Source organism: Phocoena sinus, chromosome 1 (assembly GCF_008692025.1).
Source record: "Phocoena sinus isolate mPhoSin1 chromosome 1, mPhoSin1.pri, whole genome shotgun sequence".
Classification (NCBI taxonomy): Eukaryota; Metazoa; Chordata; class Mammalia; order Artiodactyla; family Phocoenidae; genus Phocoena; species Phocoena sinus.
In genome coordinates, this window is record NC_045763.1 from 19,179,873 (window position 1) to 19,251,961 (window position 72,089).

At 42.0% G+C, this 72,089-nt stretch overlaps 1 protein-coding gene and 1 non-coding gene across 4 annotated transcripts; one reads left to right on the plus strand and one right to left on the minus strand.

The window, feature by feature from the left end:
* Positions 1-7,969: 7,969 nt before the first annotated feature.
* On the plus strand, positions 7,970-49,904 carry RCAN3 (RCAN family member 3). Of its 3 annotated transcripts, XM_032633787.1 has the most exons (7): positions 7,992-8,240; positions 15,518-15,769; positions 32,105-32,278; positions 33,415-33,586; positions 34,578-34,758; positions 36,952-37,064; positions 48,552-49,904. In XM_032633787.1, exons 2-6 carry the CDS (start codon positions 15,575-15,577, stop codon positions 36,992-36,994), a joined length of 765 nt encoding a protein of 254 aa, XP_032489678.1. In that variant the 5' UTR covers positions 7,992-8,240; positions 15,518-15,574; the 3' UTR covers positions 36,995-37,064; positions 48,552-49,904. The 3 variants fall into 3 exon arrangements, with proteins under 3 accessions (XP_032489686.1, XP_032489678.1, XP_032489694.1); XM_032633795.1 differs by lacking the exons at positions 36,952-37,064; positions 48,552-49,904 and having other exon boundaries at positions 7,970-8,240; positions 34,578-36,622; XM_032633803.1 differs by lacking the exons at positions 7,992-8,240; positions 36,952-37,064; positions 48,552-49,904 and adding an exon at positions 8,498-8,643 and having other exon boundaries at positions 34,578-36,622.
* Positions 24,550-24,622, minus strand: TRNAS-GCU. Its single transcript has one exon. It is a non-coding gene; the product is annotated as a tRNA-Ser (tRNA).
* Positions 49,905-72,089: the final 22,185 nt, after the last annotated feature.

The following is a 72,089-nucleotide window of genomic DNA, read 5'->3' on the forward strand; positions in this document are numbered from 1 at the left end:
ATGGGTGAAAGTGGGGTGTTAAAGTCCCCTACTATGAATGCGTTACTGTTGATCTCCCCTTTTATGGTTGTTAGTATTTGCCTTATGTATTGAGGTGCTCCTATGTTGGGTGCATAAATATTTACAATTGTTATATCTTCTTCTTGGATCGATCCCTTGATCATTATGTAGTGTCCTTCTTTGTCCCTTTTAATAGTCCTTATTTTAAAGTCTATTTTGTCTGATATGAGAATTGCTACTCCAGCTTTCTTTTGGTTTCCATTTGCATGGAATATCTTTTTCCATCCCCTTACTTTCAGTCTGTATGTGTCTCTAGTTCTGAAGTGGGTCTCTTGTAGACAGCGTATATAAGGGTCTTGTTTTTGTATCCATTCAGCCAATCTGTGTCTTTTGGTGGGAGCATTTAGTCCATTTACATTTAAGGTAATTATCGATATGTATGTTCCTATTTCCATTTTATATATTGTTTTGGGTTCGCTACTATAGGTCATTTCCTTCTCTTGTGTTTCGTGTCTAGAGAAGTTCCTTTAGCATTTGTTGTAAAGCTGGTTTGGTGGTGCTGAACTCTCTCAGCTTTTGCTTGTCTGTAAAGGTTTTAATTTCTCCATCAAATGTGAATGAGATCCTTGCTGGGTAGAGTAGTCTTGGTTGCAGGCTATTCTCCTTCATCACTTTCAGTATGTCCTGCCACTCCCTTCTGGCTTGTAGGGTTTCTGCTGAGAGATCAGCTGTTAACCTTATGGGGATTCCCTTGTGTGTTATTTGTTGTTTTTCCCTTGCTGCTTTTAATATGCTTTCTTTGTATTTAATTTTTGACAGTTTGATTAATATGTGTCTTGGCGTGTTTCTCCTTGTATTTATCCTGTATGGGACCCTCTGTGCTTCCTGGACTTGATTAACTATTTCCTTTCCCATATTAGGGAAGTTTTCAACTATAATCTCTTCAAATATTTTCTCAGTCCCTTTCTTTTTCTCTTCTTCTTCTGGAACCCCTATAATTCGAATGTTGGTGCGTTTCATGTTGTCCCAGAGGTCTCTGAGACTGTCCTCAGTTCTTTTCATTCTTTTTTCTTTATTCTGCTCTGCAGTAGTTATTTCCACTACTTTATCTTCCGGGTCACTTATCCGTTCTTCTGCCTCAGTTATTCTGCTATTGATCCTATCTAGAGTGATTTTAATTTCATTTATTGCATTGTTCATCGTTGCTTGTTTCATCTTTAGTTCTTGTAGGTCCTTGTTAACTGTTTCTTGCATTTTGTCCATTCTACTTCCAAGATTTCGGATCATCCTTACTATCATTATTCTGAATTCTTTTTCAGGTAGATTGCCTATTTCCTCTTCATTTGTTAGGTCTGGTGGGTTTTTATCTTGCTCCTTCATCTGCTGTGTGTTTTTCTGTCTTCTCATTTTGCTTATCTTACTGTGTTTGGGGTCTCCTTTTTGCCGGCTGCACTTTCGTAGTTCCCGTTGTTTTTGATGTCTGTCTCCAGTGGCTAAGGTTGTTTCAGTGGGTTGTGTAGGCTTCCTGGTGGAGGGGACTAGTGCCTGTGTTGTGCTGGATGAGGCTGGATCTTGTCTCTCTAGTGGGCAGGTTCACGTCTGGTGGTGTGTTTTGGGGTGTCTGTGGCCTTATTATGATTTTAGGCAGCCTCTCTGCTAATGGGTGGGGTTGTGTTCCTGTTTTGCTAGTTGTTTGGCATAGGTTGTCCAGCACTGTGGCTTGCTGGTCGTTGAGTGAAGCTGGGTGCTGGTGTTAAGATGGAGGTCTCTGGGATATTTCCACCGTTTAATATTATGTGGAGCTGGGAGGTCTCTTGTTGACCAGTGTCCTGAAGTTGGCTCTCCTACCTCAGAGGCAGAGCCCTGACTCCTGGCTGGAGCACCAAGAGCCTTTCATCCACACAGCTCAGAATAAAAGGGAGAAAAAGTAGGGAGAATTAGTAGAAGTATGAGTAAAGAAAGAAGGAAAGGAGGAAAGGAAGGAAGGAAGAAAGAAGCAAAGAAGGAAAGAAAGGAGGGAGGGAGGGAGGGAGGGAGGAAGGAAGGAAGGAGGGAAAGAAGGAAAAAAGACAGAAAGAAAGATGATACAGTAAAAATAAAATAAAGTATAATATAGTTATTGAATTAAAAAATATTTAAAAAAAAAAAAAAAAAAAAAGGGACGGATAGAACCTTAGGACAAATGTTGGAAGCAAAGCTATACAGAGAAAATCTTACACAGAAGCATACACATACACCTTCACAAAAAGAGGTAAAGGGGGAAAAATCATAAATCCTGCTCCCTGAGACCACCTCCTCAATTTGGGGTGATTCGTTGTCTAAAGGAGGGAAGGAAGGAAGGAAAGAAAGAAAGAACGAAGGTAAAGTATAATAAAGTTATTACAATTAAACTTAATTAAGAAAAAGAATTTTTAAAAAAAAGTCATGGACGGATAGAGCCCTAGGACAAATGGTGGAAGCAAGAGTATACAGACAGGATCTCACACAGAAGCATACACGTACACATTCACAAAAAGAGGAAAAGGGAAAAAAATCATAGATCTTGCTCCTAAATTCCACCTCTTCAATTTGGGATCATTCCTTGTCTATTCAGGTATTCCACAGATGCAGGGTATATCAAGTTGATTGTGGAGCTTTAATCCGCTGCTTCTGTGGCTGCTGGGAGAGATTTCCCTTTCTCTTCTTTGTTCTCACAGCTCACAGGAGCTCAGCTTTGGATTTGGCCCTGCCTCTGCGTGTAGGTCGCTGGAGGGCGTCTGTTTTTTCGCTCAGACAGGACGGGGTTAAAGGAGCCGCTGATTCGGGGCCTCCGGCTCACTCAGGCCAGGGGTTGGGGGATGGGGGAAGGAGGGGCACTACGTGCGGGGCCGGCCTGCGGCGGCAGAGGCAGCGTGACGTTGCGGCAGAGGCCGGCGTGACGTTGCACCAGCCTGAGGCCCGCCGTGCGTTGTCCCGGGGAAGTTGTCCCTGGATCCCGGGAACCTGGCAGTGGCGGGCTGCACAGGCTCCGCGGAAGAGGGGTGTGGAGAGTGACCTGCGCTCGCACACAGGCCCCTTGGTGGCGGCAGCAGCAGCCTTAGCGTCTCCCGCCCGGCTCTTGGGTCCGCGGTTTTAGCCGCGGCTCGCGCCCGTCTCTGGGGTTTGCGCTTTCAGCCGCGGCTCGCGCCCGTCTCGGGGGCTCGCGCCCTCAGCCGCGGCTCGCGCCCGTCTCTGGGGTTCGCGCTTTTAGCCGCGGCTCGCGCCCGTCTCTGGAGTTCCTTTAAGCAGCGCTCTTAAACCCCTCTCCTCGCGCACCAGGAAACAAAGAGGGAAGAAAAAGTCTCTTGCCTCTTCGGCCGGTGCAGGCTTTTCCCCGAACTCCCTCCCGGCTAGTCGTGGTGCACTAACCCCTTCAGGCTATGTTCAAGCCGCCAACCCCAGTCCTCTCCCTGAGCTCCGTCCAAAACCAAAACCGGAGCCTCAGCTCGCAGCCCCGCCCGCCCCGGCGGGTGAGCAGACAAGCCTCTCGGGTTGGTGAGTGCTGGTTGGCACCGATCGTCTGTGCAGGAATCTCCCCGCTTTGCCCTCCGCACCCGTCGCTGTGCACTATTCCGCGGTCCCGAAACTCCCCCCTCTGCCTCCCGCAGTCTCCGCCCGCGGAGGGGCTTCCTAGTGTGTGGAAACTTTTCCTCCTTCACAGCTCCCTCCCACTGGTGCAGGTGCCGTCCTTATTCTTTTGTCTCTGTTTTTTCTTTTGCCCTACCCAGTTACGTGGGGAGTTTCTTGCCTTTTGGGAGGTCTGAGGTCTTCTGCCAGCCTTCAGTAGGAGTTCTGTAGGAGTTGTTCCACGTGTGGATGTATTTCTGGTGTATCCGTGGGGAGGAAGGCGATCTCCGCGTCTTACTCTTCCGCCATCTTCAAGGTCCCCCCGAGATCTTTTATCGTTTCTATTAATTCCATAGCACAAACCTAATAAGGACTTTTTATAAATTTATTTATTTATTTTTGGCCGCGTTGGGTCTTCATTGTTGCGCACGGGCTTTCTCTAGTTGCGGCGAGCAGGGGCTACTCTTTCTTGCCCTGCGCAGGCTTCTCATTGCAGTGGCTTCTCTTGTTGAGGAGTACCAGCTCTAGGGCACACGGGCTTCAGTAGTTGTGGCACGTGGGCTCAGTATTTGTGGCTCACGGGCTTAGCTGCTCCGCGGCATGTGGGATCTTCCCTGACCAGAGCTCGAACCCGTGTCCCCTGCATTGGCAGGCGGATTCTTAACCACTGTGCCACCAGGGAAGTCCCTAATAAGGACTTTTTAAAGTATTGACTTTTAAGTCTACTCAGATAAGAATAACAAAATCTGAAATGAAATCATCTGTCTGGAAATTCTCCTCCAAGGTAAGAGACGAGCTACTCAGGATCTGTAGCTTTATCTGATGAGTTCTACTTGAGTTTTTCAGGACAGCAAAAATGCTTATCAACCTTGGCATAGGTTTCAATGGATTGAGTCACAAGGGATCAATTTCTCTCTCTTTTTTTCTCTGCCTGTAACTCAAACCTCACAATGATGAAGAGGAGAGGGAGGGAGTGTTAGAAATGTAAAACTACGTGAAGTTTGTTCATAACAAGCACTTATACACCGTGGGCACAATGTAAGAGGGAAGATGTGGAAGATTCCATTCTTGTTCTTAAGTTGCTCACAACCTAGTTGATAGATATAAGATGGCACCTCTCCCTCTGCCCACCATGAAAAGATTGATGTTGTTCTGGATTCGGCCCTTTGCCCTTTTTGTGTTTCTTTTCCACCTGCTCCTCTGAGGTCATCTCACCTGAGCTAATGATTTCAACTACCCCGCACACCTCCTTCCAAAATCACTATGCTTGGTTTGAGCCCACTCCTAGGCTCCAGACCTGTGTCTTCCAGCTGCTTCTATCCCAACTCCTCTCTCATGCTCAAAACTTACATATAATTCATCAGTAAGTTTTGTTAACTTTGCCTTTAAATTTCACCAGGAACATACTATTTTTCACCACTTCCTTTCCTATAACCCTTGTCCAAGCCACTTATTGTAATAGCTCTACCAAATCAGTATTGCTATCTTATCGCCTGTTGCCTGCTCTTTACACATTTCCCTTTCTTTCGGTAATAAAAACTTGAATTACCTTTGGTGAAGGTAACCGTCAGGGTTCCTGCAGAAGGTTAATCTGAGCTGAGTTTGGTAAAGGTTATATACAAGAAGGAATGATAGGATGAAACTCTGAGGCTGCCAGCAGTAGGGAGCTACTACCACCTCTAGGCCAAGAGAAGGGAGACTCTACCAGAGCTAGGAGAGACCCGTATGAAGAGGGGCACTAGACAGAAGACTCAACAGAGGTATGTGGCCAACATACAGTGACCCAGAAGGGAAAGGGCCTGCGGAAGGGGCCTAACTTCATCCTCCTCCAATCGTCTGCACGCGTCCAATGTCTTCTATGGATAAATTCAACTGTAAGCCAGAGAACTAGGGACCCATTGAAGCAGTCCATGCTGGTATCTCCTAAGGCACAAATCAGGTAGAAAAAAATGTAGAGTAGATAAAGGGACCGAGAGAAAATTTTTGGTCACACAGGAAGCCACGTTTCCCCAATTCTCAGTCCATGAGATTTAAGAGCTACTCCGGAGGTTAGCACATGACCCAGGTCTGGGCTATCAGAATAGTCCACGCCCCTTCTGAAGAGAGTGGCTTAATGATGCACAAGTAACCCAAGTTAGACCAACGAGATGCAGTCCTGGGACTTTTGTTGACAGCACTGAAGAAAAGAAACTCTCTAATGGTAAGGATATGATGTGAAGTTGTTAACAGCCATTCTGCTATCTCATGGGGAAAGGCAGCCTGAGAAAGAAGTCAACACGAAGGAAAACAGAGTTAAGAGATGGAGATCAAATCCTGATGTCATACTTTTAAGCCCTTAGATCCAGCCATGCTTGAAGCCCACAACTTTTCTGCGTTACACGAGGTAATGAATTCCATTTGCTGTTTAATCCCGTTTGAGTGGTATATTGCATGCAAAAAAAACAAAAACAAAACCTCTTGAATAATATTTAATACTTATCCCAAAGACCAACATAAAGGCATACCTTTATATCTCTAAATATGCCATTATTCTATGGAATGTCCTTTTCCATATTCTCCACCTAGAAAAATCCTACTCAAATATCCTCTTAACGCAAAGCCTTCCCTCAGTTTTCCAGGTAGAATTGCTCGATCCTTCCTCTGCTTTGTCAGCACTTTGCAAATGCCTCTATCAGTGTACATATAAAGTTGTGTCATAGTTAGTTGTTTGCTTATCTGTCTCCCCTATCTGTGAGCTCCTGAAGGGATAGATTTGCATGGCCCTTACCCCTGTAAGCCTAGTACCCAGCACAAGGTCTAAACCCTGAGTTAAACAAGGCTAAACCAGTCTTCTTACTTTAGGACTTCTCAGAGCCATTTCTGTGTTAAGATGCATTAATGGATCCCCATGCAGGGGTACCGAATGCAGCAACTTCCAAATTCATTTGACCTAAAAGCTCAATTTTTGCTGAAATTGCTGTGTTTGAGAAATTTAGAGAAGAAAAATAACTGCGGTTCTTAGGGTGACCTTAACGCATGAAGTGGCTCTCAATAAATATTTGTTAAGTGAATGAAAGGGAGAACTTGGTGGGGCGCAAGGGGCAGTAGGGTTGGAAGCAACAGAAACAACACAAGCAATGAACAGGAAGTCAGAGGGGTGATCCGTTGGACATATCTCTGTGATGGTGCCAGGTCAATTGTTAAAGAATGATTGGGACCATAATGCAATCCTGTTTCCTTAGTTTAAATCTAACAGAGATTAGATGTATTCTACACACTTTAATCCTTCTTCCTGTCCCATGACCCAAGGGGCTAAGTGCCTGACGCACTGCTTCCTTGATTTTGACCTTCAATTTGCTTCACTTTGCCTCAGAGGGGACTATGTGGGAGATCAGAGCTGATTTTCCTCTAACTGCACACCTTAAGTCAAATTCCTTTCCTGTTCTGTGCCTCTGTTTCCCTCTCTGTGAACACAGGCTCCCTTCCAAGCTTGGCTCAGACGCCTTGGGAAAAAAAATTTTTTTTTTTTTTTTTAAATAACCTGACAAAGGAAGCCCCAGTCCTACCACTGTAACTTTGGACAACTCATTGAACAGCTCAGGCCCTTGGTCTTTCTATTTGTAAAAGAAATAGAGGCTTCTGAGAGAATCAAGGAAGACTGTGCGGTGAAAAGTGTTTTGCAAACGGGGAATAAAACATTAGAAATGTAAATATTATTAGGATTTTACATACGATGAACAGGAGGTGGAGGGGGAGTGGGGGGGGGGGGGTTGGAGGAGGCGGCGGCTGCAGCAGAAGCCCACCGTGGTTCAGAGCCCAGGACAAGGAGTCAGCACCCGGACGCAACCTATAGCTCAACCACCTAACTTGCTGTCTCGTCTTGGGGAATTAAGCACATGGAAGCCCTCTTCATCTATAAAAGGAGGATAATAATGTTCGGTTCGCTGGTTGTGAGGTTAAATGAGGTAAATCCTGCAAAGCACACGTTGCAGTGTACATAGTAACCAGCCCTCAGTAAATGTTCATTATATTCCTACTAACTATTCTTGCCACCGACTGGATGGGACCAAGCAAGAAAAGGAGATAAGCCATTTCTGGTCACGGTGCAAGACCAGAAGATCGCCAAAGGTCCCGCCGTCGGGGGCACCTAAAGCCCCCTCCCCAGCTAGACCGCCCAAGCCCCTCACCTGCGCGGAACAAGAAAACCCGGATGCAGGTCAAGTGCGAGCGCGCAGCCAGGCTCCCGCCCCGGCCCCAAGGCCGCACGCGAAGGGCGGGGCCGCTTCCTGCCGTCTATTGGGCCCCGCGCGCCCCCGCCGGGCGGTCGACACCGGGCGCCTGCGCCGCGAGAGCTCGCCGGAGGTTGGGGGGGGGGGGGGGGGAGCGGGCGGGGCGGAGCCGCGCGGGAACGGGCGCGCGCCCGCGCGCGACGCCGACGGCCTCGCTCTACAGGACGCGGCTCGCGCCCAGGAGGAGGCGGCCGCTCCCGCGGACGTCGAGGGCGTGGCAGCTAGGCTCTGGGCCGCGGGCATCTAGCAGACTGTACCCCGGCGACCGCCCGCCGCGTCTCCCCAAGCGCGGCCCCTCGCGGCGCCCCGTCTCCCGCGTAGACCGTCCGGCCGCCCCGGCCTCTCCTTGCCTGCCTGCCTGCCTGCCTGCGGCGGCCACGCGAGCAGGTGAGTCTCCCCTTCGCAGGGTGGGGCCGGCGCCCGCCTCTCCGAGCAGGCTCTGCCCCCGGCTCTCGGTAGGATGGGGGGCACTGGGTGTGGCAAGTTAAAAAAAGAAACCGTCCGCAGGTGCCGGGAGGGGTGGGCGCTCCTGTGCCCGAGACCCCAGAGATGCTGCGCCTTTGCCTTCCGGGTCCAGCCCCTCTGGCGTCCAGGCTCTTCTCTGACAGCTCTGGGGTCGTGTCTTGGAAAACAAAACCAAGAAAAATGTTCTCTCTTCCAACAGCTGTTTGACTTTTTGAAAAGCTGACAGAGCCAACGTGCTCCTGAAGGCAGAAGGGTGCAGTCCAGGGGCGACCAGAAGTTGGAAGCCCCTCCTTTTTTCTTGCTCTCCTTCCTCCGTGATGCGCGGGTAACGATCGCATTACCTATTCTATAACTTCATGAAACTTGTCTGTCTGCTTCCATCTGCTGCCTGGACCAATAGAGCAGTAGTGGTCCGTTTTCAGGTTGCTTCGTCCCAGCTTCCGTGCAAAATCTGATCATCTCCTTCAGGGATTAGGAGTCTAGTGCAGGGAGCAGTTCAGATCCGTGTTGCAGATACAAACTAGGATTATTTAAAGTGTTGTTTTAGTGCAGTGCTCAAAGCCAGAAGTATTTGCTCCTTCTTGTTGAAAGTTACCTAGCACACCACATTTATTCGAACTTTTAATAGAAGTCTCTGTATTTCATAGAAGTCTCAGATGTACAATTTCATAAGCGATTGACTTATTTGTAGCTGTGATTACATAGGATTTAAAGTGATTAATTTTAAGACTGTTTCATTAGCTCTGATTCAAAATACTAAATTATAAAAACACACAATACTGAGACTCAGCATACAGATGTTTGTGTATCAGCTAAGTTCGTGCTTTTTGGTGGGGATATTATATTGGTTTTCTAGAAATGGATTTTTGATGCAGGAAGACAGTGAAAGGCCTGAAAACTCAGAGCCCCTTCTTTAGCCACGCTGTCAGCTTTATGTTTTACCAGGTTGGCAAAACTTTTCCTTCTTAGCGTGGGAAGAGATTTCAGTGCTTTTCAGGAAAACAAGATTTGTCCCACTATTGAATTGTAACATCTGTAAAACTTTTAAACGTGTTCATGTTAAGGATTACAAATGAGTACAAATTTTGTATGGTACTAGAGGATATGTTGGTTGAAAGACTTAGGCAAAACGTCATGAAAAATAGTGTGATTTGGAAATCTGTTAGGCTGAAACCTGTGAAATAATGGGAGGTCTAAAGTTCAATACCGTTTGTTATTTAGACCCAAAGAGCTACAGAAGGTGGAGGTCAGACAGTGGATCTCCACTTTTCTCCTAGAATGTAGAGGTTATAGTGAGAGGAAATGAATTACATACAGCGAAACAAATAGCATCAGTCTTTACATCTCTACTTCAATTATTCTTTAAAGCCTGTTATTTTCATTTGTTCTGACAAGTGTGAAAAGAGGGCATAGGTCATTGAAACATACAAAATTCAAAAATCTAATTTTCATCTTTACTGTTGCACCATTTTTTTTTTCATACCACAGCTACTACAAAGTAGTAAGAGTCTACCTAAAAGTAGTGAGTGGGGAGGAAGTGGGAGATAGAGGCTTGTAGGATAGCTATTCAGAACCCCCACATTGACAATCCAGAGGGTTTTTTTAAAAAAAAGGAATTTAGTCTAAATTTATAATTTAGACGTTTTTAAAAGGTATTTAGTAGTTCAAGAGCATCTGTGAGTATCTTCCTCATTTTATATTGAGAGGACAAGTGTAATACAAAAAGCCATGTGACTGTTCCAAGGTTATTCAGCAGGGCACTTGTAGAGCTGGAAATGGGGTATTTTGTTTGCTTCCAGTATTGATCAATAGCATTTTGAGCACATCGAAACGTAATAAAGTGCATCTAGCTAAGGTATTTTAAATATGCACCAAGTTGAGAAGCATACTATTTTGAAAAATTATTATTTTTTTAATCCTGGAGGAGGAGGAGGAATTTACCTTTTCCTGATCAGAATTTAAAATGCAGAGTAAATCCATGTGCTTGACATTTTCCCCTGATGGATTACTTCTGTCACTAGGCTTGTAGCAGAGCAGAGGGTCATGCTACTTGGAGTTTTCCACTCATGTGATATTTCCATGAAGAAACAATTTGCCAGAAGCTACCGCTGTGCTGCAGATGATGCTAAACCCTGATTAGCACAGACCTTGGCTTACAAAAGCTGGTGGATATTGGTTCAGCCCTTTCCAATCAGTATTCCCCTGAGTTAGTAAACTGAGGGACAGGTTAGCCTTGTAGGAGTTGCAGTGAGGCAGAGTTAGCAACAACTCCAGTAATATCAGCATAGAGGCTGTATACTTCTGTAAATTTTTTTCTTTTCCTTAATAAAACCAAACAACTTCTTAAGTACCAGCTGAGTTACCTTATAAGATGATTTCTTTACAGAGGTGCTAGGATTGTCTTTTCCACTGGTTGACTCTGATCATATCTCTCTGTTCAAATCTGGCTGCATTTATGATGTCAGAAAATTGTGAAATGGTTGATGATGTTGACTTAAGCTATATCCAAAAAAATCTCATGGCAGGCCTTTAGCAAGAGAACCGTCATATGAAAGACAACATCTCTAATACTGTGTGCACTGAATTACAACATAAAATTCTTTGAGGCCCTTAAAAAGGGCACCATGGCCTTTTCTCAGTTAGCTCTCTGGGGGATTTTTTTGTTTTTTTGTTTTTGCGGTACGCGGGCCTCTCACTGTTGTGGCCTCTCCCGCTGCGGAGCACAGGCTCCGGACGCGCAGGCTCAGCGGCCATGGCTCCCCGGCCCGTCCGCTCCGCGGCATGTGGGATCTTCCCGGACCGGGGCACGAACCCGTGTCCCCTGCATCGGCAGGCGGACTCTCAACCACTGCGCCACCAGGGAAGCCCAGCTCTCTGTTTTTAAATCTTTAAATGATTTCACACTGGAGCTATATTACTATACCAGTGGTTGCTCTGGAGCTGATATTATTGGTCTGCGACGGAACAGTTTTCTTGAAATGATACAAAGTGTTCGTTTTATTTTTTTAGTTTTGTATCCTTTTTGTTGCTTGGAATTAGGTCATTTGGGTGTGCATTTTTCTCATTTTGTTATTTTAATATAAGTTCCACCGAAGGTTCTGATATTATTGGGATCCTTTCGACCCAACAATACATTGACATAGATTGTGCCTATGTAAAAATAATTAGTTATCGACCACCAACTATATGCAAAGCATTATTCTGAGCACCCAGCATGTATTCTCTCATTTAACACTTCTAACATCGTTATTGGATAAGAATTATTATTATCACCCCCATTTTATAGTTGAGGAAATAGAAAGGGAGGCAAAGTAATTTACCTAACATAGAATACAGGGGACAGAGTTTAAATCTAGAGGAGTCTGATTATGGAGCCTGAATCTTTCTGAGATATATTTAAATATTGTTCAAACTTGTTTGCAGTTACTATGGTATTTCATTAATCCATTCTTTTAAGCTGTATCAAATATACACTACTGTATAAGTGAAGAAAATATAGCAATGCTATAAAGATTATTGAAATATCTTGGGACAAAAGGCAAATAATTTAACAATAATGTAAAAAAATTGAAGGGAAAATACCTATAAAGATATTATAGGGGATAACTGACAAAATGTGAAAATCGACTCTGATTTAGATAAAAATATTATATCAATGTTAAAGTACTTGGTTTTGATAATTGAACTGTAGGTTGTATAAGAAAATGATCTTATTCTTATACACTGAAGTATTTGGGAGTAAAGGGGGCATACCCTATCTTAGTCTCAACGGTTTGGGGAAAAATGTATATGTATTAAAATGAGAGAATGATTTTTAAAATAGGCAAAAATGTAAGTAATTGTGTACAGGAAAAAGGTACACAGGAATTCCTTATACTGTTCTTACAACTTTTCTGTTTGACATTATATCAAAAGAAAAAGTTACCCCAAAGTGAAGGTAGAAAACAGGAAATGAAGGTGTAACATTCTAAGAATTTTTTTTTTTAAGTCAGGTGAAGGATTGTTTCTTGTGCTCTGATTTTCTTTTTTTTTAGAGGTTGGAGGAAGGAACTTGAGACAAACAGAAAATCTTATCAAAAATAGCTTGACTTTCTCAAATTTCAAAATCTAGCCATTCAAAGCTCCCTAACTCTCCAGCCAGGCCAGGTGTTTTCCTCACCTCTTTTTTTTTTTTTTTGCGGTACGCGGGCCTCTCACTGTTGTGGCCTCTCCCGTTGCGGAGCACAGGCTCCGGACGCGCAGGCTCAGCGGCCATGGCTCACGGGCCCAGCTGCTGCGCGGCATGTGGGATCCTCCCGGACCGGGGCACGAACCGGTGTCCCCTGCATCGGCAGGCGGACTCTCAACCACTGCGCCACCAGAGAAGCCCCTCACCTCTTTTTAATGGGGAGGGGGAGGATAAAGACATTAGTGTCTCAGAGATAAGAGGTAAAGACAGCCCACTTTTAGTGATACTGAAAGTTAAATTAGGTTGGTTATATCATTTCCCTGCCTAAAACCTTCAATGCCATGCTAATGTTGACTAATTTTTATGTCAGAACTCTGTAACCCTACTTTCAAGGCAGCCTAGCCCAAACCTACCTTTCTCACTTTGTTTCGTGCCATCCCCACCAAACCTGGTCCACTCTGGCCGCACCAAATCTCATGATCTTGTGCCTGCTTCTCTTTCTGTCTTCCTGCCTTTGTCCATGAACTGTTGGCTTCGCCTGGAATGCACCCCATTCTCTTCCTGCTGAAATTCTGTTCATCTTTTAAGTCTAACCATAACCTCCTTTGGGAAAGCTGTCTCTAATCTCATGCAGAATTAAATTTTCCTTTGTCTGTGCTGCCGTATCAGAGGGGTAAACACAGTACTACCTGCTTGCGTTCAGTAATCCTTATTAAGCATATACTCTGAGCTAGAAACTGTGCCAGGGACTGGGGATTCAAAGGTACTCAAGCTCTGGTAGCTTAGAAGTGATCTGTAAACAAATAATCAAGTACATAACAGAGAAATGAACAAAGCTACAGACTCTACCTGACAATTTAGGCTTAAAGAAAAGATTACAATGAAAGTCACAGTGAGATACTATCTTGCCCCCCAGCATGCCCCTGTCCAGATCAGAGATTTCCAGCACAGTCATCTACTTAAAGGAATAAGTTTTAAACAGTTGTAGTACCAGATAGGTATATTCAAAGGAAAGCTAAAAATACAAGTCTAGAACTCAGGAGAGAGAGGTGGAGTTCAGTGTGCACAGGCAGGAAAGACCTGGGGGCAGATGAGAATCTTTCGGGATCCTGTCGGTTTTCAACGCATCATCGCCTCCAATGCCCAAGATTCTGCTCTTGCTTCCCCCTCAATTTCGGTGACATCTTTTCCCGCTTAAGAATTATTGAAGCGAGAGACTGTATTGATACACATGTGTTGTGTGTGTCAACCACGGGGAAGCAGGAAACAAAGTTGAGAAACACTGGTGGTGGAGTAGTGAAAATCCTTGGGCCTGGATAAAACCACCCAGGAAGAGTAAGATGAAGAAGAGGATGGGGTTGAAACCTCGAAGAGACGTTGTAAAGGGTGAGTAGGGAGAGAGGAGCCAGTGACAAGGGCAGCTGGGGAGGAAGGAGAGCCAGGAAAGACGAAGCCCGGGGAGGGCAGGGGCACAGAGATGTCCCAGAAGGAATGGGTGGGCGGCGGTCCCGGGCTGCAGAGACAGGCAGAGGCCTGGGGTTAGGACACCACGAAGAGGCTGTTGCTGTCCAATGGGGGCAGTTTTAGCTGGAAGGGGGTGGCAGGAGTCCTGCTGCCCTGAATTTAGGAGTGACTGGAGTTGAGGAGACTCCTCTTTCCAGGAAGCCGGTAGGAAAGGGGAAGCAGAGACAGAGGGAGGTAGATGGAGGGGCAGGCCGACTCCAAATGGAAGGTTTTCTTTTTTCAAGATAGGGCCGGAGTGGGGGTGGGGAATCTTGAAGAGGTATGTTTGCTGAAGAAGAGGAATGAATGGGTGGAGACGGAGAAATTAAAAGTATAGGAGCCAGTTAATGGAACAAGGTCCTTTGGGGGTATTATTGAAGAGAAGAAATTCTTGGTTTGGTGGGATCTCCTTGAGGATAGGAACCATGTTTTATTCATCTCGTAGCTCCCTGTACTTGGCATGCAGTAGACACTCGGAAAATGTTTCTGAAAACAAGTAAAGATTTTACTTTTTAGAATTAGTCTTTCCTGATTGATATAGTGGCATAACGGGGGGAAAAAATCACTATTTTTTCCCATAATTAACATTCTGTACTGTTTTCTATATAAGCAATATATTTGCAACTTCGTGTTCTTTGAAATAAAAGAGAAAATCACAAAGGGAATATTGAGGTAGTAATAATCATGCTCACTTAATTTTTCTGTGCCCGATAAGTATTACTTAAATTCCAGCATTTTGAAATGTGTTATGTTCAAGGCACTCTGCTTGGTGGATGTGGAGTGCAGTTCATCAGAAGAGACAAAAATGCACGTAAACAGTCCTATAAGACAGACTCTGTTCATTACTTAACAGTGGGACACTATCAGCTCCATGCTTCGGGGTTAAAATTATTGATTTTTAAGCATTCAGAGAAAGGACATTTTTAAAATTGTCTTCTATGTCAGATTTTGCCCGTTGTAAATATTACTGATACTAGCAAAGACCAACTTTGTATAGAACTTTTGGTTCTGTGTAACTTAGTTCTTCGAGAGTGTATTCAAAAAGAACAAATTGTTTAAAAAAAAGGTAACGTCAGCTTATTGCAGACCATATTTTAGGGTGCAGATGGTGAGTGAATCAGTGTGGGTTTTATTCTGCTCTGCCAATTTCAGTGTTGCAGACCTAAATCCCAAACAAATATGCAAAGGCAGTTCTGGTTCACATTTTCCTTCCTACTGCTTGTAAACTGGTGTACATGTTGATAGTATCTCATTTTGTATTATACCCCCAGCTCCATTTCACTAGAAAACTTGCAGCCTTTTTTTTGTAATATGTCGTTGCCAGTGAAATATATTACATAAAGTATGCTAAGCAAATCAAATTAGTATGTCTAGAATTCATTTATGAGGACTGTAATGAGGTTATTTAAACTTTGAGTGATCTTTCCTGAATAAAATTGCTTCATTTGATGAGTCGCTGTCTTGAGAATTGGAGCGTTATTGGGCCTTCAAAGTCTTATCTCTGTTGTTTTCTTTTTTTTAACGGTAGATGCCTGGTAGACATCTTAGAACTTTAAGAACGGAAAAGACCTGCTTTTAGGGGATAATGCTGAGGGACACTATGAAATCTTGGAATGACAGCCAGTCAGATCTCTGTAGCAGTGACCAAGAAGAGGAAGAAGAGATGATTTTTGGTGAAAATGAAGATGATTTGGAAGAAATGATGGATTTAAGTGATCTGCCTACCTCACTTTTTGCTTGCAGTGTCCATGAAGCTGTGTTTGAGGTGCCAGAGCAGAAGGTAGGCATGTACCCTGCCTTTCCCTGCCTTTGATAGTGTGTTAAATGTGTGCGGGTTCGGGGAAACAGCATGTCGCTGCCCGTTTGCAAAGTTTATTACTGGTCCGTGACAAGTAGAGAAGTGTGCACCAAACTTTAGACGTTGCTGGGGCATTTTTATTATGCTTTATGAGACTATCAGTCTGCAACAGATAGGAAATATTTAAAATCCAGTCCTTCCCCACAGACATTTTGAGAAGTACTGGTTTCTAGTGAGCTCTGAATCAAGTCCTGTTAAGTTCATCCATTTATTCATGCAGTTATTCATTTTTGGAGCCTGTGGTTAAAGAGAAGCTAAGTGATTTTTAGCCTGGCTTCCTATTACTTGGGAGTTAATTCACAAAAGAAGGAATTATTTTAAGCCTTTTTCTAGGGCTAATTACATAATTAGGACTATTTATGATTTCATTTTAACAGAGTTGTTAGTATTTCTTGTTTTACTTTCTACAACCTGGCCGGGGCAAAATGATTGAGTTTATTTTTTTAAAAGGTTACCCTTCTTTAGTTCATTCATTATTTAACTGGAAAGAGAGATTGTATGTGCGCTTTTGGTTCCGTCGTGACCTCACAAAAGCTTGTGGTCTTAGTCATACAAAAGTAAAATATTTCTGCCACTGGTATGAATTTTGCACGTTCTAAGGCTTCGTTTAAAAATCCTATCACGATCCTTTTAATTTGCTATCTATGCCCTCTAAGTATTTTCCTTCCAGTGACTCTCATGGAGCAGAACTTGATATAGTTTGACTGAGTACGTACTTGAGTGCTCCAGTGTGTAAGGCACTGTACCAGTTGCTTCAGGGAATTTAAACAGCTTCTGCCACAGAGAGTTTACAGTCCTGCAGTGGAGATGATCAGTAATTTGATGTAAGATAGAATACTCGTGCCTTTAGAGACACTTGAAAGTACTGAGGTAACAGAGGAGTAGGATCACAGCCAGCTGGAATAAAAGATCTTACGGGGAGACAGCATTGCAGAGGAGCTGTGTGAGTTGGGTAGGAGTTTAGCAGGGAAGGGAAAGGCAGTTCCAGCCAGAGGGAACAGAATGAGCGAAAGAGCTGAATCAGGAGAGCGTGGACCGCTTACTGCAGGGAGTAGTGAGCAGTTCTGTGTGGCTGGTGCTGAGGTGAGATGTAGCCAACGTCAAGAGCGGTTGGGCTGGAAAGGTGAGTGTGAGGCATCCTGCAGACTCAAGGAGCTTGCCCTTCTGTGGTCAATAGCCTCTGAGCAAAGGAGTGGCAGTCAGAATTACACATTGGGAAGGTCAGCCACAACCTGTAAAGGGCAGAGTGGTGGCAGGAGAGCCAAAAGCAGGGCCCGTTGGGGTGCGCTTGTGGAAACCAGCCTAGAGGTACGGGAGACCTGGAAGGGGAGAGAGAGAGGGTGGCAGCCACCAGGTTTTTACCGTTTGGGTTTGTTTACATTTACAAATGCTATTTTCTTTCCCAAGTTCAGTCACAGTGTAGACATTTTGAAATCATTCTTCCTAGTTTTCTCATACGTTTTAAGAGCTCTAAATTTTCATGTAATAAATAATTACAGTGACTTTGTTGTTGTGAGAAACCACATGTATTACTAGTTTATCTTAAAATTCGTAAGAATTTTTCAAGAAACCTCACAATCTTATCTGTCCCAAGTTTTTCTTTTTTACTATAGCCTAGGGGTTTGTTTAACTTGCCGAAGTGATGAATTCTGGTTGGTTTTCAATTTTAAAACCATTTGATTTTGTATCTAACCTAAATTTATATTGGAAATCATATCACCAGAAATCCTAGCAGCAGTTCAGTGGACTTCACGTTACATACAGTTCTTAACTCATAGTAAATTTTAAATAAAAACCTTCATGATAATATCTGAAGCTGCAGAATATAAAATGTTGATATAATAAAATTATATATGGATCATTAATTGGATATAAAGTGTAAGGAGAATCAAATGTTTTCTTTATAGTTTGCTTCTCACTATCAGTGTCTTATTTTGCTTTAGTTTCTTCTGGAATAACCTGTCTGTGCAGGTCATCCACATACGTGCAAAAAACAAAGCAAAACAAAAACCACTTCTGATGGATCATGGGCAAAATAATTCTGATTGCAATTAAATGTTTTATTTTCAAAAGAATTTTAGTTTTTTCTCCAGGTTTGAAAAGGTTTCTGTCTTGATAATTTTATAATTGTTGGGATGCGCTTTTGCCCTCTTCTGAATGGTAGACTGAGTAACACAGGTGCCATTGTCTTGTGAAGGTGAATCTTCATTTTAGATGGCTGGATTTGGGCTCTACATTTTCATCAGTTTTTCTTGAAAATTGCATGAGGTGGGGGAGGAAAAGTAAAGAATATAGCAAACTGTAAGAAAAATAAACCGAGGAAAAGGCTTATCTCGTCATTTCTGTTTCTGCAGCAGCACGGCTGCTAGTTTTTATACATGTGCTCAGCTAATCAGTGGCTCCATCTGGAGCACTGCAGGTTTAGTACCTAATTTTTCTGTAACAGATTGGAATTTGTTCCGTGTGATTTTATTAACTTGACATTTTTAACCCCAGTTTTCCCTTTCTTAAAATAAGGAAAAATTGAGCAGCCTTCTGGTTTGAACATGAGAGGTCTTCAAAATGCAATTTAGGTTTTTATGATGGGAGAAACTGGAGTGATTCTCCTTTCTGATTTAGGTCTGAGTATCTGAGGGGGCTCAGTAAATGTTGATGCGAAACAGCATTCCGATAGGACTGACTTTATAAAGAAATGCACGTGGCTTTTGGATTAGTCTCTTCGCAAAGCACTACCCTTCGCACATGAAACTGTTTCCACTGACCTACTCACCATACGACATTTGATTTATTTTTCTAATGACGATGGTTGGGGTGTTAAGACCGTCTCTACTTGCTCTCCTGGTCCTGCTTTTTGATCAGTGACACTTAGCATCTAATACAGTTCCCAGTACGGGGCAACACCTGTTAAATGTTTGTTGAATGAATGGATTATGTAAGACGTTTGTGGAGGATTAGTGATACAGAGCTGTGGTAGAGAAACAGACTTAGAAGCTGAGTGAGGTTAAGTAGTATGTAGAAGATTTAATCTGAAATTGTGATTTCAGATACACTGGGGCAAATTCTTCTGTGGTCTGTATAATCATATTCATAATATAATCTTTCTGTCGAGCATTTGGTTTCTACACCCTCCATTTAAAGAATAGAAAATATTACTTAAGAAAAATAAATGATATCTGGAAGTTAACTGAAATACCCTGAGTCTCTGGTTTTTAGACCTAATCAATTGTTGAGTGTTCTAATACAACCTTCAGTCCAGGAGAAATGAATCTTTTGAGGAAAGTGATTTGTTTTAAACTTGAGAATTGAAAAAGGGGATTCAAAGGAAGAATGTTAAAGTGAACTGTATTTTTAACAGTGCCTGGAACATAATATGGTTTCAGTAAATATTTGTTCAATTGAATCTATAGTGCCATTCTGGCCAAGAATTAGTAAAAATTTAATTAACTTCAAGGCTAGATTAAACACTAGAGAATCATAGAAGTTTAGAGCTGGAAGAAATCCTAGCCAAGTCTCATACAGTAGTTTCAGAGTAACAGAGTAATTGAGCTTGCTTTAGAAACCATTTTTCAGTTGTACACTGAAAACTACAAAACATTGCAGAAGGAAATTAAAGACAACACAAATAAATGGAAAGATATTCATATCCATGGACTGGAATACTTAATATTGTTAAGATGTCAGTGCTGCCTAAAACAGTCTATGGATTTGGTGCAATCCCTATCAAAATCTCAAAGATGTTTCCTGCAGAAATAGAAAAACTCATCCTAAAATTCATAGACTCTCAAGAGACCCTCAAATAACCAAAACAATTTTGAAAAAGAACAAAGTTGGAGGACTCACACTTGCTGATTTTAAAACTTAATACAAAGCTGTAGTAATCAAAGCAGTGTGGTACTTACTTGTCAATTATATCTCAATTAAAAAAAAAACCAGTATGGTACTAGTATAAAGATAGACATATTAACCAATTGAATAGAACAAAGAGTCCAGAAATGAATCCTTGCATATATGGTCAAATGATTTTCAGCAAGGATACCAAGGCCATTCAACAGGGAAAGGACAGTCTCTTCAACAAATAATGCTGGGAAAACTAGATATCCACATGCAAAAGAATGAGGTTGGACCCTTACCTTACACCATATACAAAAATTAATTCCAAATAGATCAGAGACCTAAATGTAAGAGCTAAAACTATAAACTCTTAGAAGGAAGCATAGAGGGAAAGCTTCTTGACATTGGATTTGGCATTAATTTCTCAGATAGGACACCAAAAGCACAGACAGCAATAGAAAAAATAGATAAATTGGACTTTATCAGAATTTAAAACGTGTGCAGAGAATATTTTCAAATCGTATATCTGATAAGGGATTAATCCCCAGAATATATAAAGAACTCCTAAAATTCAACAACAAAAACCAAATGGGGTATATACAACTAATTGAAAATGGGCAAAAGATTTGAATAGACATTTCTCCAAAGATGTATAAATGGCCAATAAGTTCATGAAAAGATGCTCAACATCATGAATAATTAGGGAAATACAAATCAAATTCACAATGAGATACTTCACACCCATTATTGACAAGGATATGGAGAAATTGGAACCTTTTGTGCATGGCTGGCAGGAACATAAAATGGTATGAGTGCTGTGGAAAATGGTATGGCAGTTCTTCAAAGAATTAAGCATAGAATTACCATATGATCCAATGATTTTGCTTCTGGGTATATACACAAAAGAAAGCAGGGACTCCAACAGATATTTGTACACCAATGTTCACAGCAGTATTATTCACAATAGGCAAAAAGTGGAAACAACTCAAATGTCTATCAACAGATAAGTTAATAAACAAAATGCAGTGTATACATACAATGGACTATTATCCAGACTTAAAAATGAATGAAATTCTGATGCTGTGGATGAACCTCGAAAGACATTATGCTAAGTGAAATAAGCCAGACAGACACAAGAGGATAAATATCGTATGATTCTACTTATATGAGACAGAAAGTAGAATGGTGGTTGCCATGGGCTGTGAGAAGTGGGGAATTGGGAGTTACAGCTTAATGGGTACAGAGTTTCAATTTGGGATGATGAGAAGTTCTGGAGATGGATAGTGGTTATGTACAGCAGTGTGAATGTACTTAATGCCACTGAATTGTATACTTAAAAATGGTTAAAATGGTAAATTTTGTGTTTTGTATATTTTACCACACAAAAAAATGCAACCCTCCCTTTTTCTTGACTTTATCATTCTTTGTAATGTGCTTTTATACATATATAATATGTACATACGTGTGTGTACTACATATGTATATATGTATGGGCACCTCTTTTGCCCCACTTTGCATGCTTTCGGCCCACGTTTTCACTCCAGCTGTTGTGAGCGTACTCACCTGTGTGCAGGTGTAGCCCCACAGCAGCTGGCCTCCGTGGCACTGTGGATATCTTACTCTTTGTCCCAGTGTTTCTCTGCTGACTGCACAGATGCTCGTCCGTATTGGTGCAGGTGCAGACGTAGCAGTGTGAGGGAGTTAATTAACATCTCACAGGGCAATCCTAGACCAGTGGGGGGCTGAAGCCAGTGAATACGTCCCTTCTCCTCTACTCTCCAGCCACCGGTTCCTTGGCTTCTGGCTCCTCAGAGTGCTTCTAGCAGGATCAAGCCCCAGTTGCTCACAGAGGTGACCCAGCTTGGTAACACAACCTGGACAGAAGGAGGACGGGCTTTCCCTTCTTCCCTGTTCCCACCTTGTCACATGAGGTCACTTCCCAAAACAAGCTCCTTGTGTATACCCTTGCCTCGGCCTCTGCTTTCACAAGGAGCCCAGGGAAGACACAGGTGAATAACTTCCAAGTTTGGTTATTCCTCCTCTGTAAAGGCACTGTCTCAGGCTCTCAAAAAAGGGGCAATTTTTAGCTTGTGCAAAAAGGATAAAGACTAATATAAAGAAAAACCACGTGCCCACCCAATTTAGCAGATAAAATTTTACTAATAAATTGAACTCCTTTTGTCTTCTCCCAGAGATAAGCATTATCCTGAACTCCATGTTTATCATTTCCCATGCAATTTTAACTTTTTATTAAGTTTAACCGTATGAAATTGGTGTATCTGTAGGCCAAAATGGTCAAATACAGGTTTCCCCCTTTCTCCAAAAGTAAAGTGTTTCTACAAAACCTTTTGTAAGCTGAAATGGTATAAAATGAAGAAGCAATTCCTTAGGACACATCTTACCAAAGCATGCACAGAATAAATTGAGGTAGAGCACAGATGCTCACAGACACAGTTCAAAGCTAAGGTGGCTTGAGATGCTGAGATGCTAAGGATAGTTCCCCGGGACGGAGCTCGGTGCCACTCTCACCACTTGCGGTGTGCACTGCCTCTGTAACAGCTGTGCAAAACAGATGCTGAATGCGAGTTTCGCCTTTTTTTTGTAAAAGGGAAACATCCTCTTTGGATTTCTTTCAGTTAGTGAAAGCACATACTAATGTAGGTCTTTTGTAAAAGCAAAGCAGCATAAAGCGAACTTTCAAAAAGTGGTGGATACCTGTATTGGTGTTTCTTCTGGTTCAGCCTAATACTGTGTGTATGTATGTATACTATTTTTAAATTTTGCTCTATTTGCAGTTGACATGATTGTCTATTTAGAAAGGAATGTACATAAAAACTCTTAGAACTAATAAGTGAGTTTAAGAAGGTTGTAGGATACAGGGTCAATATACAATATCAACTACATGTCTCTATACTAGCAGTAAACATTTGGAAATTGAAACTTAAAAAACACTACAGTAGCACCATGAAATACTTAAAGATAAATCCAACAAAATATATGCAGGATCTGTATGCTGAAAACTATAACACTAATGGAATACATAGAATTTTACATTATTTAAAATTTTCTGTAAATGGCATAATTATGTTTTTTTCTCCACGTTATATTCGTAAGATTTTTTTTTTAAATACCATGCCTCTCCCTTTTGACCTGCAAAGTTTTGTGTTTTTTTAAAATTAATTAATTAATTTTTGCCTGCATTGGGTCTTCGTTGCTGCGCACGGGCTCTCTCTAGCTGTGGTGAGCGTGGGCTACTCTTCGTTGCGGTACGCGGGCTTCTCAATGCGGTGGCTTCTCTTGTTGCGGAGCACGGGCTCTAGGCGCGCGGGCTTCAGTAGTTGTGGCTCGCGAGCTCTGGAGCGCAGGCTCAGTAGTTGTGGTGCACGGGCTTAGTTGCTCCACAGCATGTAGGATCTTCCCAGACCAGGGATCAAACCCATGTCCCCTGCATTGGCAGGAGGATTCTTAACCACTGCGCCACCAGAGAAGTCCCCTATATTTGTAAGATTAATCCATGTTGAGATATGTGTTCAGTGTCGCTTGCTGTATACTGTCCTGTTTTACAAATATACCATTCTTTATTTACCCATTCTAATGTTGGACATTTAGGTTATTTTTGAGATGTTGTTATTGCAACAGCGATGTTGTAAATGTTCTGTATGTGTCCTGTATATGTGAGGGTGAGAGTGGGGGGTCTCCTCGGGGTATATAAACAGGAATGATGTTGCTGGCTTGTCAGGTTGCGCATTTTCACCATCTTAGTGGAAACTGTCAGATAGTCTCTAAAGCTGTACCTGTTTGCATTCCTACCAGCCGTGTAGAAGAGTTCCCATTGTTCCATAGCATCACCAATACTTTATATTTTCAGAATTGAAAATTTTTGCCAGTCTGGTAGTTAACATTTTTATTCCTTTTTAATACACTTTTGCATAAACTGTAGATGAATGCTTCTCAAATTTATCTCTTAGTGAAGGACCAGGTTTTTCCTCCAAACTGTCACAGATTTGTAAAATGCAATAAGAATGTCACAGCAGTGTAAACTTGCTAAAATGTTCCTAGACCCTTTCTCTCAATTTCTATACCAAGCCTTGTTGTAGACCAGTAGCAAAGTTCATGGACTAGCGCTGGGTCCTCAGACCACCGCATCATATATATAACATTTAGGAAATTACAAATACAAGATTTTGAAATGAAGAAGCTATCTTCAGTTATCTTCAATTATATTTGTAGCTTCCATTGTAAATACTTTGTCTCAAAAACAAGAGTTAAAAAGGATCTTAGATCATTTAGTTAGGTATCCTAATTATCGGCCATATTAAGAGATCACTGAACAGTCAGGTTAGCTGTCATGTTCTTAGAGACAATTGGTTTACAGATTCCACATTCGATCTTGGTTTGTGTATTCAGTAAGTGTTTAGTGAGCATTGTGCCAGCCACAGTTAAAGTTCTGGGGAGACAGTGGTGAACACAGTGACTCTCCAGCCCTGATGGAACATTAAGGAGATAAATATATTTAACATGCAAATAAGTGAATTATAAGTTCAGATAATGACAAGTATTGCTGTGAAGAAAATAAAATAGTGGAGGGGTAGAGAGTGACTTGATGGGTGACAGTTTTTAACTAGAGTGGTTGGGGAAGGCCTGTCTGAAGAAGTGACGTTTGAAGTCACCGAATAATGAGCAAGAACCAGTATAATATTTAATACTTCCTATAATTTAATTGAGATTTATCCTAACATAATTTTTTAAATATTTATTTATTTATTTAGGCTGCTCTGGGTCTTAGTTGCGGTACACGGGATCTTTGTTGCAGCATGTGGGCTTCTTAGTTGCGGCATGTGGACTTCTTAGTTGCGGCATGAGGGATCTAGTTCCCCGACCAGGGATCAAACCTGGGAACCCTGCATTAGCAGTACAGAGTCTTACCCACTGGACCACCAGGGAAGTCCCCTAACATAATTTAAATAACTTTTCTCTCATGTGTCTATACAGTTGAAATGCCTTATAATTTTTTTTTATCTTTCTCAAAACAAATACTGCATTGAAGCTTTTTTTCCCCAGTAATCTCAATTTCAGTTGGAAAAGATCTGCCGGTTCCCAAATCAAGGTAGGATTTAAGGTCCTTGGGTTCTAAGAAACATCTAGATTACCCATGTGTATGTGTTCCTAATCTCTCCAAAGCAGGGTGCTCCCATGGGGGAGGGTGGGATAATTCAGGAGTGAGCGAGCTCGGAATAGGCACGTGTGTCACCTCTATACTACCTGGCACAGAGCACAGCTTTTGAGCCTTGCTGTGCATTAAATATGTGACGAATAAAAAACTGGGAAGATTATCTACAAGGTCAGGGTACCAACACTCACCAGCATTTATGTTGAGCCCTCCTAAATTAATTTCAGTAACCATGTCTATTCTGTTTGTTTTATTTTCTTATCTGATTTACATTTCTATTTTTATAAGTTTTATAGGGCATATTATATTGGAATAGCACAACATGTCCATAATATGTGTGTGTATGGGTATGTGTGTATGTATATAAATTTAAAAGTAGATAAATAAATAAAGTATAGTGGCAGTGCGTATTGAAATACTTTTACTGGTTTGGGTGTACAAAGGACTTTTTTCCCCAAACCATTTTAAGAGTAAGTTGCCAGCAATGGTGGCCATCGCCCACAATTTTTTAATTTGTATTTGCTACAAACAAGGGCATTCTAAGAGAAAAAACAAAATTCAGGAAATTAACCCTGATACATTACATTGTTCTAATTCTCCGACCCTACTCAAATTTGCGGTGGTTCCAGTAATGTCCTTTATAACAACAACAACAACAAAAATCCAGTCCCTTATCACGCAGTGCATTCAGTCGTCAGGTCTCTTTAGTCTCTTTCAGTCTGAAACAATTCCTAGTCCTCCCTGCCTTTCAGGATGCTCACACTCTAGGAGACTGCAGGCTGGTCGTTTCGTAGCCCATCTCTCAGTTTGTTTGGCTGAAAACTGTTTCTTCAGGGTCAGTCAGGTTGTGCACCTTTGGCAGGAACATCACAGAAGCAATGCTGTCCTTTCTCACATCCATCTTTAATTTGTCCTATTACCGATGAAATTCACTTTGAGCCCTTGATTAAGACAGTGTCTCCCAGGTTTCTGCACTGTCGAGTTATTCTTTTTTTCCTTGTAATTAATAAGTACTTTGTGGGAGTTACTATGAAAGTAAATATCCTGTATCCCCGTCAAGTTTTAAACATATTTACTCATATCAGCAAGATTCATGGTTTCCTATTTCATTCATTGGTTATAATCTGTTACTGTCACGATTTTATGCTCACTTTCGTCCCAGGTTTGGCCAGCACTTGCCCCTTCCAGGTGGTCTCTGTGTCTTTTTGACATGTGCCCATCACTCTTTGGGTACCTCTTTAAACTTTCTAGCATAACAAACTATTCCAGAATTATCTTGTACTCTCCCTGCCCCAGCGCTGGAATCAGCCATTCCTCTGAGGAGCCCTGATTCCTTTCAATGGAGAACAGTCATATTTAGGAACCGAGATAGGAGTTAGCTGTGTGTGCCGGGTGCTCTCGGAGTCTCACTGTTCCTAGGCCTCTGGCACAGAGATGGGAACTATGTGCAAATGAACATATTTGCATACATACCTGTGTTTACACGTATACTTCCAGCTCCAGTCCAACACTAAAGAATTGTTTGTAGTTTTCTCCCTTTTCAAATCTGTAACTCCTTTCTCTGGCAGAGAGATAACTAGCTTCCATTATCTTATTATAGCTACCTATTCAATCACTTCTTCTGTATCACCTTAAATTAAATCACCACCTACCCCCTTTCCCATGTGGACACCCACCTGTGTTCCAACACCCCGTGTCAGGTCCCACCCTGCACCCAGACCCACCACAGGAAAGTCCCCTTCACCCCATCTGGGTTCTGATACTCCCGTGGGTGCCCTCCTTACCCTGCTCGGGATCCAGTGTCCTGTGCTGGCCTCTTACAGACATATCCCTACCCACTTGGGCTCCGAGCTCCAGGCTGGATTGCCTTCCTGAGCAGGTCCCCTCCTCGGCCTTCCCACGCCATCAGCCTGCCCCTTTGCTGGATACCTTCCCTCTTGCCCTGCTCTGGGCAGTCTTCCTGCATGGACATCCACCTCACCCCACTGAGCTTCAGCACCCTGTGTTGGGCTACCCCTATGTGGGCACACTGTCCTCATCCTTGTTGGGCTCCCGCACCCCATGCTGGGCCTGCCTCCCTCCCTGGCGTCTGCCCCCCTTAACCCACCTGTATCTGACACCCTGCTCCAGGCTCCCCATCAGCATGGACACCCCAACCTTACTTGGCTACACCTGAAGGCTTCTGAACCGAATGTTCAGGAAGAGGAAGGATGCCTTATTCTTTTTAAAGGAACAAATAATACACTTCCTTCTCAGACTTGTTCCTGACATTCTTTCAAGTTTACATGTCTTTGGAAAGATGGGTCCCTAACTTGAAAAATCACTTTCATTCTCTAATGTCCATGAAGAAAACACCACCAGAAAGGAAATGAACGTCTACCCTGGAATAAATCACACAATCAATATTGTTCCTTGTTTTAGCCTCAATATCTAAGATAGTACCTGGCCTTATTGAATGAGTGAATGGATGAACAGTGAGAAAGAATTTATCAAGACACATACACACAAAGATCTAGATGGAGACCAAAGAAATGGAACAGAGCTCAAGTTACTGCCAATCCTTAAGCACATGGACAAGCCCGAGAATGAAATGTTTCTTGGTCTTTGTACGTAACTGGCCTTGACGAAGAGGAATCGTGTCTTGCTCCTCCACATTTTCATGCATGCTGTGATAGCTTCATATCAGCCGTTTCCATGTTTTAAGTGGCTTTTCATTCTGTGCAAGCTTGGCGCCATGAATACATACATAGTAAGCAACTCCAAGGCCATCACCAAACAGTTGACTTTATGAAATAGAAAACAAAACAAAAAGACAAAATTAATAAGGAAGATTAAAAGCCACTGGCATGGAAATAGTGTATTTTTTCAGTATGTACAATTCAATTTATCGCTACATTAAAAAAAAAAAAAACAACCCTGCTATCCTCTCCCTCAGTTCAAGTCAAAGTTCATAGCAGAGTAATGCAGAGTCCTCAGTGTCATAACAGAGGAGCAGTGTCCTCTGCTTCAAGGCGTCAGGGTCATAGGTCAAGTTCAGAAGAATCCTGGGAAGATGGACACTGATTCTATTAATCAGTGGTTCACTGTATCACCCACTGCAACCGAGTCTCCTGGGGGAGGGCATGTCTCCCAGGTGACTGCTCCATCAGCTCGACACATCTGAATTACACTGAAGGACTGTCAGGAAGGGCAGGTTTTAATTTTCCACTGGCGGCCTCCGTGGTACTTGCTATCTCAATATCTGTTCACACTGTCATCGCTGTGTATTTACCTCCTTCCTGGGCATCCACATCACACAGTAGAACAGTTATTTTTGTGACCACAGAATGGCAAATGGATTATTGCAACAGCTCTACCTGTTTCTGTTAATAATAATGATAATACTCCCTTTGATGTATTGTTCTAAGACCTTTAAATGGTCTCTCTTTCTATCACCAGTAACCCAATGAAGTGAGTACTTTTACTATCCTCAGTTAATGGATAAGGAAACTGTAGGCACAGCAGAAGTGAGTAACTCGCCCAAGGTCACACAGATGTATAATGGAGCCAGGAGTTAAACGCAGACAGCCAAGCTCCAGAGTTCTGTGCTCAGAAGATAAGTGGCTGGTAGAAGCCATAAGACCGTGCTGAAGTGATCTGTCCAGGCTGTGAGTTCCTCCTTAGGTCTTCCTTTTGTGGTCTCATGTTTGAAGAAGTGAAGAGTCTCTGTTACTGGATGCAAAAAGGAGTGTTTTACCCATGCTAAAGGCCAATGAGCAGAGAGCCTCAGGAATGGATGGTGTGTACTCATGTCCCCCTCGCAAATGCAGAGGTGGGTTTTGTACTTGTTCATCAAAGCCAGTGCTCGGTCACTGAAGTCACAGGAAAGATACCACCATGTGGACGACATTGTCCCTGACTGGGCCATTGGAACATCTACAGGCTGGCACATGCAGTTCTCTCTACTCCAGTAGAGGCCTGAGGCTGGATGTGAAGTTCAAGCTGAACCTGAACTTCCCTGAAACTTATTTGAAATTTAAGAAACCTCTAAACAATTCATGAGACAAGGAAGAAACATAATGGAAATTAGACTAAAGTATTTAGAATCAAATGATAGTGAAAATAATATATATTAAAACTTGTGGGGACAGCTAAAATAATACTTAGAAATGTATATTTTTAAAATGCTTATATTAAAAATGAGAAAAGTTGAAAAACTAATGGAGTAAGCATCCATCTTAAGGTGATAGGAAAAAAACTCAAAGAAAAGAATAAAGAGCAGGAATTAATGAAAAGTGAATAAACATACATGGAGAGAGCCAATAGTGTCAGAAAGGTGATTCCCCGAGGAGAATTATATCTCTCCACTTATATGGGTCTTTAATTTCTTTCAACTATGTCTTATAGTTTTCAGTGCACAGGGGAAAGGATAATCATTCCAACAATGGGTGCTGGAACAAAGGGATAGCCATATGGGATAAAAAATGAACTTTGACCCTTGTCTCACATACAAAAATTAACTTGAAGTGGATCATAGACCTAAACGTAAGAACTAAGCTATAAAACGTCTACAAGAAAGCATAGGAAAAAATCTTAGTGACCTTGGGTATGGCTGAGATTTCCTAAATATGACACAAAAAGCACAAAGTTTTTTTGTGGGGTTTTTTAAGTTATTTATTGTCTTTATTTTTTATACTTATGTGCGTTTATACTGGATACAGTTCTTTTTTTTTAACATCTTTATTGGGGTATAATTGCTTTACCATCGTGTGTTAGTTTCTGCTTCATAACAAAGTGAATCAGCTATACATATACATATATCCCCATATCTCTTCCCTCTTGCGTCTCCCTCCCTCCCATCCTCCCTATCCCATCCCTCTAGTTGGTCACAAAGCACCGAGCTGATCTCCCTGAAAAAGCACAAAGGTTTTTTTTTAAGTCAACACACGGAGTCAACACTTCATCCAAAAACAAAACAAAACAAAAAACTTGCTTTTCAAAAGATACTCTTTCAAAATGAAAAAGGAAAGCAAGGACAATATTTGAAAGACATAGACTTGACAAAGGGCTTCTATATAGAATACATAAAAGAACTCTTACAACTTAATAAGAAAGATAGCCCAAGTTAAAAGTGGGAAAAGATTTGAATAGACACTTGACCCAAGAAATTATAGAGATGGCAAATAAACTTAGGAAAAGATACTCAGTATCAGTAGTCATTAGGGAAGTGTGAATTAAAACTACAGTGAGATAATACTGTATCCCAGTACAATGGCTGAAGTTAAGAAGACTGACCATACCAAACGTTGGTGAGAATGTGGAGCAGCTAGAACTCTTATACACTGTTGGTGTAAATGTAAAATGGTACAATCACTTTGAAAATCAGTTTCTGAAAAGTTGATCATATACTTGTCATACAATTCAGCCATTCTACTCTTAGGTATTTACCCAAAAGAAATAAAATCATATATCTACCCAAAATGTGTACATGAATGTTCATAGCAGCCTAATACCTAATAGTTCAAAACTAGAAACAGCCGAGATGTCCATCAGCAGGTACATGGGTAAACATCCTTACAGTGGAATTCTACTTGACAATAAGAAGGACCACAAAAGAGAACCCAGTAATATGAATCTCAAAATGATTATGCTCAGGGAAAAAACCTGGACCTCCCCACACACACACCAAAAGTATATTTATACAAAATGCTAAAAAATACAGTCTAATCTAGAGTGATAGAAAAAGAGATGGTGGTTACTGGGGTGAGGGGGGGCACCTCATACACATCTGTGTTATGTTAAGTAAGGACTTAAACATGAAACGTAAAACCATAAAACTTTGAGAAGACAATCCGGGAGAACATCATTGTGATCTCAGAGTGCAGAAGGATTTCTCAAGACACAACACAAAAGGAAAAAGTGGATACAGTTAGTAATGTTCAAATTTTAATATTTATGGTACCTATAATTGACAAAGAAGTAGTATTTCTATAGAACTCCCATGACTCAATAAAAAAAGACAACCCAATAGAAGAATGGACAAAAGACATGAACAGATACATCACATTAAGAGGAGCCCCAAATGGCCAATAAACATGAAACGAGGTTCAAACTCTTTATTATTCAGAGAAACGTGAATTATAACCAAAATTAGAGCCCATTTCATATTCCCTACTTCACATTGATAAAAATTTAAAGGTCTTTATAAAATGTTGGCATAGATATGATGCAACCAGAACACACATTCACTCTTAGAGAGTAAACTGATATAAGCTCTTTGGAAAACTATTTGGCAACATCTACTAAAGTTAAAGATGTGCCAGTGCTAAGGCCCAGGGATTGCACTTCAGAGAAACTCATGCATATAGTACCAAGAATGTTCATAGCAGCACTGTAGTAGCAGAATCTGGAGGCAGTTCAGAGTCCAGCAGCACTAGAGGAATTGTGGTACGGCTCTACAGTGGAATACTATACAGTCATGAAAAGGATAGCTCACAGTTACACGCAGCAGCAAGGAAGAATCTTAGGAACAAAAAGCAAGTTACAGGGCTTCCCTGGTGGCGCAGTGGTTGAGAGTCCGCCTGCCGATGCAGGGGACACGGGTTCGTGCCCCGGTCCGGGAGGATCCCACATGCCATGGAGCAGCTGGGCCTGTGAGCCATCACCGCTGAGCCTGCGCATCTGGAGCCTGTGCTCCGCAACGGGAGAGGCCACAGCAGTGAGAGGCCCGCGTACCGCAAAAAAAAAAAAAAAAAAAAAGCAAGTTACAGAGGAATATGTGCAAAATGATTCAATATTTAGGGATCCATATAACTGTTGTAAAACTGTAAAGAAAAGCAAGGGAAAGATAAGCACAAAATTCCAGAAAATGGTTACTTTGAAGCAGGAAAGGAATAGGATGGGGGTAGAAACTCTGACACACTGTGGACTTCAAAATGATAGTAATGTTTTTGTTCTATAATTGGGAATGTTTTTATGATTTTTATACCTTACGTTTTTTATAATACTTTACATATGATTTTATAATATGAATCTACACTATATTTAATAAGGTTATTTTTAGAATAAGGGCAAACTGCAGAATTTTAGCATATGACTAACAGGATACCTGTTCTTGTATACCTACAAGAAAAAAATGCTTTTTTGGGGAAAAAGGCAAATTATAATGAGTTCTATCCCATTAATTATGTTTAATGACTTAAATTTCCTCTTGGTAAAGGTTTGTCGTTTCTCCCCCCGCCCCCATTCTCTCTGCCTGGCTGCCCCTCAATTTGTAGGAGAGATTTGAAGCGCTTTTCACCATCTATGATGACCAAGTTACGTTTCAGCTGTTTAAAAGCTTTAGAAGAGTCCGAATAAATTTCAGCAACCCTGAAGCAGCAGCACGGGCTCGAATAGAACTCCACGAGACAGACTTCAATGGGAAGAAGCTGAAGCTGTATTTCGCACAGGTACTTCGTGCTGCAGAGGGCAGTGTTCTCTAAACTTGTTTTCCTCCATCCAGAAATACTGTCAGTTCTCCACTTTCTCTATTATTATGCCAGAGGTCTTTGATATGAACAATCCCCAAGGAGAAAACTATTTTTTCCTTTATTTTACAGATATATACATTTATTTATTAAGCATATTTGCCGTCCTAGCTTTGTTTTGCTTAAACATGAAAAGAGTTTCAACCTCTTTTTTATTCAGTTTAAGGAATTCATTTTTCTGGCAGCTTTTCTCAACTGGGGTTGAGAAGGTTAAGTAAGCCCTAACACCTTAAGGCCAGTGAGTTAACTTTTCTCCTGTGCATCTAGAATGGCACTCGTGCTGGGATATCCTTGGAAGAAGTGAGAAAGTAGTCTCTGGAATCATTTCCGTGTGCTGTGATTCATATGAGGCACCCCTTTGAAAATGGCTCCCAGCCGAAGGGGTGAGCAGGGAGGAGGCACGGCACGTACAGAAAGACTGTTTTAGACTTTGGAATTGAAAAGAATTGGCTTGCTTATTATTCTAATAAGAATAAAGAGAAGAATTGTGGGTTGCCAAGAATTGGCTATGCTTATTATTCTAATCCTACATTGATAGGACTCTTCTCGGAAGAATTAGTGAAATAAAGGCATTAGATGATGTGTTAAGGGCACTGTTTTATTTTCAACACAGAATTTTTTCCCTTGGTCTTAGCTTTCAAAATAAAAAAAAAAAATTAAGGGGTTTGTCATGTCATACTCCAAATGAAACCCATGTTTGGACTTTTCTTTGTGGAATTGATGGAGATGGTATAACCTAATCTCTTCTAAAACTGGGATTCAGTGCTTAGTACCATTCATTGTTCATTCATCTCTCCACCAATTTATTTTTCTATTCAACTAATCTTTATTGAGCACATAATGCTGTGCACTGAGTGTTCAGTGGTGAACCAGACAGGCACAGACCCTGACCCAGCCACTGGGAGATGTACTGTTAAAGAGAAATTTTTAATTTTTAAAAATTTTCTCCCAAGAGATGTTCTCCCAAGAGATGTTCTCCCAAGAGATGTTACAGTTAATGTAAAGATGAAAGAGAAAAATATAGTCCAGTCAAATTCTGAACATCTCCCTCCCTGCAGGTACAGATGTCCAGTGAAACACAGGACAAATCGTATTTACTGCCCCCCCAGCCGGTCAAACAGTTCCTCATCTCCCCTCCTGCGTCGCCTCCAGTGGGGTGGAAGCAGGGGGAAGACGCGATGCCTGTTATAAATTATGATTTACTCTGTGCTGTTTCCAAATTGGGACCAGGTAACAAACTTCTGTCTCTCCTGTTTTTTTTCCCAAGAAACTTTGGTATTAATGACTGTATTCAGCAAGTTGTGTTCTAGCCAAGTAGTAAGAGCATGTTCAGCATGGAGGATAAAACCTGGGTTCAAATTCTAGCATTTGCTAACTTTGTGAACTTGAGCAAGTTACTTAGCTTCAATTTTCTGAGCCTCTGTTTTCTCCTCTAAAATCCAAAATAGCGATCATAATAGCTACCTTTCAACGTGGTTATAAGGATTACATGATATATATGTAATAATTAATCTAACTGCGGTTTTTACCGCTATAAATTCTAGTATATAACAGGTCGTTAGTGAATGTTAGTTGCCATCCAAATAGACAGACGTCACGTTGACTAGTACATCAGGGAACTGGTGGTGATACCATATCATCCCTTCCAGACTCTTCTCCTGTATTTATTTTTCATTTCTTCTTTTCCTTCTCTTTGATTTCTCTGTCTCTCTCATCCCTTTAAGACAATCTAAGAAATCGGCGCCATTGTTGTTCATACAAGTTGTCCGCCTAAAGTAATGTTATGTCTATTATAGGGGATACAAAAGGCATTTTGAGGGGAAGTGGCTAGTTGTTGTTTTTAGACATCAGAGCTGTATCTTGGATCTCTGAGGTCCTATAGTAACGAGACTGCCGATGCTGCCCGGAACCTTACAGGTGTCTACCAAGGGAAAGCCAGAAACCCTTATGAAATTAAGCAGACGTACTTGTGTTATTCATAGAACAGTAATTAGCACTTACATTTTAACCCCCAAGACCTCAGTACTCCGTACTAGCTATTGTCTTAAAATGCCAAAACTCTTTTAAGAACCTTAAAGCATCAGTTCTCTAATGCCAAGACAAGATGAAGTTCTCTGAAATAGGATTTAAAGATGGAAAAACCTATAATGAGCAATGAAACTATGAGTAGAGCAAGAAGTTCCAAGGGACAGAACCCTTCCTTTGCTGTTTACCTCCACAGGAGAAAAATATGAACTTCACGCGGGAACCGAGTCGACACCGAGCGTGGTGGTTCATGTCTGTGAAAGTGAAACTGAAGAGGAAGAGGAAACAAAAAATCCCAAACAGAAAATCACCCAGACAAGGCGCCCTGAACCTCTGACTGCAGCCCTGAGCAAGCCCCGGGCCTTCGACTGCACGCTGTGAGGCTTTGGTTGTGGGGCGAGGCTGCTGCCACCTGGGCTGGGGTGGTGGAGACATGCCTGCCCGGGACCGCTGCTCAGCTGAGGCGAGGACAGGAGGGAACAGAGCGCCTGCCTTGGGGACAAGGGAGTACAGAGTAGCAGCCAGGTTTACCTGTTCAAAATTTTAACTGTTGCTCTGAGCAGCACGTTAAATTAAAGGATTAGCCCCCAACATGTGGCAACTCTTGACCATTTTTAACAACAGCAAATTGGGAGAATGGCTCCCTCCAGCAACGTTGATTTCCCTGCTTCCATATAGCATGGGGTACCGCAAAATGAAAACTCTAGTCAATGAGTGCAGTACCATTTTTAAGAACTTAAAAATAGTCTTACAATTTTAATAATGTAGTGTGGGTTTTTTTTGTAATGGTCTATTGGCTTCCAACTAATCTATTGGTAAATGGTTAATTGCTCTTCAATATACATGGAATTTTTTGCACAGAAAGAAACCTGACATAGAGAATAATTCGTAGAAAATCATTTTTCTCAAGTGTTTTTTCCTTAACTTTGGGGAAGAAATACCCAATTCCCTTTGACTGTCAGAATCAAGGGACCCAAATCTATGTGCACATTGTTCTCATCCCGAAAGTGATACACAGACCCCAGTTCCTGATGTGCCATCCCTCCCGGACACAGAGCTGTTGCTTTGGAAGGCAGGACGTATCCCTTGTGAGCTTGATGACTGTTACCTCAGGCGGCCACTGCACTCTACCATTTGTGACCATGTCCTGGCCTGTAGCTCGGACTGTCTTCAACCACCAGTTGAGTTTTTGTTGTGCATATTTGTGTGTCATTATTCTTGAATTAGAAAAGGTCATGATAAGATTTTCCATTTTTAAATTGTCCATTTAAACATTTTTCAGTTTGATTTGAAAGAAAAGTCACACACATTCTTTTTCTGTGAATTAGGGAAAGATGGGGGCAAACAGAGATAGTTTTGTTAATTGGACTTTCTTCTGGGTGAAATTTTTTTACCCTGGCTTCCAGTTGGCATTTTCCCCTAAAATAGAAGTGTTTCCTACTTGTGTTTCAGAGTGTATCGTTGAACCTGCTAAGGTAGAAGCAGACATCTTCTTAACTCTTTGTGGTCTCTTTGGACTTTGAGGTCCCTTTTATAGAGAAGCATCAAAACTAAGAATGCTTTGCTTCAGGTCAAGTGGCTCTGCTGATTCTCTGCTCACTCCGAGGTTTTCTTTGTATGGCAAGTGTCTGGGGTTCCCTGGTGTGTCTGTGCAGGGACGTGTGAGTTTAGACTAATAAACCAATATGGCTGCCACTACAAAGAAAGAATAATGCAGAAATTCAGACTGTGCTGTCTATACATTTTTGGTAATGTATTTCTGTGGTCTAGATGTTCTTATTATGGTAGAATTTATTTCTAAGGACATAAACTTTATTGAAAAAAAAAAGAGTTTTCTATATTTTCCTTGCCCTCAAATACTCTGAGATGATCAACTCTTCTATTTGTATCTATCCACCACTGGTAAGCCTCAGTGTAAATTCAGTTGAAACTTGTGATTCTGTAAGCAGTTTATTAAACTCATTATTTGGCAGTTTAACTGGCAGCCACTTAATAAATTTACTTTCCAGTTCTAAATTCAGCATTTTGTCACTCTTTAATCTTATCTGGGTGTACTAACTTATTGCAGGACGGACCCTAAGTCAGGAAATGTGTGTATTTTCAACATTTGGGAATTTTTGAATTTCCTTTTAGATCATATTTATTTGCTATAATTTTCTAAGTGGTCAAAAGTCATGATGTTTTATTATCTGGCTTGGCTTTCATGCTCTACCTTCCAATTAAAGAATATTCTATCCCTAACTTAAAACTGTCTTTTCAAGTCAAACAATGCAAATTACCTGAATATTTCTTTTTCTCTTTTCTTTCTTTTTTTCCAGTGTTGAATAAATTGAAGAAAAACTTAAACCAAAATTAAATATATATTAAGTAATATATATTTTTATTTAAAATATAATTATTTAATATATATTAAACTTTTCTGAAAGGAAAACATTAATATTTTCATTCTTTCTCGTATAATATTTCCACAAGATGAACTCTAAAAGAAAAACTACTATATGCCCATTAACTTTTTTTTTTTTTTTTTTTAATTTTTGGCCATGCCCCACGGCTTATGGGGCCTTGACCAGGGATGGAACCCGAGCCCTCAGCAGTGAAAGCACCAAGTCCTAACCACTGGATCGCCAGGGAATTCCCTCCCATTGACTTTTAAATATCGTGAAATCAACCAGGATCTCCCCAGGTATTATGAGCTCTTTTTTTGGCTATTTTGTATCCAGTTCATGTATCCATCTTGTGAGAGATAAGTCTCATGCATCTTTTTCTTTTTACGTACCTTCTAATAAGTTTATCTACTTATTCTTTGAAATTGAGTCATTGCTTAGATTTAACTGATAATATGGTAGCTATGTTTTCTTTAGAAATGATAACCTCTTCTTGGGAATCAATTTATGTAGACAGTTATGAGGAAAGAAGATGATGTTTTTCGTTAGGAAAAAACATTTGCAAAGGATAAGAAAATTGTACGACAGTAAAAATAGTCGACAGAACCTGTAATGCATGGGCTGTTATGGTCTAGGTTCTTTCAATTTACCCACTGGATGAAACCGGAAGTTAATCTATTTAAAAGTGTACCCCCGTGAGCATCTACTAGTTTAAGGTGCTAAGAAGCAGAAATGGTAAGAACAGTTAGTTCCCTTGCCTTGGAGAGCTGAAAACCAGGTGAAAGCCAACTAGTCTTTTCACATTCTCCTTCGCCAAAATATTATACACTAAAACCTATCAGTAATTAAGAGCCAAATAAAAGCTCCTGGGAACTTCTAAGTTCAACATAAAGGGTTTTTTATAAAATTGAAGTTTAGTTGATTTGCAATGTTTTGTTAATCTCTGCCATACAGCAAAGTGATTCAGTTATACATATATATACATATTCTTTTTTATATTCTTTTCCATTATGGTTTATCACAGGATATTGAATGTAGTTCCCTGTGCTGTGCAGTAGGACCTTGTTGTTTATAACGTAGAAGTTTAGGTAAACATTGTGGTTTATGGGATGTTCAAATCAAAGAGATGCCAGGAGATAGAGTCAGGTTAGCACTTCCATTCTAGAATACGGTTGTTTTTGTTTCCCACTCACAGTAATTCTGTCTTTTTAAAATGTTGTGATATAGGGAATTCCCTGGTGGTCCAGTGGTTAGGACTCCGTGCTTCCACTGCAGGGGGCCTGGGTTCAATCCCTGGTCAGGGAACTAAGATCCCGCATGCCACACAGCAGAGCAAAAAAAAAAAGTTGTGATGTAAAGTGAAAAGGTTTGATTTCTCAGAATCGCAATTACAGAGCTGAAGATGACTTTGGAAATCATAATGTACTCTTCGTGTTACTCAGATTAGAAAACAGGAGCGGTGACTTGCTGTGAAGCCCACAGAAGGCAGCCCTGGTTCTAGAATTGGCAGTCCTAACTCCCAGGCTAGGGCCTTCCTCTAGTTTTTCTCACCTTAGCCTCTTAAAGACACTCAGAGGCAGTGAGTCCCAGTCATAAGAAAAGAAACAAATAAACAAAAGGGAAAAAATTCCTTTTCCCCGATGCGATACAATGAATAAGAAAAATCTTATCTGATGAAATCAGTGACTTAGTAATTTTAATGAGTGAATTCGATGTTCCATGTTTTGTCTTTGTTGTCAGTGTACCATTGGGTTTGGAATCTACTTAAATATTGTCTTGGTAGCAAGGAATTGTGTTGACATTTTATCAATATGTGGGCTTTCCTAGATTTCATAGTAATGAGATTAAAATATAAATAGGCATACTTGAGATGTGATTCTCATGAAGCATAACGAGATCTAATATGATTTGAAAAGAGCTTGCAGTGGAATGGCGTGCTCACTCAGTGCTCGTAAGATGGAGTTCTGTTGAAGATTGAAGGCTGACCTGTGCTTCAGGTTTCTATATAGACTCTTACAGACCATGGCTTCATTTGTAAAAGGGGAAATCTCACGCCTAATTAAGCATTGGAAAATGTACAAAATTCTTTGGTTCATCAGGGTCACTGTCTGCTGGATCTCTCTCTTTTCTCCACAGTTGTGTACTTCATACCCGTCCTACAGGTGAGCTTGGTCAGTCTTTCTCTTCTTGGCACACTTGCATTTATATCTTCCTGTAGGAAGGGAAATAAATTACTGATAATAAGTGTGACAATATAAAGAAACTAAAGACTTGGAGAAGTAGTTTCCTCCTAGCTGAGGAGGTAAGTCCATGCTGTAGAACCTCGCCTTTTAAAAGGTTAAATAAATTTAAAGAGTAAGATTTGTGAACCTTGTCCAACAATTTGATAAATACATGTTTTTTAAACTTCCTTTGAAGTGGGGTCAGCCAGAACATCTTCATTGAAATGCAGTTTTTTTTAATTGCATGGTACAGATGAACCAGTTTGCGGGGCAGAAAGAGAGACCCAGATGTAGAGAACAAATGTATGGACACCAAGGCGGGAAAGTGTTGGGGGATGAATTGGGAGATTGGGATTGTAATGTATACACTGATGTGTATAAAATGGATAACTAATAAGAATCTGCTGTATAAAAAATAAATAAAATACCAAAAAAATCATGAATCGGGGGAAATTGTAAAAATGTGTAGAGTGTTATTATTATTACCAAATATACAGGCAAAAAAGCCACTGAATTTTGCAACGACTCCTAGGTTCACTGACCAAAAAAATTATAAAAATGGTCAAGTTCAAAGTAGAAGTTTCCAGCTAGGGTTAAGAACTAACCTTGGACTGAGTCAAAGTGTCTCTGTCCATTTAAACAAAAGTTTAAAGGCCTTTTACTAAATCAGCCATGTGGTCCATCTTGTAAACCTGCATTTCCTTTTGAAACAAAACCACATTCTGCAGGCTGCTTAGAACAAAGCGTAGCTTTGACTGAATGTCCATTCTTGCCTTAAGGGAAGATTTATATCTATGCAGCTAATGTGTGTTTTTCTGTATTGTTTTCTGCGTAGTCCCCAGTCTTCCTAACTCATATTGGGGACTGAGGAGAGATGAAGGTGGCTAATCCTGTTCTTGTGCCATACTCTTCCCACTGCTTCCTCAGCCCAAGTCGGGGCGCCCGTGATTTCATTCGTGCTGTATTGTGCATATCCTCCAAGTTTAAGAAACGTTTCTCCACCATTTCACTTTTCTGTTAACTGAACCCAGGAGTTGAATTTGTTATTTTACCTGAACACCTGTGTGATCTTGTGTTACATTTTGGGGCACATCACCTTTCTGGTACTATCGACTGTAGTGAATATTATGGTACTTCAAGAAGCTGGTCAGTAACTCACATGTGTGTGTTCCACATTTTAGTGTGTTTGAAGTGGCAATTCGTAGTTTGTAGTGCTTTGTTATTTGTCAACTTTGGCTCTTCTGTATTTTGAGGACATTTAAACATTCCTCATCCTATCAAGGTGATAAAAGCAGAATGTAATTTGGGGGGGAGTCTTTGTGATTAATTGTAACAGTTTTGTTTTTAAAGCTAATAAAGTTAGGGTTTTTTTAATCCTTTGAACGGAGTTTTCTTAGTATTTTCAATAAGTATCACATTTAGGTAATAACACAAAAGGCAGAAAAGTGAAATATTACGTTTGATTCTTTAACTAGATCCCAGCTGGACATTAGTGCTGGGTTTGTGCCCAAGTTAAAGGTGGTGACTCACCGCTGACTCTGGTTTGCTTTCGTCAGCAAGAAAAGCTTTTACCCTGGTTTGTTCCTCAGTTAAAAATGATTTACTCTGGGAATTCCCTGGCAGTCCGTTGGTTGGACTCTGCACTCTCACTGCCGAGGGCCTGGGTTCAATCCCTGGTCCACAAGCCACGGGGTGTGCCCCCCCAAAAAAATTTGATTTACTCTTGTTAAAGGCTTATTTTCTGTCTTGGTTAAAAAAAAAAAGTCTCTAACTCAAAATGTTGAAGTTAAAAATGACTGTAGAGGTTATCTAGTACAGTGATTTTATATATATATATATATATATATATATATATATATATATATATATATATATATATACACCAGTTTTTAAGCTGTTGAACTCTGCTCTTTGTTCAGAAAAAGTCTTATGTAAATCCCAGTGTAAAAGTGATTACCAAAAACAAAGGTAAACAGAGCTGCTCCTTTTGAAGGGAGGCAGGGGGTGGGGAGAATGGGGACCCACAGTCCCCTCCAGCCCATGTGAGAGCTCATGGAACAGTTCAGAGCACTCCACAGGGATCTATTTCAGTAGCCTCCACACCCCCACCTCCATGTTCCCCACTCACACCTTTACAAGCAAATGGCCCAAGAGGCATTGCCAGGTTCACACATCTGGATGGTAGGCCACCTGGGACTAAAATCTCAGTTTCTTGCCCCTGTCCCAGGTTCTTTCTACCACACTCTCCTACTCTGTTAAAATGAAATCCTTAATTTTTCGGGAGAAGATGTATCACGATTCAGAGGTTCTTAAAATTATTCGTGTTTTTCTTTGTTTTTTGTTTTGGTTTGGTTTTTTAATAAATTTATTTATTTATTTTTGGCTGCGCTGGGTCTTCATTGCTGCACGCAGGCTTTCTCTAGTTGCGGCTAGCGGGGGCTACTCTTTCTTGTGGAACGAGGGCTACTCTTCCTTGTGGTGCGCGGGCTTCTAATTGCTGTGGCTTCTCTTGTTGTGGAGCACGGGCTCTAGACGTGTGGGCTTCAGTAGTTGTGGCACATAGGCTCAGTAGTTGTGGCACGTGGGCTCCAGAGCGCAGGCTCAGTAGTTGTGGCGCATGGGCTTAGTTGCTCCGCGGCATGTGGGATCTTCCCAGACCAGGGCTCGAACCCGTTTATCCTGCATTGGCAGGCGGATTCCCAACCACTGTGCCACCAAGGAAGTCCCTCTTTGTTTGTTTTAAAAGAACTAAGCCAGAGTTGTTGGGGACGTTGCTATTGTCACACATGCTTTTCAAGCTGTGTTCTGGGGAGCGGCCTCCAGGTGGCGCTGAGCCTCCAGGTGACCGGGGCCTGGCACTTCACTCTAATATGTTGCACATAATAGCCTTAAAATAAGATCTCACTGGAGCTAAGGATTCCTTGGCTGAAACAGCAAGTTGGAAAACCACTGCAAATAACCTAAAGGTAAAACACTCTTTTAATGCAGGATAGAAAATACAAGAATAAAGGTTTAAGTAATTTACCTCATAAAATTAGACTGACTGAGATAAAAGATTTAAAAAAAGAATAAATAAATAAATAAATAAATAAATAAATAAATAAAGAGAAAAAATAGACTGACTTAAAAGTTAGATTCAACAATGTGTGTATCGGAGTCCTATTATCACCAAGAAACATGTTGGAACAGATATGGGAAGTGAGCAGTAACCCACTATGTTTTCATTGGACGCATCAAAACATGGTTCCAATCTAGAAAGAAAAAAGATTTAAATTCTTAAGCTCATAGGAAAGATCTCAAATCTTGCCAAACTTCCCCTGGTCTTCTGAGACATAGAAGGTATAAATATAAGTAATTCATGGATTAGGTATTTAAATAGGGAGTATCAAAATTTGTTATATATTTGGAAAAAGTTTGTGGTCTGAAATATTTGGAAAAGTTAAGCAGCTATATTGCAGTGCTTCTAGGAACTTCGTTTTTTCATCAAGCATGTTCTTTCTTTCTTTCTTTGTTTTTGGCTGTGTTGGGTCTTTGTTGCTGCGCGCGGGCTTTCTCTAGTTGCAGCGAGCAGGGGCTGCTCTTCATTGCGGAGCACGGACTTTACGCGCAGGGGCTTCAGTAGTTGTGTCGCGTGGGCTCAGTAGTTGTGGCTCGCGAGCTCTAGAGCGCAGGCTCAGTAGTTGTAGCGCACAGGCTTAGTTGCTCCGCGGCATGCGGGGTCTTCCCGGACCAGGGCTCGAACCCGTGTCCCCTCATTGTCAGGCGGATTCTTAACCACTGTGCCACCAGGGAAGTCCCACTTCTAGGAACTTTTAAATTTGCACGTTCTGAGTCTCCAAGAGGATAGTACTGTACTTATCAAGTCTAATAAACTATGGAGCCATTTTGCCCAGAAGTGCTTCATTGCACTGGTGCACAAAGAACATTTAGAGAAGCTTGCTACTGAAATCCTGACTTTAACTTAATCAGTTAAAGGATAGTTTTGCAAATTAAAATTTCTTTATTAATTTCTCTAAACAAGAGTATTATTAGATTGGGGCATCAGAAGGAGCCTTCCTGGTTTAATGAATGGAAAAACCAATGTGATTATTAGACCCTCTAAGGAGGTACAGCAAAGTTGCCAAATATAAGAATTACTTAGAAAAATTGGTAGCATTTCCTTCCACTATCAATAGCCAAACCGTAAGCAATAAGATACCATTCGGGCCAATGCAGGGGACACGGGTTCGAACCCTGGTCCAGGAAGGTCCCACATGCCACGGAGCAACTAAGCCCGTGTGCCACATATACTGAGCCTGAGCTCTAGAGCCCGTGAGCCACAACTATACTGAGCCCACACGCCACAACTACTAAAGCCTGTGCGCCTAGAGCCCGTGTTCCACAATAAAGAAAAGCTACTGCAATGAGAAGCCCGCCCACCACAACAAAGATTAGTTCCCGCTCGCCACAACTAGAGAAAGCCCGCACACAGCAATGAAGACCCAACGCAGCCAAAAATAAATAAATAAATAAATTTATTTTTTAAAAAATAATAAGATACCACTCATAATTGCAACAGAACATCAGTGGAAACAAACTTTCAAAGTCTAATAAGAATATGGTTAATTATCTAAGTAATGCTTTTTTTCTTTTTGCGGTATGTGGGCCTCTCACTGTTGTGGCCTCTCCTGTTGCGGAGCACAGGCTCTGGACGCACAGGCTCAGTGACCATGGCTCACGGGCCTACCTGCTCCACAGCATGTGGGATCTTCCCAGACCAGGGCATGAACCCGTGTCCCCTGCATCGGCAGGTGGACTCTCAACCACTGCGCCACCAGGGAAGCCCTAAGTAATGCGTTTAAATGGGGTAGCAATATTTTAGGAATGTCAGATTTTCTCCAAATTAGTCTATAAATTTAGTGAAATCTGTCAAAATTCCAACTCTAGTTTTATAATAAACTCATTAATCTTATTCTAAAACGTTTATGGAAGAATAACAAAATAAATAATTAAGACAACCTTAAAAAGAAATAAGATGGAGATATGCCTTACCAAATATTAACCAAAAAGTCAAATGAGATTGGTGCAAGAACTGGCAAATAAACTAAAAAAAAAAAAAAATGGAGACCAGCCCATGTACATATAAGAATTTAATATACAATAAAGTGCCATCATAAATTTATTTTATTTATTTATTTTTGGCTGCATTGTGTCTTCGTTGCTGTGTACGGGCTTTCTGTAGTTGCAGCTAGCGGGTCCACTCTTTGTTGCCGTGGGTGGGCTTCTCACTGCGGTAGCTTCTCTTGTTGTGGAGCATGGACTGTAGGCACGCAGGCTTCAGCATTTGTGGCTCATGGGCCCTAGAGCACAAGCTCAAGTAGTTGTGGCGCCTGGGCTTTGTTGCTCCGCGGCATGTGGGATCTTCCCGGACCATGGCTCAGACCCATGTCCCCTGCATTGGCAGGCAGATTCTTAACCACTGCGCCACGAGGGAAGCCCCTAAAGTGCCATCATAAAATAAAAATGGAGAAAGGCTGGATTGTCTAGTAAATGGTGTTGGGGAAACCAGCTTAGCATATGTAGGTAAATAAAAATTGGTTCCCCATCAAACACCACGTACAAAGATGGATTCCAGATGAACTTAAGACCTAAATATAGAATGTAAAACTGTAAATGTAGCAGAACAAATTGTAGGGGAATGCCATTGTGACCCAGACACAGGAAAAGACTTCATACTGCTTTAAAAGCATTGCTGTAATGTAAGTATAATTTGACTACATTGACATGAATGTTTTAGGTTCAGTGAAGACTGCCATGGGCAATGTTGACAGACAATAGGGAGAAGATATTTGCAATCCTAACATGGGATTAATAAAAATTTGGAAATCAAAAGGAAAAGCAGCCCAATAGGAAAACTGGCTAAAGGATACAAACAGCAGTTGACAACAAAGGAAAAAGTGAGCCTATGAAGAGATACTCCAACCCAGTAATAAGTGTAAATTAAAACAAGATCCCACTTTGCACCTATTGGATTCTCAAAAATGTAAAAAGCAGATAACACCAAGTCTAGCCAGAGGGTGGGGATATAGGAAACCTGATATAATACTGGTGGGAATGGAGACTTATTCTGAAGAACTAGCTGGCAGTACTTTGTCATATCAATAAGAATAAAGTCTCTGGGGACTACCCTGCCGGTCCAGTGGTTAGGACTCTGCGCTCCCACTGCAGGGGCCTGGGTTCAATCCCTGATTGGGGAATTAAGATCCCGCAAGCCGTGTGATATGGCCAAAAAAAAAAAAAAAAGAACAAAATCTCTGACTCAGCAGTTCTCCTGGAGATATATATCCCAAAGATGTTCTCATGCAGGTCCGTAAGGAGACGTCTTGAGAATGTTCATTGTGCCATTATTTATGGAGGCAAGCTGGTGTCCCCAACTGGGAAATTGACACTGTGGAGAACTACACGTCAAGAGAGTAACCATGTACACAACAGCATGGATGGGTCTTAAAAACAGAGCTGAATGACAAAAGTGAGTCCGTGAGATGTATATAACAGTTGCATTACATAAATTAAAATACAAAGATAGTAATCACTATGCAAGAATGTATACAAATAAAAAGACATTAAACACATACATACATACATAAGAGGCATCCTGCATGGATCAATGATGATAATGTGCTGGGAACTGAGAAGTCTGATTTACTATTAGACTTTACATAGCCTTTTTTTTTTTTTTCAGTCAGTGTTTTTAAATGCCACTTTTTATTGACAGCCATCTGGAGTGGGGATGAGGTGTGTTTTATGACACTTGGCCAAGGTGATGGTTGGCCCATATTATTTAATATTTAAAAAAATTTTTTATTGGAGTATAATTGATTTACAATGTTGTGTTAGTTTCAGGTGCACAGCAAAGTGACTCTGTTACACATATACATATATCCACTCTTTTTTAAGATTCTTTTCCCATATAGGCCATTACAGAGTATTGAGTAGAGTTCCCTGTGCTATACAGTAGGTCCTTATTAGTTATCTGTTTTATATATAGTAGTGTATATATGTCAATACCAACCTTCCAACTTATCCCTCCTCCTACCCTTACCCCCTGGTAACGGTAAGTTTATTTTCTACATCTGTAACTGTTTCTGTTTTGTAGATAAGTTCATTTGTACCCTTTTCTTTAGATGCCACGTAAAAGCAATATGACATATTTGTCTTTCTCTGTCTGACTTCGCTCAGTATGACTATCTCTGGGTCCATCCATGTTGCTTCATATGGCATTATTTCATACGTAACCTTTATATAGACTTTAAGAAACTACTAATACATACCTCAGTCTCTTTCCTCCCTTGATTCTACATTGTTTAAAATTTTTATGTTATTTTTCTTTATTATTGCTCTAGAAGAAAATATTTTGCTGTGATTTGTTTAGGTGAAATGCAGATTTTATTGGAGGTATTTGCCTTTTAGGATAAATATTTCAGAAAAATGTCAGGAATGCCTATTCTGATGCTAGATGTGTGTATATTAATGCTTTCTCCAAGTAAGTTACATAGATTCTTTATTAACTGTACTCCCATATGGATGGAAAAAAATATACCCACCATTCATGGTTCTCTGAGCTACAGATAAGCATTGCATGTGGTTTGACTCTAGATTCACCATTTCCTTTTGCTTCAAAGAAGTAATCAAGTTATTTCTTGGCCTGGTGCTGCCTTTCTTCCATGTGTTTTGAATAATTGAGATCTTTAATGGAAAATTATACAGTTTTCTGTCCTGAGAGATCTGAGTAGGCCCCCTGGCCCCAGAGCAGGTAATTAGACCACAAATGACTTCTCAGAGGTTGCCTGGGTAAGTCCTGTGAATAAAAGGTCTTTAATGGGCCAGATTTACACATCTTCTATTACTTATTTCCTTGATAACTTGAGTCATTTCCTAGACTATTTATTAGAAATTTCTAACAACTGTTGGAAAGTCTAGAATGGAGATGTCTCCTTTCCAAATGAGAAGCAGCCCTCCTTGGGCATTGATTGACCAGTGCCACCTGCTAATTCTAATGAATTAGTGGGTTCCTTTGTGAAAGAGACAGAGCTGCCCTCCAACTCGGTTCCAGTCTTCAATTTCCCTTCACCATCCATACAGGAATGGAGCACCTTAAAATGTGTTTTCCTGGAGAGGGGCTTACAAATTGTTCATACTGGAATAAAATTAAACTGCAGGCTTACTAAAAACCCATTGAGGAGCACATTAGTTATCTACTACTGCATAATAAATTACTGCAGAATTTAGCATCTTAAAACAACAGAGCATTTATTTATTATCTCACAGTCTCTGAGAGTCAGGAGTCTGGGGCTGTCTGAAGGTGAAGGCTCAGGGTCTCTCAGAAGTTTCCATTGAGTAGTCAGCTTGGGCTGCAGTCACCTGACGGGACTGGAAGACCCGCCTCCGGGCTCACTACAGGGCTGTTGGCGGGAGGCTTTGGTTCCTCACCGCAGGGCCTCCCCGTAGGTGCACACAGGGCATAGAAGCTGGCTTTCCCCAGAGTGAGGGATCAGAGAGAAAACCCAATATGGAGTCTTTTTTTTATATAAAGTATTTTTATTTTATAAATTTATTTTATGGATTTATTTTTTGGCTGTGTTGGGTCTTCATTGCTGCTCATGGGCTTTCTCTAGTTGTGGCGAGCGGGGGCTACTCTTCGTTGCGGTGCACGGGCTTCTCATTGCGGTGGCTTCTCTTGTTGTGGAGCACGGGCTCTACGTGTGCATGCTCAGTAGCTGTGGTGCAGGGCTTAGTTGCTCGGAGGCATCTGGTATCTTCCGGGACCAGAGCTCAAACCTGTGTCCCCTGCATTAGCAGGCAGATTCTTAACTACTGCGCCACCAGGGAAGCCCCTGGAGTCTTTTTATAACCTAAACTCAGAAGTGCTATCCCATCACTTCTGCCGTATGCTGTTGGTCACGCAGACCAACCCTGGTACCAAATGGGAGGAGAGGAAGGGTGCTCAAACAATCCTGAGAGGGAAATGTAAAGCTCTAAACACCTAGATTAAGAGAAGGGTAAAGAATTAATTCTTTCCCTTCATCTCTCAGCTCTCCTTATTCTAACTCTCTTTAGTGGTCACTTCATCCCCTCTTACGGCAAAAAGGACTTTCCCCTCAGAGTAGAGAACAAGGCAGCAAACAGGTAGAAGGAGAACTTTCTAGAGTCCCAACCTAGGGGAGGATTCTGATTGGCTTGGTTGGGTGACATGCCCATCCCTGTGGCCAGGTGGGCAAGTCCTTTACCGCAGAAAGGGAAACAGAAGAAGGGCAGACAAAAACACCATGTATGTACTTCAGTATACTGATGAGTGTTATAAAGCCTAAAAGGTGACAGCATTTTACCGATTGGTGAATTGGTCAGATTTTAGCGATCTAACAGATAAGCAGTGTTTGTTTTTTAATCTGGTATTTATTTTTTACCGTCCAACTGATTCCAGGCAAGATATGAAGAGTAAATTTTAAGGGAGTCTTATAAACGTACCCAAAATAACTTGTGATACAGAGGTTTCTGACACAGATCTTCCATGATAATTTACCACAGAACTTCCTTAGGATCTTGACGTCAAGTGACAAACAACACCAGTACCACAGTCTTCCATGTTACACTGAGAGACATGTACTCAAAATCCATGAAGAACGTTATTTTATCACTACTCTAAGTTTTTGATAGGGTAAGTCACTTTATATTATTTCATCTATTAAATACTTAAAGATCCAGAGAAGGAAACATCACAGCTTGCTTTTTGTTTTTAATTAATTAATTAATTTATTTTTGGCTGAGTTGGGTCTTTGTTGCTGCACGTGGGCTTTCTCTAGTTGCGGCGAGCGGGGGCTACTCTTTGCTGCGGTGCATGGGCTTCTCATTGTGGTGGCTTCTGTTGTTGCAGAGCATGAGCTCTAGGCACGCGGGCTTCAGTAGTTGTGGCTTGCGGGCTCTAGAGCACAGGCTCAGTAGTTGTGGCGCCCGGGCTTATTTGCTCCAAGGCATTGTGGGATCTTCCTGGACCAGGGCTCGAACCCGTGTCCCCTGCATTGGCAGGTGGATTCTTAACCACTGTGCCACCAGGGAAGCCCTCACAGCTTGTTTTTATTTAGATATTCTGACTGTATAAAATTTTACTCTCACACTGTATCCTTCCATTCTTTTTTCTCAGTGTAAATTTTTATTTACAAGTTTCCAAACTATTGCCAAAAAAAAAAAAGAAGAAAACTATTACCAGCATCTAATTCCAGAATGTTTTCATCACTAAAAGAAACCCTGCACCCATAAGTAGTCACTACCCATTCTCTCCTGCCCCCAGCCCTTGGAAACCACTAATTTATTTTCTGTCTTATAGATTTGCCTATTCTGGACATTTCTTATAAATGGAGTCATACAATATGTGGCCTTTTGTGTCTGCCTTGTTTCACTTAGCATGTTTTCAAGGTTCATCCATGTCATAGAATGAATTCTTCATTCCTGTTTGTGGCTGAAAATATTCCACTGAATGGATATAGCACATTTTGTTGAATCATTCACCAGTTGGTGGATTTGGGATATTCCCACTTTTTAGTTATCTATAATGCTTTCATGTACATCCTATACAAGTTTTTGTGGGGACATATGTTTTTGATTCTCTTAGATAGATATACCTGGGAGTGGAATTGCTGGGTCATGTGGTAACTCTGTGTTTAACTTTTCGAGCAAATGCCAGACTGTTTTCCAAAGGTGCACCATTCTACATTCACCCCAGCAGTGTATGAGTGTTCCAGTTCTCACCAACACTCTTTATTAGCTGTCTTTTTTTTTTTGGCCGAGCTGTGCAGCATGTGGGATCTTAGTTCCCCACCCAGGGATCGAACCCACGCCCCCTGTACTGGAAGCTCAGAGTCCTAACCACTGGACCACCAGGGAAGTCCCTTTAGCTGTCTTTTTGATTTTAGCAATCTTAGTGGGTGTAAAGTGGTGTCTCATTGTGGTTTTGATTTGTATTGTGGAGCACGGGCTCTAGGGTGATGACTAGTGATGTTGAGCACCTTTTCATGTACCTATCATAAGCTATTCGTATATCTTCTTTAGAGAAATGTCTATTCAGCTGTATAATGGATTGAGTAGTGTCCCCCCAAAATTCATGTCCACCTGGAACCTTATGGGGAAATAGGGTCTTTGCAGATGTAATTAATTCAATGTTAGGTCATACTGGATTAGGGTGGGCTCTGAGTCCAGTTTGACTGGTGTTCTTATAAGAGGAGTGAAATTTGGTCATGGACATACACAAAGAGAATGACATGTGGAGACAGGCAAAGAGACTGGAATGATGTTCCAGAAGCCAAGCAATGCCAAAGATTGCCAGCAACCACCAGAACCTAGGAGAGAGACATGGATCAGATTCTCCCTCAGAGCCCCAGTAGGAGCCAGCCCTGTCAACACCTTGATTTCAGACTTCTAAAGCTGCTAAAAGTGTGAAAGAATGCATTTCTGTTGTCTTAAGCTATGCCGTTTGTGGAAATTTGTTACAGCCACTGTAGGAAACTAATACAAGCTTCTTGGCCTATTTTTAAATGGGGTTATTTGTGTTTTTATTCACAACTTCAACTTATAACCAGAACATACTACATAGGACTTAATTCTTTCCTTACAGTTAAAGTTTTTAACAACAGTCTGATTTATATCACTAGCTTTAAAAGCAAAATTTTGTATATTGGTTTTAAAAGGACTATATTTGTGCTTATCTCTTTATGCTTATTTTTTTCCCACTGGTCCTCCTGATACTGACCAAGGTTCTTGGCCTTCCCCAATCAATAGAAATTGACTAGAGGCCAGACAAGAAATTCAGACAAGGCTTTACTGGGGCTCCTGAAGGTGCAGGAAGGAGTGAAAGCAAGTAACAGGTTCCCTTGCTCGCTCCCTGAGTGGGGGCAAGCTGGTTCCTTACGGGGTGTGACCAGGGCTCTGGCCGGAGGGGTAGCTTAGGTGGTTTGCCCACCCCTTTGGTGGTGTTGTGTGCAGGGGGCGTGCGCAGTACCCTGCTTTTGCTCCCAACACCCTGTTTCAGTTCCTAGCTCTTCAGAAGTGGCAGTTGGGTTTTTTGGTCTTTCTGTATCTTTTTGTCCGTAATCTTCCCCAACTGCGTATGCATGCAGTTATTTTTGGTTCCTTATAGTTTCTTTGTATTTTGTTGCTTGAGGAGAGTGCATTCAGTTGCAAGCACTGCAGCAAAGGGTCCCAGCTCCCAGCCTGCCTCACTCATATCCTAGGAATGACTTTAAACACGTGTTATTATATTTGTTAGGAAAAGTCACACAATTTGTAACGAAATGTAAGAGAGAAGAGAGAGAGGATGAATGTGGCTGAGCTCTTCTGAGTAAATGCCTTACTCTCTTCTTGGCTCCCATTCATTCTTCATTCACTCATTAATCTATACAACAAGAATCTATCATATGTCTTCTCAATAGATGACTGAGACATCTGTTTTGCCCTCGAGCATTCATTCCAGTGGGGGAAACACTAGAATGCAGACATATAAACAGATATTCACCATCATTCACAGAGTTAGTTACTGCTATAGAGTGAATGTTCATGTCCCTTCAAACTTCATATGTTTAACCACCAAATGTAAAATAGATAGCTAGTGGGAAGCAGCTGCATAGCACAGGGAGATCAGCTCGGTGCTTTGTGTCCACCTAGAGGTGTGGGAGGGAGACGCAAGAGGGAGGAGATATGGTGATATATGTATACATATAGCTAATTCACTTTGTTATACAGCAGCAACTAACACAACATTGTAACGCAATTATATTCCAATAAAGATGTTTTTAAAAATATTCATATGTTTAAATCCTACCCCCCAACACAATGGTATTAAGAGGTGAGTGGGGCCTTTGGGAGGGAATTAGGTCGGGAGGGTGGAGCCCTCATGAATGGGATCAGTGCCCTTATAAAAGAGACCCTAGAGAGCACCCTAATCTCTTCCACCATGTGAAGTTACAGCAGAAAGATGGCTGTCTATGAACTAGAAAGCTAGTTTGCACCAGACACCAAAGATTTATGGAATCTGAGTCTTGCTTCAGGGAAAGCAGGATATTTAACCATTATGTATTTTCTGATTACATTTTGATCATAAAAAAGAATGTAGAGATAGCTTCATCCACCAGAGGCAGACAGCAGAAGCAAGAAGAACTACAATCCTGCAGGCTGTGGAACAAAACCTACATTCACAGAAAGACAGACAAGATGAAAAGGCAGAGGGCTTTGTACCAGATGAAGGAACAAGATAAACCCCTAGAAAAACAACTAAATGAAGTGGAGATTGGCAACCTTCCAGAAAAAGAATTCAGAAGAATGATAGTAAAGATGATCCAGGACCTCGGAAAAAGAATGGAGGCAAAGATCGAGAAGATGCAAGAAATGTTTAACAAAGATCTAGAAGAATTAAAGAACAAACAAACAGATGAACAATACAATAACTGAAATGAAGACTACACTAGAAGGAATCAATAGCAGAATAACTAAGGCAGAAGAACGGATAAGTGACCTGGAAGACAGAATGGTAGAATTCACTGCTGTGGAACAGAATAAAGAAAAAAGAATGAAAAGAAATGAAGACAGCCTAAGAGACCTCTGGGAACAACATTAAACGCAACAACATTCACATTTTAGGGGTCCCAGGAGGAGAAGAGAGAGAGAAAGGACCCGAGAAAATATTTGAAGAGATTATAGTCGAAAACTTCCCTAACATGGGAAAGGAAATAGCCACCCAAGTCCAGGAAGCACAGCGAGTCCCATACAGGATAAACCCAAGGAGAAACACACAGAGACACATAGTAATCAAACTGGCAAAAATTAAAGACAAAGAAAAATTATTGAAAGCACCAAGGGAAAAATGACAAATAACATACAAGGGAACTCCCATAAGGTTAACAGCTGATTTCTCAGCAGAAACTCTACAAGCCAGAAGGGAGTGGCATGATATACTTAAAGTGATGAAAGGGGAAAACCTACAACCAAGATTACTCTACCCAGCAAGGATCTCATTCACATTTGATGGAGAAATCGAAAGCTTTACAGACAAGTTAAAGCTAAGAGAATTCAGCACCACCAAACCAGCTCTATAACAAATGCGAAAGGAACTTCTCTAAGTGGGAAACACAAGAGAAGAAAAGGACCTACAAAAACAAACCCAAAACAATTAAGAAAATGGTCATAGGAACATACATATCGATAATTACCTTAAACGTGAATGGATTAAATGCTCCAACCAAAAGACACAGGCTTGCTGAATGGATACAAAAACAAGACCCATATATATGCTGTCTACAAGAGACCCACTTCAGACCTAGGGACACATACAGACTGAAAGTGAGGGGATGGAAAAAGATATTCCATGCAAATGGAAATCAAAAGAAAGCTGGAGTACCTATACTCATATCAGATAAAATAGACTTTAAAATAAAGAATGTTACAAGAGACAAGGAAGGACACTACATAATGATCAAGGGATCAATCCAAGAAGAAGATATAACAATTATAACTATATATGCACCCAACATAGGAGCACCTCAATACATAAGGCAACTGCTAACAGCTATAAAAGGGGAAATCGACAGTAACACAATAATAGTGGGGGACTTTAACACCTCACTTACACCAATGGACAGATCATCCGAAATGAAAATAAATAAGGAAACAGAAGCTTTAAATGACACAATAGACCAGATACATTTAATTGATATTTATAGGATATTCCATCCAAAAACAGCAGGTTACACTTTCTTCTCAAGTGCGCACGGAAAATTCTCCAGGATAGATCACATCTTGGGTCACAAATCAAGCCTCAGTAAATTTAAGAAAATTGAAATCATATCAAGCATCTTTTCTGACCACAACACTATGAGATTAGAAATGAATTACAGGGGAAAAAATGTAAAAAAAAAACAAACACATGGAGGCTAAACAATACGTTACTAAATAACCAAGAGATCACTGAAGAAATCAAAGAGGAAATCAAAAAATACCTAGAGACAAATGACAATGAAAACACGATGATCCAAAACCTATGGGATGCAGCAAAAGCAGTTCTAAGAGGGAGGTTTATAGCTATACAAGCCTACCTCAAGAAACAAGAAAAACCTCAAGTAAACAATATAACCTTACACCTAAAGGAACTAGAGAAAGAAGTACAAACAAAACTCAAAATTAGCAGAAGGAAAGAAATCATAAAGATCAGAGCAGAAATAAATGAAATAGAAACAAAGAAAACAATAGCAAAGATCAATAAAACTAAAAGCTGCTTCTTTGAGAAGATACACAAAAGTGATAAACCATTAGCCAGACTCATCAAGAAAAAGAAGGAGAGGACTCAAATCAATAAAATTAGAAATGACAAAGGAGAAGTTACAACAGACACCACAGAAATACAAAGCATCCTAAGAGACTACTACAGGCAACTCTATGCCAATAAAATGGACAACCTGGAAGAAATGGACAAATTCTTAGAAAGGTATAACCTTCCGAGACTGAACCAGGAAGAAACAGAAAATATGAACAGACCAGTCACAAGTAATGAAGTTGAAACTGTGATTAAAAATCTTCCAGCAAACAAAAGTCCAGGACCAGATGGCTTCACAGGTGAACTCTATCAAACATTTAGAGAAGAGCTAACACCCATCCTTCTCAAACTCTTCCAAAATATTGCAGAGGAAGGAACACTCCCAAACTCATTCTGTGAGGCCACCATCACCCTGATACCAAAACCAGACAAAGATACTACAAAAAAAGAAAATTACGAGGGCTTCCCTGGTGGAGCAGTGGTTGAGAGTCCGCCTGTCGATGCAGGGAATGTGGGTTTGTGCCCCGGTCCGGGAGGATCCCACATGCCGCGGAGCAGCTGGGCCCATGAGCCATGGCCGCTGGACCTGCATGTCCAGAGCCTGTGCTCTGCAACGGGAGAGGCCACAACAGTGAAAGGCCCGCATACCACAAAAAAGAAAGAAAGAAAGAAAGAAAATTACAGACCAATATCACTGATGAATATAGATGCAAAAATCCTCAACAAAATACTAACAAACAGAATCCAACCACACATTAAAAGGATCATACACTATGATCAAGTGGGATTTATCCCAGGGATGCAAGGATTCTTCAATATACACAAATCAATCAATGTGATATACCATATTAACAAATTGAAGAATAAAAACCATATGATCATCTCAATAGATGCAGAAAAAGCTTTTGACAAAATTCAACATCCATTTATGATAAAAACTCTCCAGAAAGTGGGCATAGAGGGAACCTACTTCAACATAATAAAGGCCATGTATGACAAACCCACAGCAGACATCATTCTCAATGGTGAAAAACTGAAAGCATTTCCTCTAAGATCAGGAACGAGACAAGGATGTCCACTCTCACCACTATTATTCAACATAGTTTTGGAAGTCCTAGCCACGGCAATCAGAGAAGAAAAGGAAATAAAAGGAATATAAATTGGAAAAGAAGTAAAACTGTCACTGTTTGCTGATGACATGATGCTATACATAGAGAATCCTAAAGATGCTACCAGAAAACTACTAGAGCTAATCAATGAATTTGGTAAAGTTGCAGTACAAAATTAATGCACAGAAATCTCTTGCATTCCTATACACTAATGATGAAAAATCTGAAAGAGAAATTAAGGAAACACTCCCATTTGCCATTGCAACTAAAAGAATAAAATACCTAGGAATAAACCTACCTAGGGAGACAAAAGACCTGTATGCAGAAAACTATAAGACACTGATGAAAGAAATTAAAGATGATACCAACAGATGGAGAGATATACCATGTTCTTGGATTGGAAGAATCAATACTGTGAAAATGACTATACTACCCAAAGCAATCTACAGATTCAATGCAATCCCTATCAAATTACCAATAGCATTTTTTACAGAACTAGAACAAATCATCTTAAAATTTGTATGGAGACACAAAAGACCCAGAATAGCCAAAGCAGTCTTGAGGGAAAAAAACAACTGGAGGAATCAGACTCCCTGACTTCAGACTATACTACAAAGCTACAGTAATCAAGACAATATGGTACTGGCACAAAAACAGAAACATAGATCAATGGAACAAGATAGAAAGTCCCGAGATAAACCCACGCACCTATGGTCAACTAATCTATGACAAAGGAGGCAAAGATATACAATGGAGAAAAGACAATCTCTTCAATAAGTGGTGCTGGAAAAACTGGACAGCTACATGTAAAAGAATGAAATTAAAACACTCCTTAACACCATACACAAAAATAAACTCAAAGTGGATTCGAGACCTAAATGTAAGACTGGACACTATAAAACTCTTAGAGGAAAACATAGGAAGAACACTCTGACATAAATCACAGCAAGATCTTTTTTGACCCACCTAGAGTAATGGAAATAAAAACAAAAATAAACAAATGGGACCTAATGAAACTTCATAGCTTTTGCACAGCAAAGGAAACCATAAACAAGACGAAAAGACAACCCTCAGAATGGGAGAAAATATTTGCAAATGAATCAACTGACAAAGGATTAATCTCCAAAATATATAAACAGCTCATGCAGCTCAATATTAAAGAAACAACCCAATCCAAAAATGGGCAGAAGATCTAAATAGAAATTTCTCCAAAGAAGACATACAGATGGCCAAGAAGCACATGAAAAGCTGCTCAACATCACTAATTATTAGAGAAATGCAAATCAAAGCTACAATGAGGTACCACCTCACAGCAGTCAGAATGGGCATCATCAGAAAATCTACAAACAACAAATGCTGGAGAGGTGTGGAGAAAAGGGAACCCTCTTGCACTGTTGGTGGGAATGTAAATTGATACAGCCACTATGGAGAACAGTATGGAGGTTCCTTAAAAAACTAAAAATAGGATTACCATATGACCCAGCAATCCCACTACTGGGCATATACCCAGAGAAAACCATAATTCAAAAAGACACATGCACCCCAATGTTCATTGCAGCACTATTTACAATACCCAGGTCAGGGAAGCAACCTAAATGCCCATTGACAGACGAAAGGATACAGAAGATGTGGTACCTATATACAATGGAACATTACTCAGCCATAAAAAGGAACGAAATTGGGTCATTTGTTGACACATGGATGGATCTAGGGACTGTCATACGGAGTGAAGTAAGAAAGAGAAAAACAAATATTGTATATTAACGCATGTATGTGGAACCTAGAAAAATGGTACAGATGAACCAGTCTGCAGGGCAGAAATTGAGACACAGATGTAGAGAACAAACGTATGGACACCAAGGTGGGGAAACCGTAGTGGGGAGGGGATGGTGGTGTGCTGGGGAAAAAAAAAAAAAAGAATGTAGTTAAGAAGTAAAAATAAAAACCAACAAAAATAATTTTCACTGGAGGGAAATCTTTAAAAATGTGGCTTTCATGTAACCAGTTTACGACAGGAAAACTGTCCTCACATATCACCCACAGTGGAAGTATCACTGTGGTTGATAAAACATTTGGAAAACAAAGGTAACCTGGCAGAACAGGGGTAAGTCAGGTAAGTAAATATAAAGGAGAAAAGCATATTAATATTTTTTAAAATGTAGTATCCCGATCGCATCTACTGCACCATGTGACCTTGAATGTGTGCCTTTGCCTAAGTCTGTTTCCTGATGTGTAAAATGCAGATGAAACATCTGCCCCGTATCTCAAGGTGTTGTTAGACTCAAGTGAGATGATGTATACGCATAGGCAGAAATTTTATAAATTGCAGCACATATAAAAAGAACTGTTATGTCTAGATACCAACTCCTCGAAAGCAGAGGACATAGTAATCTTGTGTCTCTCATAGTACCAAACTCAGTTCCTTGCCCCTCATATACTCTCAGTGTGTGCTTACTTAAATGAATCCACATGTGGCTGAGTTAACACATGTGTGTCCTGGAAAAGGTGACGTCCACTCCCCATAGAATAAGTTTAACAAAAGCCAACTCTATACATCATGAGGAACTTTCCAGAAGCAGTTTGGTAGTTTTCCAGATGCAGCTATTTCTACAGAAATTGTTTTATATTTAGAACAGTAGTCATATATAACTCTAAAGACATGCCTGTATTAATTAAACCAACAAACTTAAACTAGGTTTAATACCAAATATTTTCCCAAATCACATGAACCTGAAATTCATTTGGGTTGGTTTCTATTATATTTCTGAGAATTTATGTAAGCCGTTAATTTTCTTTAAACCAATTAAATGAAACACTTTTACAAATTAATTTTGGCAATGCCATCCAAAGGTAGAAAACATCACATCTACAAGACACATACCAACAGACACAAACAGAGAACCCATAACTCCTGTTCCAAAACTTCAGCCAGGAATCAGGTACAATAACATAAACCCCACAAGTTACAAAAGAGGTTTGATTCAAATTGGATTTCTGGCAGATGGAACAAATCAAGGTTATCTGTTCAGATGGCTAAAGCCCTCTGACTAATGTTTGTGGAGAAGACTTAAGATTTGCATTTCTCCTTGACAAGTCAAGCTCCAAATGACCTTTACCCCTTTTGGTTTTTCTTCTTTTGATAAGTTACCTTCCTGAAATTTGCATTTTTAAATAGATGGCCTGGGGACTTCCCTGGTGGCACAGTGGTTAAGAATCCACCTGCCAATGCAGGGGACACAGGTTCAATCCCTGGTCCGGGAAGATCCCACATGCCGCAGAGCATCTAAGCCCGTGTGCCACAACTACTGAGCCTGCGCTCTAGAGCCCGCAAGCCGCAACTACTGAGCCTGCACCCCACAACTACTGAAGCCCACATGCCTAGAGCCCATGCTCCGCAACAAGAGAAGCCACTGCAATGAGAAGCCTGCACACCACAACGAAGAGTGGCCCCTGCTTGCTGCAACTAGAGAACGCCTGCGTGCAGCAATGAAGACCCAATGCAGCAAAAATAAATAAAAATTTAAAAGTAAATAAAGAGATGGCTTGAAAAGAGTTCCTGGAGAAGACCAGGTAGAACATTTACATCTCAAAGGCACAGGGAGAGAAATGCAAGCTCCGTGTCTTTGATCCCTGAGTTTATTTTTGTAGGTGGTGTGACAAATGAAGACATGGAGGTTCATGATCCTTTTGGGGTTCGTGTTTGTCTGAGGTATGAAGTTTAGGTCAAGGGTTTTTTGGGTTGTTGTTTGCTGGCTGGCTTGCTTGCTTGTTTGGGTGTTTTGCCTGCCCATGTCCGATGGCCCTCCTCCCACTGGAAGGAGAGGCCATCTTTTTGCTTTTGCACTTTTGCCAAACATACGGGCTTGGGCGTATCTTTCTGGGTCTCCATTCTGTTCCACGGGTGGATCCACAAGCCTCTGAGCCTGCCATCATCAATGTGTACAAGCCTCTTAAGATAAATAGGGGAGGTTTGGGGAGTAGTTTAAAAAATTTTTTTGATGGGCTTTGAATTGTTTCTGAAGCCACACCTCTGGTACTGTAAAGGCAAGATTTGTAAAACAAGGACAGCTGTTTTTAATTCCTCAAAGAATTGGGTGGCTACCTAAATGATACTAAAGGACTGATGCAACCATCCACTTATGTTTTTCTTTCTCGCCGGGTACATTGAGTTCCCAGATTAAATGCTGTAGACTCTGAGAAATTTTCTGAAACCATCCAGGCAGAGCTAGATGATATGCTCTCTGGTTCTCAAAGCCTTCCTTGACCATCCACAGAAGTCCAGGTTAGGGCCCCTCCCATTTAGTCACACTGGAGTTCTCCCCCACCAGGCTGTGAGCTCCACTGGGACAGGGATCATGTTTCTCTCATTCATCACCACATTTCCATGTTGCTCGGTACACTGACGTCACTTGAAATCGGCAAGGGCTGTTGAATTGGATTGTAATCACCTGCTCATAATTCTGCAGTCAGGACTATGTCTCTATCCTCAGTGCCTATACTGTGCCTCAGATCAGTCAGCTCTGGGTGAATGGATGGATGGGTGATGGATGGATGGATGATGGATGGATGGATGATGGATGGATGGATGATGGATGGATGGATGGATGCCATGGAAATTCTGAGGGTGGAGAGATCACTGAGATGTGAACTCAGCAAGAAAGTCCTCATGAGAGAGAAAGGATGAGTTAGGCTGGGAAGAAAGAATAAGCCTCACGTAAGTAGAGGAAAAGAGGAAAGATCCTGCAGAGAAGAAGACCTAAGGAAAGGAGCAGCAAAAAGCAGAATCACTGAATTGGCCTGGCCTGGACTTTGTACAATAAAGGAAACAAGCCTGGGGATGTGGGAGTCAAAGTCTGATTTGCGAAGGATTTGGACTTTACCCTGAGTAAGGTTTTCAGGAAGGGTGGAAGTGAAGGAGAATTGTGCAAGGTGGGGCTGCAGGACAGTCGATCTGGCAGAAGTGGGTGGGATACCCTGAAGTAAGGAGGAGGCAAGGAGCCCAGGTAGGAGCCTTCTAATGGAGTCCAGATGGTGAGGATCTCGGCAGGGGATCATAGGACCCAGGTTTTGGAGTCAGACAGACCTGGGCTCAGATGCTGACTCACCACCATGCAGTTTAGGGCAAGACTCCTGATCCTGACCTCTGTAAAACTTAGCTTCCTCACCTGCAAAATGGGAATAATAAAATACTGCAGTAAGGGTTAATGAAACTGAAACAGGAGGGAAGGAGGCAGGGCACAACCTTTGAAAGAAAGACATAGCCCAAGGACATGACATAAACTGCTTAGAACCAAGTGGGTCCAAGATGGCAGACAAGTCGACTTCCACTAGACCTTGAGCCTCAGTATACGCTCACATCAAGAAGCTAAATGAGGGCTTCCCTGGGGGCGCAGTGGTTGAGAGTCCGCCTGCCTATGCAGGGGACGCGGGTTCGTGCCCCGGTCCGGGAAGATCCTACATGCCGCGGAGCGGCTGGGCCCGTGAGCCGTGGCAGCTGAGCCTGCGCGTCCGGAGCCTGTGCTCCGCAACGGGAGAGGCCACAACAGTGAGAGGCCCGCGTACCACAAAAAAAAAAAAAAAAAAAAAAGAAGCAGCTAAATGACACACCCGCAGGCGCCATGACAGTTCCAAGACAGACCAGAAGGATCAAAAAGTGGGCGGTGGCCCAATTCCTGGAAATCCCTGCCCCTTTCTAAAATAGCTGGAATACTCCTCCCACTCATTAGCCTATGAAATTACCCGCTTCTATAAAAACTGACGACCCCGTGCCCTGGTATCTTTCTCACCTCCTGAGATGGCCCACGCTCCATCTGTGGAGTGTGTCTCTCCCAAGGCCTTTCTCACCTTCTGAGATGGCCCATGTGGAGTGTGTTTCTCTCTAAAAAAATCCGCTTCTTACCTATCACTTTGTCTCTCACTGAATTCCTTCTGTGATGAGACATCAAGAACCTGAGCTTCATTAAGTCCTGAAACCAGGTGTGTGATCTCAGTTGGAAGACTGGGGGTTTTGGCCGGGTTCGAGTCCCGGCCTTGTGGGTTCAAGTCCCAATCTGAAGTGCACAATTTCAAAAACACTTGTAGATCATCTAATGTAACGGGGAAGAGCCAATGTTGACTACATGTTGGATCTGTTTCTTTGACTTTAGCCTTTGCTTTTCGTTGCTTTTGGTATTATAATCATGCGTAATGGCCTACCTCAGGGCACCCTACCCACCTGTGAATGGCTGTGAGAAAGAAGAAATTAACACATTTAACACATCCCCTCCCCCAAGGCTGGCCATTCCAGGAGATGTCAAGACCGATGGCCCTTTTTACTTTACTTCCTCCCCACCTCTCCCTCTCTATTCTGCCTTTTTACTTTCCTTCCCTCTCTGATTCTATAAAGGAAACTGGCATCCAGACCCCATAAGATGGTTTTCTTGGGGACCCTAGTCTGCCATCTTCTCGGTCTGCTGGCTTTCCGAATAAAGTCATATTCCTTGCCTCAACACCTCGCCTCCCAATTTATTGGCCTGTTGTGCAGCGAGGAGAGCGAGTTTGGACTCAGTAACACTAGCAGTGTTCTGGTATCTAATATGCTCTAAATAAGTAACAACATTATTGAGTATTTGGTGGCTGCCCTGGTACGAAGAGAAAAATCAGATCAACTTCTTTACATGCAGAGGATTATTCTCTCCGCCTCTTAAGTCAGAAGAAAAAGACTTTTCCTTGAAGGCTTTATATTTCCTTACAGTACAGAAGCATTAAAGATACCCACTGGGAAAGTAACATCTTTGAAATCTAAACAAAGAGCCACCAAGTTTTACAGAAGAGAAGCAAAACTTTGACCACATTCTTCCCAAGCGTATCTCTAAGAGCAGCGCCTGACCTCAGGATGCCATTCCACGATCAGTTGTGTAAAAAGAGCTCATAGGATGCTTTATTTCCTAAGCAAACCTCATCCTTGATTGACAGGAGTCCCTCAATTGCTGTTAATAGTTCCGGACAATATTGCCCCACAACAGATTCCACACTAGGCCATAACACAGTCACGATGTTTTGTGTTCCAATCATTATAGGTCTAATTATTAATTATTGTAAATAATTTGACATTTGTACCTGAGAGTTTTCAAAGCATTTTCACAGTCGTTATCTCCTTTGGCCTTCACAGTAACCCAGAAGGTCAGCCAGGCATGTGTGGTTACTATTTAACAGACAAAAACACAGTTGTTGAGCTCAACAGAAACTCAAGGAAGTGTCTGGGGAAGTCACGAAGAAAAAGAAGAACACAATGTGGCTCTTGAGAAGAGGTAAGCACATAGGATAAAGAGGAGAGAGGAGTGGCACTCCAGGCTTGGAGGAAAAGGGACACGGAGGACAAAGTCATGCTTAGGGTACCAGCAACCCGTCTAAAAATGGACTCATCTCAGAGACAGCAGGCAGCCTTGAAATAGCCTGCCTAGGGTGTTCGGAAGAAGTTCACAGAGGAGATGGTATATGAACAGGAAGGGAAGATTTTAATATATATCATAAGATGTATGGTAGACAAAAAAGAAATAGAGATAACAAAATGTTAAATAAAAATTAAACAGATTAATTACATATTATATGTAACAAATATGTATTGCATTACACAAAATATACCTTGTATAATATAATCTAGTATCATGATACATAATTATGTGATAGATTATATAAATACATAGATTATATGTGTATCTTTATATATAACTTTGTACCCCAAAAAGCACATTCTTTTCAAGCATGTATCTAATATCACTAATGATTGTCAAGTATTAGTCCACAAGGAAATTTTCAACAAATCACAAAAAGCAGAAATCTCATTGTCTTAATTTATTCGGGCTGCTATAACAAAATACCATAGACTGGATGGCTTATAAACAACAGAAATTTATTTCTCACAGTTCTGGAGGCTAAGTCCAAGACTGAGTCACCAGCAGATTCAGTGTCTGATGAGAAGCCACTTCCTGATTCATAGACTTCTGTCTTTTCACTGGGTCCTCACATGGTGGGAGGGGCAAGGGATCTCTCTGGACACTCATTTATAAAGGCATGAGGGGACTTCCCTGGTGGTCCAGTGGTTAAGACTCTGTGCTTCCAATGCAAGGGCATGGGTTCCATCCATTTTGTAAAATATGTATTTTACAAAAATATATATTTGTAAAATATATATAATATATTTTAAGTGTATATTATATATATTTATAAAATACATATAATATATAGTTATTATATATCATATATATACATATACATACATATATATATATATATATATATATATATATATATAAAGGCACCAATCCCGTTCATGAGGGCTCCACTCTCATGACCTAGTCACTTCCCAAAGGCTCCACCTCCAAATGATATCACTTTAGGGATTAGATTTCTACATATGAATTTGTGGGGGAGGGGAGACACAAATATTCAGTCTTACAGCACCCATGTGCCACATTCATTAACCATAATATAATAAAATTCAAAATTAACCATAAAAGCATAGAAAAACCAATCTAACCACTTGGAAATACAAAACTACCCCTCTAAATAGTTCTTTAGTTAAGAGGAAAACAAAACTCTTTTTGGGAATGGACAGTGAGTGTAGGGCGTGGCCGGATAGCCATTACGCATGCACTAAGTATGCCGCTAGGGCGTATGCACCTAATATGCTAATCAGGTTTTGAAGCAGTGGCCTATCCAAAGTCCGGCTTGCGAAATGCGATAACCATACGGACGAATCAGGGACTTACACGAGTCCTTAAGCCCTTATATAAGCAGACAGGCTCGAGCGTACGGGGGTCTTCCTTCCATCCGCCCGAAACCAAGCTGTACTCCAATAAAGTGTGATGCGAGAAGAATCTAGCGTGTGGTGATTCGTCATTCTGCTGGTCAGAAGCGGCTCGCCGCAAGTGGTGCCGAAACCCGGGAACCTGCGCGCCCCGCATGGAGGACCGATTCAGAACTCGACACACGGAGTGAACCGCCGTTAAGTAGTCCAGTTTAGGTATGTTTTTTGCTGCAATAGAGCCCGAGATTTTTATTTTCGCTTTCGTTCTCTTTGTAGCTGTCGCACTTTTTGTCTGCGTGTGGCTACGGTGCCATCAGCCCGACCGAGTGTGTCTCCCCTGGCCATTAGATAGGTCAGAGATCTTCCCGCTTTAGCAAGTTGCTTATATATGAGAGTGAACTATGGGGAATAGTTCATCCGCGGAACCAACCGTTGGATTCCATGAGCCCATCCAAGCCCTTCTGAACGATCGAGGACTTAAGATTTCACATAAAACTATTAGTAAACTGTTGCAGGATATTGATGGTGCCACCCCATGGTTTGCGGTGTCTGGAAGCCTGACTGTTCCATCTTGGGAAAAACTGGGGAAGGACTTGGCTGATCGTCACAAAATGGGGGAGCTCTCTCGAGGCACGTTTCCGTTATGGAGAATGATACATTCGTGCTTAAGAGAAGGGAAATGCGAAGATATTGTACAGATGGGCCGTAAAGCTCTTAGCATACATCAAGATAGTGCGTCAGAAAGTGAAAATATAGGGACTACGGTAGATAGGCCTAAGAATTCTAGGAAAAAGAGAGAAAAACAAATAGAAAAATCGGATGCAACGCCAGGATTGTATCCACTTTTAGATGAATTTAAAGCGCTTTATTTGTCTCAAGATGAGTTGAATCCCAAGGAGGAGGCGGATCTGGAAGAAGCAGCTGCCGAATATGAAAGAGGACGATATGGCAGTTCCCCATGTGCTCGTCCGCCATTTTGTGCCTCTGCGGGTGTTCGTCCGCCATTTTGTGCTTCTGCTAAATCAAAAGCTTTAACATGTACTCAGACTTCCGCTTTTATTGCTAGCGCCCCCCCTGGCGCTGCGGTTCGGGAACCGCCAAAGTGTACATTCATACCCAGAGAAGTCTGGTCTCAGGATCAAGATCCGATTTGGGTCCCGACAAGGTTAACAAGAGTCGTGGAAGATAATCCCAAGAACGATGTGGAGCGCTCAAGGAGTGACACTGGGCTGGATACTGTTGATGAGCTTCCCCCTGCTCAAGGCGGAGATCAAGACGTTTTGGGGAATTAGCCGAACCTGGCCAGTCCCCATCCCCGTTCATTCTCAAAGTACCATTCTCCCAGTATTGTATTCCACTAGCTGTGAGATGAATACGGCTTGTGCTAGGCCACTAAGCACAGATTGGATGCTCTGAATAAGAGCAAGCAGATTGGAGAATTCCTAAAGGGAAATTGGTCCCGCGAGGCGGAGAAGATGATATTTAAGCAGAAGTTGAATATCCTGCAGCTGAATGCAACCAGAGTGGATCCAGTGACTCGGAGAATTTACCGCATGGCTAGCTAGAGCATTTTCCTTTTTTAAGGAATGGGTGGGTGTGGGACTGTTCGCAGCCTGCTGTTTGTTTGGGATAGTGTTGTGTCTCTGGTTGGTCTGTCGTATTCGCATTCGAACCCGGCGAGATAGGATAATGCTCACTCAGGCGCTTGTGGCCATCAGTGAAGGCGAGTCCCCCGCAGCCTGGCTCTCCACCCTAAAAAAACATATGATCGCCCTTGCACAGAGGGGCCTTGCCGCCATTGCACCTCTATAGGGGATCGGCCCTAGGGGCTGCCTCTGCACGGAGAGGTCTCGTTACCATTGCACCTCCATGAGGAGCCCATGCCACGTGAAGACAGCCCTTGCACCCTGCAGTTCGATTGCGAGCATTGCACGCAGGAGGGTGTCTGCGAATGCAAGCGGAAACTACCGGTACACCGTGTACATACCCCGGTATGAGCACTGGTACAGGTCAATGTCCGCTGCAATGGTCGAAAAGAAAAAAGGGGGGAGATGTAGGGCGCGGCCGGATAGCCATTACGCATGCACTAAGTATGCCGCTAGGGCGTATGCACCTAATATGCTAATCAGGTTTTGAAGCAGTGGCCTATCCAAAGTCCGGCTTGCGAAATGCGATAACCATACGGACGAATCAGGGACTTACACGAGTCCTTAAGCCCTTATATAAGCAGACAGGCTGGAGCGTACGGGGTCTTCCTTCCATCCGCCCGAAACCAAGCTGTACTCCAATAAAGTGTGATGCGAGAAGAATCTAGCGTGTGGTGATTCGTCATTCTGCTGGTCAGAAGCGGCTCGCCGCAAGTGAGAATGCTCCCTACTAAGACATTTGGGATGTGGCCATGGTTGTATTCAGAAGAAAATGCATAGTAGCCTTAAGTCCATGTATTAGAAAACAGAAAGAATTAAGTCTAAATAAACAACACATTCAACTCAAGAAGCTAGAAAAAAGAGCAATAAAGTGAACCAGAGCTTACAGGAGAAGCAGGAATTTCACTAAGTGGGGTTGGAAGGAATGGCTATCAGGAGAGAGGAAACAAAAGCCTAGAGATAGTGTTCAGCATTTAGGAGAGCAAGTGTAGTTGGTTGAAGGGTTGGGTATAAATAGGTGCATAGTAGAAGGTAATGCTGGAGAGATGAGCTAAGGACAACTAAGGCAGGCCCTGAATGCTGACCTAATGACTGTTCTTGATCCTAAAAGCAATGGTGAGCTGGATGTTGGAAGGTGGTTCGTCAGGCAGTGTGCTAATGGTTTGGGAATTACTTTGATTTTGTGCCATGGCCTCTGAACTTGGCCATTATAAACTCTTCTGTGTTTTGCATTTGACAAACAGCAAAGGGCATGGTTTTGAAAACAAATTTTGGTACATTTCCTGTTTGACCAATGTTGTATTTGGGGCACTGCCACCGGCTTCTCAAAGCTGGCTGCTTCCCTGGGATCCCAGCAGCTGTCCTGTTGGATTGTCACTCACTACCTGCCCCAATTTGTGAAATGATTTTTCTCTGAAACAGGCTCTGGTTTCATTGGTCATGGGTTTTTACACTTGACACCTGTGTAGGAAAAAGCCAGTTGAAAGCCCAGGTTCTAACCTGGACTCCTCCTGGCTCCCCAGGTGACCATAAGCAAGTCCCTTTCTCATCTGTGCAGTGGGAAGAGCTGGACTAGGTGATGCAGTCTAAGGAGATGCCTAGAAGAATAACCGGCTCCCCTTAAACTCAGTCTGATGGTGTCTAATGGGATGTCAGTTAGCGGGTGGAGGAGAAGCAGGCTAGAGGATTTGTGGGCTTAAAATCTGGAAAGAAATTGGGATTCAGAGTTAAGTTGCTGTGCTTCAAGTTTTGCCTTCCTGGCATCTTGGCCACATCATTTTGTGGCCCTTTTTCTTGTGTGTAAAACAGGGGTAATGATCCTTCCTGCCTCACAGGTTAACGGTAAGAATAAGTGACCAAGGAGTGAAAAAATACTTGGCAAGTGCAGCTGGCCAGTGTCAGAGCTGCCCAAACTTGACCTGACCTGCTGAATCTCCAGACTGTCGCGTCAGCAGAGTGAACGAGCTGTGTGAGCTGTACAGATGCCACCGAAGTAGAGGACATTGTCACTTGACCCACGCAGGCTGTTGCAGACATGCTTCCCCTGTGCTGTGCCCCACTCAGTTCACCTGTAGAGGGACAGAGAGAAGAAGGATGAGGCTCAACCTGAACAATTCTCTAATCCGCCCATCCTGGGAGCAGACCCCCCTGGGGACACAGCCTTTCTAGAAAATTCCACAATGTCCAGGCCTGTGGGCAGCCAGGATTCTGTGATCTTTAGCGCCCCTGGATGACTGAGTCCTCCCCGCCTAATTCCTCTGGGTGCCTGATTAGTAAATCCCAAAATGGTTTCCTCTCACTTGAATGTTTTGCTTTTCCATCCCAAGGCAGAGCAGTTCCAGGCAAAACGAGAAGCCATCGGGAGCTCTTGGGATTGGTCCTGGATATCCTGTAGCCCTGCCAAGCATCTTCTGTCAATCCCCTGCTGGCTGCCTCTCCCTACCACGTCCACAGTTGGGAAAGGCCAAGTCCATTCAAAGGAGAGGGTGCTATAAGGCAAATGAGTTCATTTTGCAAACCAACACATTTTTTAAAATCTGTTTTAACATTAGATGCGCTGGGATGGACTTCCCTGGTGGTCTAGTGGTTAAGACTCCGTGCTTCCAGTGCAGGGGGCACGGGTTTGATCCCCGGTCGGGGAACTAAGATCCCACATGCTGCACGCCTTACGGCACAGCCAAAAAAACCAAACCAAAACAAAACAAAAACCTAAATGCTCTGGGAAATATAAACTCAGGCCTCCAAAGCCCAGAACAGAACAGGAGAGATGGGTCTGCAAGTAGCCAGCTGTAGTGTAAGACAGAATCACAGGTGATGGTTTGGGGACAGACACAGCGCTAGGGCTCCCCAAGAAGCGGGGCAAGACTTTGGCTGGGGGCTTAGAGGGACTTCATGGAAGGATGTGGGATCTTGAAGGAAGGCCATTTGTGACTGGGAGGGACGGGAGAGCATCTCTCTGGAAGGAATGGCCCGATCTGACCCAGAGGCCCAGGGCAGGTTTGAAGAGCAGAAGCCGCCCACGGGGCCTGGGGAGAAGTCCAGATAAGACTGGAAAGGACAGCAGGCCCAGAGAGTGATGACCACAGTGATGGGAGCAAGAGACGAACAAATGGTCAGATCAGGATCCTTAGTGAAATTGAGGATGGAGGGCATATGTCCCTGAAGGAGCTCTTAATCTCCAGACTAGACAGGCTCTTCCTGGTTCAACTCCTACTGTAGGGCTGACCTCATTGGTGGGTAGCCTGAAAGCCCTGGGACCAGACGACCTGGGTGACCTTGGGCAAATTTGTACTAACTTGTTCAAGCCTCAATTTCTTCATGTGTAAAATGCAATAAATAATAGTATCTACTTCATAGAATTGTCTAGACAGTCAAATGACTTATGCATGTAACCGTGCTCCCTAAACATGACCTGTAATTTTCATTTTTTGTTTTTTTTTTTTGCGGTACGCGGCCCTCTCACTGTTTGTGGCCTCTCACGTTGCGGAGCACAGGCCTCCGGACGCGCAGGCTCAGCGGCCATGGCTCACGGGCCCAGCCCCTCCGTGGCATGTTGGGATCTTCCCGGACCGGGGCACGAACCCGTGTCCCCTGCATCGGCAGGCGGACTCTCCAACCACTGTGCACCAGGGAAGCCCATAATTTTAATTTTTTATTATTCACTCTTACCCGATGATCCAAGAAACCCTGGCCAAAAGACTGTATTTCATATCTTCATTCATGACTTTCCTGGACATCCGTTAAGTTTATGAGAATTGTGCTTGATGCTGTGTGAGGACACACAGGTGAACAGGACCCGAGAAGCTCATGGTCTGTTCGGAGAGGAAGAATAACAACCACCATGTCCATAACAGAAGCAAGTGAAGGTACATGCGATTGGGGTTATAAAAGTTCCCTGGGAACTGACAGTTGAGCTTAGTCTTGAGACTTGAAGGGTACACAAGGTTCTTAGGCTGCAAGGGAATCAAATACGCTTTCTCCTTCCAGTGCCACAGGGGACGGGATGCCCCGTGACTGTGACCAATTACGAGGTGGTATGAGTTTGCTAGGGCTTCCAGAACAAAGTACCAGAGACTGAGTGGCTTAAAGAACAGATATTTATTCCCTCAGAGTTCTGGAGGCTGGAAATCTAAGATCTGGGTCCGTTTCTTCGGAGAACCTCCCTCCTAGGCTTGTAGATGGTGGTCTTCTTCCTGTGTCCGCACATGGGTCTTCCTTCTGCGTCTGTGTCCTAATCTCTTCTTCTAGGGACACCAATCACATTGGATTAGGGCCCCACCATACGACTTCATTTTACTGTAATTACCTCTTTAAAGGCCCTATCTCCGAATACAATCATGTTCGAAAGTATTAGAGGTTAGGACTTCCAACAGGAATTTTCTGGGGGTGGAGGGGGGAGTGAGTTGGGGGTGGGCGTGGGGGACAATTCAGCCCATAACAGAAATTGAAGTTGGAATGATCAACAGCCTGGCCATCACTGAGAAGTAACACAGTTTCTTAGCCTTCAGGTAAGAGGGCCACTCTGGCTTGCAGCAAGGTGGCTTGCACTCCGGCTTGCAGCAAGTGGCCGAGATGTGGTGACAGCCCCGTGGGGGCTCCCAGCATGGAAGGGAATGAGGTGTTGAGCGGCACACAATGACACTGGGCCTGGGAGAGGAGAGATATCAGGCCTGGGTACCAGCCTTTAGGCAAGTCACCCCCCTCTCTATGGTCAGATGCTGCTCTCGACCCTGATCACACATAGCATCACCAGGGCAGCTTGTAAGAAACAACATGAATGCCTGGCCCTGCCCCCAGAGACTGTAGTTCAAGGGAATCTGCAGTGGGACCTTGACCTCGGCAGTTTTTCGAAGCACCTGGGTGATTCCGAGGGACAGCCAGATCCCTGGGCTAGTGGATGTCCAAGTTCCCTTCCAGCCCCAGGCCATGATTCAAGCTGACTTGGGTTCTCCATCCCTGGATCACCACATTCTCTGGGCCTTTGGGATCTCTGTAAATGCTTTCATTGAACAAAATGTTCATTTATATATTATAATTATTCTTTATATTTGCACAGCCCATTACTGTTTGAGGAAGAAATTTAATGACCATCAGCTCATTCAGTCCTCATCACAACCCTTAGGGGTAGGCAGCAGGCAGACATCACTATTCCAACTCCTTTTTATTTTTCTCCAGATCACTTACCACCTTCTGACATGCCACATCACTGGCTTATTTATTTTTATTGTTTTCCCCTCATCTCAGAATGTCAGCTTTAACAGGACAGGGATTATTGTCTCTTTTGTTCATTGCTGGTACATAGCAAGCACTCAGTAAATATTCTTTCAATGAATTAATGAATGAATGAATCATAGAAGAGTAAACTAAAGCCCAGAGAGGTTAGGAGATCTGCCTGAGGTCACACAGCAAGTAAATAGAGTAGCTTCTGTGTGTGTGTGTGTTCTTTCTACTCCTGCTCTGGGTTTTCTAGGGTGACTGTGATATTAGGGTGGACCCAGGAGGTACCAGGGGAGAGCAAATCCAGCAGCAGAGATAGCCGCAAATGGACTGACTGCTGCCAGGAATTGCTCCTAGAATCCTAGATAAAAGCAGTTTCCTTGCCAGGGTGAGGAAGGGCAGCTTCTGCTGGTGGCCAAAGGGCTTAACTTAATTTACAGCCTCTCATTTTCATTTTGGGAACAGAAGTTTTTCCCTTGCAACCAGTAAAATTGAATCATGGGTTTCCTAAAAATGTAGCATAAAAATGAGGAAGCTGCCAGGTAATGACCTGGGCTGGCTATTTAAAGGGGGGCAGTCATGGGCTTCCCTGGTGGCGCAGTGGTTGAGAGTCCGCCTGCTGATGCAGGGGACACGGGTTCGTGCCCCGATCTGGGAAGATCCCACATGCCGTGGAGCGGCTGGGCCCGTGAGCCATGGCCACTGAGCCTGCGCATCCGGAGCCTGTGCTCCGCAACGGGAGAGGCCACAACAGTGAGAGGCCCGCGTACCGCAAAAAGAAGAAAAGGGGTGGGGGGCAGTCATGACAGTCAAACTCACTGGAAGAGTCCTCAGGAACAAAACAGTCCAATCTGCCATTTTACAGATGAGAAAACAAAGGCCCCAAGAGACCAGGTGGCTTGCTGGGGGTTACAGAAGCCTGGCTCAGCCTTCGTCACCCTCTCCTGTCTTCACCCTCCATCACCCAGATTTTCTCACAGCTGAAATGGGAATTAACCCGAATGCAGGACC

Coding starts and splice junctions, on each gene's coding strand:
- RCAN3 (XM_032633787.1), top strand. CDS start 15,575: ATGCTGAGGGACACTATGAAATCTTGGAATGACAGCCAGTCAGATCTC. Junction 15,770..32,104: donor TTGAGGTGCCAGAGCAGAAG/GTAGGCATGTAC, acceptor CTCAATTTGTAG/GAGAGATTTGAAGCGCTTTT. Junction 33,587..34,577: donor TGTTTCCAAATTGGGACCAG/GTAACAAACTTC, acceptor TTACCTCCACAG/GAGAAAAATATGAACTTCAC.